Below are 70,274 nucleotides of genomic sequence, written 5' to 3'. Positions count from 1 at the left end.
TGGTGTGATGGTAAACATTATTTCTGCATAGCAATAGCATGTTAGCATTGTCCTAACCAAAGGTAGAAATCAGGTAAGAGTCACCTCATCACTGTCATGCTTGCTGTTGCACACTTGGCTCACTGGTTTGAATCTGTAGCCCTGATAAGGTCTCTTGGTATTTAATGTCTGCCAAAAAAAAGAAAAAAAAAGAAAAGAGGCTTCTGCCACAAGCAAACAAAGCAAACAAACACTCTTGATCTCTTTCTCTGCTCCATCTGTGCCTGTTTCTCCTCCCTCTCCCTCCTGACTGAAAGGAGACCACACGCTCTCTTTTCTTTTCCTCAAATATCTTTCTCATACACAAACAGCCACAGCGGTACATCATGACCAGTGATGGCATCTCAGTGATGTCATGAGTGGGCTGTGGCAAGCTGCTGTCTCAGACGTGTCGTGTTAGCGTGATGTTTGTTTCAGTTATTTCCATTTTGTGGGTCAAATGACCTCAGAATGAAAAAGATGAAAAATCTCCAAAGGGACATATTTCCACATCTCCACTAAATTAACACATCTTCTAAGAAGTTTTAATATAATGAGATTATACAAGTTTTACATCTGTAAGAGAACATTTCATCAAGTCATCCTTTCATCAAGAGGTTGAAAGTAACAATAATGAAAGTAACAATATATCCTACATTGTGTTCACAAGAACATGAGGTCACTGTGACCTTGACCTTTGACCTCTTACCACCAAAATCTAATTAGTTCATCTTTGAGACACTGAGAGAGAAGTGTTCCTTTATGTCGAATTTGAAGAAATTTCCTCGAGATGTTACTGAGTTATTGCGTTCATGAGAATGGGACTGACTTGCGGATGGGTGTACGATCCAAAAACATAATGTCTCCAGGCCAAGGCTGTCGGTGGTGCAGAGGCATAACAAATCCTCTACAGATTAAAACCAAGTAGAAAACTGCTTCTCAGCAAAACAAGAGGTACAAGAGCACTGCAGGTGTCCAGCCTGCAGGTTTTTAGAAAGGTGGTAATAAAAACAGATAATGATAAGGTATAAAACTTAAACAACAAATATTAGAAAGTAGAGTAGTGTGCAGCAAAATGACACTTTAACATTTTTCTGTTAGAATGTGTAAAGGACATAAGTTGGCTCCTTTCTCTTGGTCGCCTTTGGACCAGATGAGTGGAGGTGGGCTAAAGATGCAGAGGTATCAAGTGGAAGCAAAACAATTTACTGTCTTATTATCACATGAAAATATTAGGTTGCAAGTTACATAAAGTTGATGATTTATGAAATAAATGAAGAGGCTCTGGCATGTGTCACTGTCTGCACGGCTTAAAGCAAACTAAACTTTGTCACACAGTTTTCAGTTGAGTTTGTAACAGTGTTTAAGGCTGTAAGAGCTCTGTCAGTTAGTCTGGTAAAGCTGAATGGAAAAGGTTAGAGCTTTTGCCAGTGTCAGACTTGTAGTTGCAAGGCTGTGGATACTTCTCAGAGGCGGTATGTACCAACAGACCAGGTATGTATTTTTTTTTTTCATTATTTTCTGGCAGTACGTAAACGCCAACGTGCTCAGAAAACTCAACTAAGAAAACTTAACCAGGAGTCTGAACAAAGTCCAAGAAGCAGTTCTCAGGAGTGTGTCAGAGAACAGAGCTTAAAGAACTGCTGCTTATCTGTAAATCTCTCAGTGGTTTAGGACCAAAATACATCTCCGTCCATCTTTCACCATATGAACCCTCTTGGTCTCTCAGGTCATCAGGTAGAGGCGCCGCTAACTGCTCCCAGAGTGCAAACTAAACATGGGGAAGCAGCATTTAGTTAGTGTGCACCACAGAGCTGGAGCAAACTTGTAGAGAATATTAGACTTTCTCAAACTTTGACCGCCTTTAAATCCTGGTTAAAAAAACTTTTATGGTCTGCACTGCCTTTGACTGAACCTTAAATACTCATCTTCCCCTCCTATCCTGTATTTATGTCTCTGTTCTTCACTTTTTAATTTCCTTTCTTCATGCTGTTCCACCCTTTTTATGTTTTAATGCATTTTGCAGAGCACCTTGGATTACCTTTAGAGAATGAAATGTGGCAGACAAAGAAACTCATCTGGCCTTAAATGGTGTATTTGTGGTTCTGCTGTGGTGTGTACTGTGGTGTTTGTTATGTTGCATGAAGGACAAACATTATTTTATGTGGCCAACATGACCTTCACCATAGGCTCCTGTCTAACAAATCCAACACAGTACTTATGCTTCTCATGTTTGTGCATGTTAATCTGAAACTCAACACTGTGAAGATGTTACTAATAAAGTATTTTGTGCAGTCACTGCGCCATTGTGTTTGTGAGAGCATCAGTATGTATGAGTGTGTCTGTGTGGGAGCCCAGCTGAGCACCACCAGTGGCATGACTGGTAATGGCATTAGTCATTCACAGAGGGAACCAGCTGCTCTCTGCACATGTAGTTCTTTGACATTTTGTGAAAACAGACTCATACTCACTCAGGCATAGTGGTACAATATGTACCTGTAAAACATACATAGACGTACATACACAGACATTCAGCATGTCTGCACCCACCAACACAAACAAGTCTTTTCTACGCTGACTGGACATAATGCAACCTGCTCCTCATGTGCACACATTTGACTTCTTTTAACAAACCTATTTAACATTCATACACAGTTAGATAAGACTGAAAAGTGACACAGTGCAAGACCAGATGCACAGATAAGTAACTTTTAAAAATGAGATGATATCAACAATATACAACTGAAGCATAAAAAATGACATAAAAGGTACTAAATACTATCTACACAACATAAATAGTATAAAATATATGAGACAAAAATAGTCACAAATAAAATGAGGACACACACAAGTTGGTGTGTTAGCATCTTAAAAACCAGTTATTTAAATCTGATGAGACACTCTCATATAGAAAAACTCTTTTAAAAACATTTAAACCTTCTGCTCAGTGGATAAATCTTTCTGCCAAAATGTTATGAGCATTTTTGGACACTGAGGGCCAGCGTGGTGCAGCACACACTGTTTTCATTGAATTTGTAGCTGCAATCTGCACAATTTACTAAGACAGCAGCTCATTACACAGTCAGCTCCTGGGACTGACCTCCAGAGGCAGGAGAGAGAGAGAGCTCATAGATGTGGTGTGATTTCTATGAGATCAGCAGACTGAGAAAATATCGTCATGTGATGACACTGATGATAAAAACATTTTTCTCAGTAAACTTCACCTGAGACTGAGACTATTAGATTAGAGAGAGAGAGAGAGAGAGAGAGAGAGAGAGAGAGAGGATGAAGTATACAGCTGATGTGTCACTAAAACACTGAGGTAAGTGCAGCCAGATTCTCACTAAGAAAAGAAAGAGGGGTGACGTTATAGCCAAGAATCTGTTTGTATCTCTGTAGGACTGTCTTTATTTACTTTTAGATAACTGATACAATGCAGCTCTGTGGATATTTTGTGTATCTTTGTTTTCACAATTCAAAGCTTTAGCTAAAGTGACACCTAATATTTGTAGCATGTAGTTTATTGTCGTGATTTAAAAAGTTAACTCCTACCAAATCAGAGACTTCAAACTTTGAGCTAATCATTTTTTTCAAGCTGAATGATGTGTTGGTTAGTTTTGCTCATGTAAAATACTGCATTAATTAATTTCTGTAAAATCCTCAGCGCTCATCTACATCACCAGATTAATAAATTCAAATTGTAATATTAATATAGTGAGTCACCTGCCTTACGGCCTCACATATTCAGGTTGTAAACACAACAGGAGAGGTAGACAGATGGTCCAAGTCCTGGGCTGTGAATTTCCAACATGGAGCAGCATATTTTTCAGGAATGAAATATTCATCTCTTTATTTTCTTCACCAGCTGCCACTTTACCATTTAATAAGTTTTGCTCTCAAGTTTAGTCTTTCTGTTCAGTTCTGTTCAGCTGTTGTCTGTTTTTTTTCAGTCATTCTCCTCTTCCACTGTTTTCTCCCTCTTCTCTCCATCCCTCTCTTCCTCTCCTTTACTTGCCCCCTGAACACAACAGAGCAGAAAGAATTGATCCTGTGCTCTCACGGGACTTTCCCACCGTGTGATTGGGATTCATTCTGCAGCACAGAAAGACCCAGGCCCATTAGTTAACATGTTTGTGTGTGTGTGTGTGTGTGGTATGTGTAAAGGTGCAGGGAGGGAAGGGGGACAGATAAAGATATTACATAACCATGTCATGATGGATCACCAGGTAGCCCTGTACTGTGTGTGTGTGTGTGTGTGTGTACCTGTCATGGTAAGCTCAAATCTATCTACACAGACACACACACACATGCACACACACAAAGTTAAAGCACTAATCTCTCCTCCATTACATCAGTGCTCATTATTAAAAATCCCAGAATTCATTAGTATTGACTCTGGATATTTAAAAAGAAGAAAACAACTATTAGAAAATATTAGGAAATTAGGATTATAAAAATACCATCAGCAGAGCACAGGGATTCAGTACATCATCTGCTATGTAACAAGCCTCTTTTCCTCTTTTTTTCTTTTGGTGTTTTATTAGTGGAAGCAGATGCTACAACAAACGACTCTTTAAACAATTAAAAACAAAACGAACCTTTAGAAATAATATGTGCCGCAAGGATTCATGCACCACTCTATTAATACAATGCAAACATGGGAAGAACCACAGTTTGTAGTGTTTCCGTTAGGCGCTTCTGAGATATCACGTTCAGAAGGCCATAAACGTAATTTGTAAGGTCACAGTGACCTTGACCTTTGACCTTTGACCCTTGACTGAAATCAAATACATAAGCACATTACAGCACTCGAGAACACACACTTCTATGTACACGTATACACTGACGCACACAAAGCAGGAACATCTCCACATGTGCACTATTATACAATCATTATCACAATCAAGCACTACACGCGCACACACACACACACACACACACACATTCACACCTAAGTGAAAGCAAACAAACCAGAAAGAAAAGAGGAAATGTGCCTGAGCGTTTGAGAAAATTGTGTCATCTGTGTGTGTTGGGACCATGGGAGGTGAGCGGCTTTGCACCAGCACGTGATCCGAGCAGCTGTTTGTCAGTGAGTGCCTGTGTGTGTGTGTGTGTGTGTCCCGGAGGGCGTGCAAATATAGAGGTGACATTGATTTGTCTTTGAGGATGAAGCATCCCCTCCCATGTGTCTCTGTATCTTTATTTCTCACCTCTCTATCTCAAACCTCCTCTGATTTTCTCCTCTCCTCCTCGAGTATTGTCGATCTCTAACCAACTTGTCTTCTCTCCTTCCTCCGTCTTCCTCTTCCCCCTCTTCATTTTTCACCTCTCTCCTCCCCATCCCTCCCCTGTCGCTCTCTCCATCCTCATTTCTTCTCATCCCTCATCACAATGATAGGGATGTGTTTAATCTCACTAAAACATGAGATGAGTAATTTGCTTTAAGTCCTGATGAAACAGCTCCTCTCCAGCGTGATGCATCTCAGTTTGAGACGTGGGATTGAGGCAGGGCATTGCAGCGGCAGGAATGTGAATCAATTGTTTATCAGCCAGGAGGAGGGAGGCGGTTTTATTTAATGGGTGGGGAAACAGGCTGGGATTGTTCAGAAATGTGTGATGATCGTATTGATTTGGTTTCAGGGAGGGAAAAGAAATGGGAGTTTGTTATAGGTGGTGATGATGGAGATGATGTTGTTATTACTGCCATTAAAGTTGATACACACCTTCCTGTTCCCCTCAGGATTAATGACGTTAGTGATTTCACTTAACCTGTGAAATATATCAACATGGATGGATTCGGCACAAAACCTGGATCAGACATTTGTGGTTCCCATGGCAATGCATTTTAATGACTTCTGTGAACCCTTGACCTTTTCTCTAGCACCACCATAAAGCTGACAGTGACTTACCTCAACTAACAATTGGATGGATTGCCATGAAACTCACCAACCAGATTCATGCCCCCCTGAGGATTACAACAACTTTTGTTGATCCTTTGTTTTTTTTCAGGCAACGCAACCATTAGTCAAACTCGTTGGTCTGTTTAATACATTTGCCGCTGCAAAACTAAAGTCATTCCCATCAGCCTCGGAGAGAAAATGCTAACATTGGAAACTGTTAATATGCTAACACTCTAAACTATGATGGTAGGTGTTAGCTTTTAGCTCAAAGCTCCACAGTCTCATGCCCCTGAATGCCTCTTCAAGTCAGAACAACACACAAAGTCGCCGAAAATTTTGGTGCACAACCGGCTGAGGTCTTGATGTTATAAACATGGTGGAAAGTAAATGTTTGGTTGATGAGAAAAAAAAATCTAGATTAATGGCGCACATATACTTTTTTCTTGCTAACAGCTAATTTGTCATTAGGCTGTAATCATTTGTTGCTGACTGACCTATATTAGTAAGAAAAGTGATTTATTTGCAGTAATCTGATAAGAGGTTTCAGCATCAAACTGCTGTCAACGTGTTGTTCAAACTCTCTAAGCAATAAAATACAACACAGCGTCTTTGTAGCATCCATGTTGTTTCCTCGTTTCAACATAAAGGCACGTGAACACAGTGAAATCAGAGGAGTGAATTTCCCAACCTGGGAAACAGGACCATCCGAGGAGCATGTGAAAGTGATCATCATGTGTCTGGAGTCACTCTCATGGAGACTGACTTATTCAGAGACAACTTTGTGTTAGTTTCAGCTGTAATCAAACTTTGAATGTACATATTAAGGATGTATTTCTGTGTGTAATTGTCTTTGTTTTTATTCTGTGATATTCTCAGTGATACTTTCCCTGTTTGAAGTCTTTTGTTATGCGTGTACAGAAACTTGGTTATGCATCTCCATGACCAAGAAATCAACGTTGTCTGGAGAAATATGTGGAAATCAGGTTTCTCTAATCCCCTTCTTTGATTACAGAATTTACATGAGGCTGAAGAAATCAGCTTACTGGAGAAAGACTGTAACTCAATAAGGGCACTGACTGAAAGACTAAAGTCAGGTATAGAGGTTATTTAGACCAAGAATGTGGGCTATCACATTTGTTTGTTGTTATTTTAATGTTAATGTTTAACAGTTGAAGAATTCAGCTTTAAATATTGATGACTTCCTCTCTCTGTGTCTCTGACCCAGAAACTAAGGAAGTAGAAAATTTTAGCATCTCTAATGTGCTTTACAAACATTTTGTTCCAGCACACCCAACACTTTGTTCCTCTCTCTCTCTCTCTCTCTCTCTCTCTCACACACACACACACACAAATACACACATATGCATAAGTATGCACACGCACACACAGCTCAGTGGAGATCTTTACCTCTGGCTGCTCAGCCTTCTGTCTCTTCCTGGATGAACCCCAGAGACACAGCAAGACTGACAGACTGACGTCAGTGTGTGTGTGTGTGTGTGTTATATGTTTAGAGAGACAGCATAACTGAGAAGCACAAGATTCCTGGCTAATGTATGATCTGAGAAGTTCACCTCACCATCTGCTAGTCCCTTGAAAATAATCTGTTGTTAAAATGGCTACGATCAATATCTTTATAATATCAATGTATCAAATGATGATGAATGATGATTACCACCTGAATCTGCAGGATACAAATGCCATCAACACACCTGCTCCTGACCTGCTCTATTCACACATTTGTATTCTCACACACAGCTCCTGAAGGAAATGTCTAGAAAAGTTGAGGGTTGCGCTGTGTGTGTGTGAAAACAGCTAAAAGAGATGCAACAACAAAAAAAAAAAAAAAAAACAACAAAAGAAAATCTAAAAAAATGGTGTGTGTTAACTGTGTGTGTGTATGAGAGAAACAGAATGGGAAGGAATGACTGAGGAGATGAAACAAGAAAGAGAAACAGAGAACACTTTAGACCTGCTCTACTCTACTTATAAAAGTTTCAATGTTAATACCCAGTGAGGCAGGATTATGATGGAATAACACAAATTCAATTGCATAATCTCAGTGGACTACACGGCTGTGTGTGTGTGTGTGTGTGTGTGTGTGTGTGTGTGTGTGTGAGCTTAGAGTTGGAGTGATTTCAAAAATAACCGATTTGAATGATTTGACCCCCTCCATGTTATTTTTTATCTCTCCTCTCTGGTCTGATCTAACTCTGGTTCCATGTTATTCCATCAGTTTTTGTCTCATCTTTACATCGTGTCACTTTAAACATTCACCGTTGGGAGACGTCTTCGTGTCCTCTGTCTCTTCCTTAATAATTTCTTTCCCTCTCCCATTCACTCCCTCTTCCTCTCTGGGTGGTCTTGTCATCTCACATCAGTGTCAGCTGATCCTGACGTTGCTGCTGCAACTTGCAGTTGCCTTGGCAACGCCCCGGTTTGGTTGGGCAGGCAGCCAAGTAATAAGGCTAGATGTGACCTTCGTGCCCTATCCTGATCACACTGTCCGGGTCAGGGTTCGGTCCTGGAAGAATGTTGTCTCTTGATTTAAGTGGCCCGTGGTATCTCTGGTAATTTAACCTGTGCTCTCTTAATTAAAGCTCTCTGTAGGATCAGAAGAAATACGAAAAACGAAATCAGTGTTGTGGCAGACAGAAAGACAGGTAGCCAGACAGACAGGTGAGGAAACTACTTTTGAAAGTGTAATCAGGCAGGCTGAGGATGGTCTTTTAAAAGGGAATGCCACTGATTTTATACACCAGAGATGTTGGGGAGTGCAACTGCATGAGAAAAAAGTTATGCAAAGGCCTTTGTAGCTCCAGAGGGAGCTGGTTGAAGTCCGATGAATGTCCTCAAGTCAGTGTTGGTTGGGTCTGAAGACTACAAGCTTGAGCAAAATGTACCAGATGTAAAGAAATTTCCTCAAGGTGCGACCAAGCTATCATGCTCACAAGAATGGGACGTACAGACAGATAGTGGTATGGGGGTGAGGAAGGTGAGGAGAGACGTCAGCTCACCAGACCTTTGTAGCCTGCTCCTCATCTCTGCTTGAGGATAACACACCTGGAACTCTAAGTAAACTGTCAAGAGTTGAGTTGCATTGTGGCTGATGCTGGTGCCAGATTTGATAAGGAAGCGGAATGAAAACACCAATAATGTGCAGGACTTTAACACTGAGGATCACTATTTGACACAGAAACAAAATTCTTCCCTAAAACAAGTCACTGTTGTGCCTAAATCTAATGAAAGTCAACCACATTGTTGTCACATCATAAAATGTATTTTCAGCAGTGATTTGTTACAGTGTCAGCATCAGGTCAGATAATTCTTACCTGTGTCGTTGCAGAGGGCAGTTACAGATACCATATTGTCTTGTTTAATGTGGAGGACTTGTTGAATTTGGCTCAGCAGCTTCAGGCATGGCAGTCTGTTTACTGGATGGTGAAATCTGCCTTCATGATCTCTCAACTTACCTGAAGGAATACTGTGACATTTGCCATCAAAATAAATGTCAGTCTTGCTGCTCTCTGCCTCCTAGTTAATAAAAGAGAGCAGTGGTTTGACCTACTGTTCTTAGAACTTTGCCATCATGTGTTTCCTGATGTTGTACCGTAACGTATTAGTACAGCTCCAGGAAAAGTTGTGCTTTACATAACAGGGTGCAACGGGGATTTTGTAAGAGGAACAGAGGAATAACTGTTGAGCCATCATGGCTGAACATACGCCTACAATAACTCAAACTTCATCAACAGAGAACCACAGGACAAAGGTGTCACATCACATCATTAGATTGACAGGTGATGTCTGGGAACTGGAACTCAGAAACACAACAACAATTTGCTCTTAGACAGCGAGGATGGAAATAAAATCAGGAACCAAAAATTGCCAGCTAATTCAGGCAGTTTCTAATGATGTGTTTCAGAGTTTCATTTTGATGCTCGTGCCCTTTTCTGTTAGAAAAATAGATGTACAAAACTCCCGTTTATTTGTTTATTTAATTTTTCTTCATTTTAGTTACTGTAATTTATTTCCTCTTTAATATTGGTATATATGTATTGTCCAGTGTATGTTTAGTTTGTTGTATGAAATTATAGCTTAAATAAATAAAGTTTAAATAAAGTTTGGTTTAAAAAAAAGTTGCGACAGGCTCAACTTTATGAAAATATCTCCGCGTGCAGCGACAGCCGGGCGACAACCAATCACAATCATCATAACATCCGCGGGAAACGGAAGCACAAAGCATCCAGGTGAAGCAGAGAACGTCAATTAAGAGCTCAATGCTACTGACCGGCAGAACTACATCTTCTTTGACTACTACTACGGTCTAATAATGTCAGCTACTCTGTATCAGTGTGTGAACACACGGGAGCGCATTAGCATGGAAACAGAAAGTTACATTTGCGGTAAGTGTTTGTGTGTATGAGTATGTGTTTTTTAATGTGCTGCAGGTGAGCAGCTAATTAGCTAACTAGCCAGAAAGCTGCGCACTTTTCCGCGGTGAATGTTTGTTTGGTGACTTGTTCAACAAGCTTAAGTGCAGGACAAGATGTGTTCATGTTTTTAAGTTAGAAAAGAGACTTTAGCAAGAAAGCTAACGTGGGTTGTTGTTCAAAGACTGTGGCTCTTGTGCTAAATGTGATATATGATGTTCAAATATAATCTACATAGTTCAAAGAACTAAGAGGTTTCTGAGGCATCAATGCTGTGATATGGGATGCTATCAGAAAAAACAAAAAAATATAGTTAAATATATATTAAATAGTTTAATTTATTCATTTAAGAATGAAAATCTGACAAAGAAACAAAGAGACAAATAGAGAAATGGACCAGGATGATGGTCGACAGATACGTGGAAACAGTAAAATGACTGACAGACAAATAGACTGGTAAAGAGACACAAGCAGACAACTAAAGACAGCTGACGATAGCAGCAGAAAGACAAATGGTAACGCAGAGAGAGAGACAGAGGGTCTGACAGAAGAGCAGATGGAGGAAAAAAGGCAGGGACTGCAGAGAGACAGGCAGTGACATGAAAAAGGCGGAGACAGAGAGGCTGAGGCAGGTACTTGTAGTAAAAGGTCAATGCTCCTGTGATAAGGCGTGCTTGGACAGCATGCTCACAGCGAGCAGGCGAGCGCTTGTCAACACGATGGCGGTGCACTTCACTGGCCACGGTACACTCAGCAGAGTGCACAAGGACGGAAGCATCGTAGTGTAAAGAGCCTTTTATAAGACATCGGCAGGTTGCTGACTGAAAGTAACACAGACGTGAGCAGAGTCTTGAATTATGACATCCATGATGTAAGAGGGCCAGTCAGTAAAACTTCTTACTGTCCCAGAGCAACAAAAAAATTATGATGTATCTGCACAGGGTTGATAAGGTTGTTTATCATCAATTACAGGATTCATTTGCTGCTGAGTCTCTTGCAGAGTGTATGAAAAGTGAACACCAGCTGACGTTGAGAGTGCAGAGAGGACAGCTGTACATTAGTGAATGATGCAAGATACCTCAGTGGTGAAGTTTTGTTGTGCGTCAAAGTGAAAAGCAAAAGAAAACAGCAACAACAAAAAAGGAAAATCAGACAGACAAAGCTGGATTAATGTTGTAATATTTAGCAAGCAGAGGTAAGGAAGTATGATGAGACTCTTTTTACATAAAGTGGCCTCTCAGTAAGAACAAGTGAGTCACCAACGGAAACAGCCTCTGTGCTTCCATCTAAATTTAAAGTTTAAAGTTAAAAGAATTCATCAACAACAAGACTTTGACAGAGGAAGCAGACAAATGAATTATGATTCTGGGAGAACTAAACATAGTGAAATCAATAAAGTGGCGTCGGTGCAAAGTAAATCCTGATACACTTCCTGGACCAGTTTTAGGCTTTATGTATGGCAGTGTTTGTACATTGCTCAGTCCAATGTTCGCTCCAGACTGAAATATGTCAACAATTGCTCGATGAATGGCCATGAAACGTTTGTACAGACATTCAAGCTTCCCAGAGGTTGTAACCTTTTGAATTTGGCAAGTATCTCAATATTCAGTTAATGGATTGGCACACCGTTTTGTCCAGAGACATTCATGATTCCTAGATGACAAAACCTGTGATCCCCTGACTTTTCTCCACTACCAACACACAGATCCAAGATTGTAAACATGTAAGCAAGCTGGTGTTAGAGCTGGTGATTATTTGAAGAATTCACAGTAAGTAAGTGGGCCTGTTCCTGTTCTAGAGACTGGTTAGGGAGGATATATAATTCAGTTAATGGTATCAAATATTATCGGTCATTTACCGCTCATTTATTCCTTACACATTTACTGATTTTTATTTATAACTGGATTCACATACAGGGACTCCAACCAGTGTAACTGTTGCACATCTGGAAGTTTTAGGATCATACCTGTAGAAATAATCATTAGCACATAGTTAATAAAATTAGCTCTAACACTGCCAGCCATTGTTAAGAAGCATTTAATGTTGTGAGGCTGCAGATCAGAACAGAGGAAAACCTGCTAAGGACAAGGAGGGGACACTGTTCTTCCAGAGCAACTTACACTTTATTTCTGGTGGCAGATAGTGGAAGGACTGAAAGGCAGACAAAGACATTACTTCTAATATTAATAAATTATAGTAAAAGTAATGGCCAAAGGTAAAGAAGTAAAGAAGTGGTAAGGAAGAACTGTGGTTTTTAAGCATTTAGTTAGACAGGAGCCACAAAGTATCTCCACCATGCTGACGTTCCAAAATTAATTAACAACATAAAATTCACTTTCAGCAAAGAGCTTATTCTCCAAAAAGTTTGTATTCTTCTATACTCAGTGTGTTTACAGGAGCTGGTCATGAAGACGAAGATGAAAAGATTAGAGTTGCCAGTTCTGACATTTTCATAAATGTACTGTGATGTATTAGTGCCCTGCTGTTCTCTGACCAATCATTTGTCTGGCTGACATTGTGGAATGAACTCTGCTGTTGTATGCAAAAACAACTTGATCATTTCTGCCAACTGTTGCCTCTGTGTGTGTGTGTGTGTGTTTGTCTGTATGTCTGTGAGTGTGTGTGTCTGTATTTGTGCACATTTTGTTTGTGTATTGTTTCCATTTATATGTTGTGTGATTACATGTGCAAAAACATGATTCACCATGTGTTTGACTGCATGTGTGCACGTGTATTTCTTGAACTATGCGGTGTGTCTGTTTGTTTTGATTGTGTGTGTGTGTGTGTCCCCTATGGCTTCTATCTATGGAAGCAGAGAGATGAATGGAGCCCTGCGAAGCACCGTTGATTACACAGCCAATCTCCTCCCTGCTTCTTTTTCTCTGCTCCACAGAAAGCAGGAAATAGTGGAACAGAAGGAGAAGAGTACACAGTGCAAGGACGAAGACAGGCAGAGAATAAGGAAAGAAGAGGTGAGAAAGACAGAGGAATAAAAGGCTGTTAAGAATAAAATGAGGGTAAAAGAACACAGTCAGACAGAGACTCGTAAATACAAGCAGAGATGAAAGATAAAAGAGGAATGTATTCTACAGAAGAGCACTGATCAGCTGGTCAGTAACAATCAAGCTGCAGGATCTTTCCAAATCGAGTGCAAAGTTCATTTTCACCAGTCAGAATTGAGTGCTCTCTTATAGCCATTTGGGAGCTGTATTTACTGTCTTCACTTATTGCGAATTCAAAGTGATATCGCTTCCTGCAGCTCCTCTTTCACAATAAAAGCTTTGCTTTCTCATAGAAGCTTCTGTTGTGAAGCAACAATATGAAATGCAATGCATTTGTCCCTGCAGGTTAGCACCATTTGTTGCTCTCCACTATAATGTTGTGTACACAAAAGGAGGTGGACATTTTCAGTTTTTTTTTAGTAGATATGTTTAACATATCACACAGAGGGACAGGCCACAGTGACCCCATGCCCAGAGTATTTTTCTTCTACCCCACAAATGAAGCATATCCAAAGGCAACCAAATCACACAAATCTCCTGTTGTCTTTATGTTGTGAACTTTTAAATAATAGTCTTTGAAGTTTCAGTTGATCCTGTTACACCCTTGGTAACTGGGAATATTAGAATGTGCAATTTAATCCTACTGCAAACTCACAGCCAAACAAACCCTCATTGTTTTAATAAAGAAGTCGCTCATAAATAACCACAATCGGATTTCACACTGCGTATGGCATGAGTAGTTTTTCACACACCAGCAGGACGCAGTAAAAGCAGTTGGAACGTGTGCAGCCTATTGCCGGTAATTCTTTGTCTAACCATAACTCTGTGGCTCCTTCTTGTTTCATTACTCCTTGCAATATTTAAAACTGACCCACTGTCAAAAAATGACTGTGTTGTTTTGTAGACACATGTTTCATGAACAGTTGCTGTTGGTGCTAATCTCTGAGACAAATACACTGCGTTTCCTGTGAGTGCTTCACTGTAAAAGCAGCCTCTTGTTTTGCCAGTTGAATGCTTGAATGCTCATGGTTGCTCATGGCATGGTGTGAGCATACTAACTCCAAGAGAAATATTGTTGTTAAAGTATCCTTTTCTCTTGTATTGCAGTTGTTCACATTTGAAGTTGTGTCTTTAGGGCTGGTGTTAGGATGGAGTTTAGGATGTTTCATTTCATATTATGCCCTAGTTTCCTCTTGACAAAATACAACAATAATCATATTTGCTGTCAGATATTCTGCATCAAGAAAGATTTTGAGAGAGCCATTGTTCAGCATTGAACACATCTCTCTCTTTAGGTTATAATTCATGATCTTTGCTTGGAGAAGGTTGGTGGTCACTGATACCGAGAGACACAAGGAGGTGGAGAGAAAAAGAGAGAGAGAGAGAGACAGAGGGAGAGAGACATTGTAAACTTGTCCTGCTCTGCATCGTCTCCACTGCCCCTAAGCCACACCCATATTCCCTCATCCATGTTTTGATTGGTCGGGCTGCCAGCAACAGTCTGCTCTCCATCCCCTCTGTCCTCCCTCCTCCCTCTCTCTCTCTCTCCTTCCCCTCCCTTTCCCCCCCTCGCTCTCTCTCTCACTCTCCACGCAGCTCGCCAGTGAATGAGTCGAGTCAGACACAAGCTGTTAAACAGTACAGCCTCTCTCTCTCTCTCTTTCTCTCTCATCATCTCTTGCTCTCTCTCTGTCCTTTCCCGTCTCAGGAGCAGACAGTCAGTGGAGCATCGGCACGGCGGCAGAGGACAGAGGAGAGAGGAAGACAGCAAACCTCGCTGACAGCAACACAACATTAAGAACATTTACAGCGCCAACCAGCAGAGCATTATCTGAAATACAGTTCAAAGCAAAGAAGAAGCAACAGATTGCCCTCAGTTGCAATTGTTGCTGCAACTGATGCCCTCCTGGCCGATCTGGGCTTGGAAACGAAGCAGATTTTCAGCAGCTCCTGCAGCTGGCGTCTCCTGGGTTTTGTGAAAGTCAGTTTCTCTAAGTGGCAGAAATGCTCTTGCTGTGTCAAAGCACGAGGGAATGACAATGCTGTGTGACAGAGACGAAAGGCTTTGATTTAGACGGAAAGCAACACGTTTCATGCTGGGCGTCAACATCACCTTCACCACCACCACCAGCGTCTCCTCCCATCTTCCTTCCCTCACTAGGATCTGAAGAAGACCAGGCATCCGAGCTGTGAATGCACAAACAGGAGGAGGATGTCAGATTGACATGCAGAGTGCAGAGTTCAGGGAGTTTTGCCTCAAAAACAAGAAGAGCAAGATAAGGTTTTATCAGTGTGAAGACGCAGGTGAGATTCACCACTAGACATCAGCAAGTCCATCAGACAATCACCTGGACTTCTGAGGACAAGAAAGGGATGAAGAGGAGGATGTACACAAGCATCTGCCTGAGAGCCGGAACAAAACTAGAATCCAAAAACTAGAGGAGAGATGACTGGAAGAGAGAGAGATAACTCTGCTACACAAAGCCATAGATAGATATTCAGCTAAGAAACAGTGTCAACAATATAGATCAAAAGTGTGCAACCTACAGAGACATATCTTGCTTCACATTTTTTATTTCTAGGATGATTTTGCACCACCGGAGTTTGCATCTTATCTGACAAACAAAGAGCAACATCAGAATCTTTCTTGCCGCCACTTGCTGCGAGTAAGTTCATGCACCGATTTCAGTCGGTGTGAGCATCTTGGGGTTCTTGCTTGACTCTTCTTTTCGGGGTGAGGTGGATCTGCCGTGGGGGGCAGCTGACAGCTATCCAAGACGCCGCGAGCCGTACTCCGCGTGAAGAATGCCCAGCCGCGCTTGGCCAAGCCGGCCGACCCGGGCCCGACGGCGGGCCTCTACATGGAGAGATCGCAGAGCCGCATCAGCCTGTCGGCGTCCTTTGAGGCCCTCGCCATCTACTTCCCCTGCATGAACTCCTTCGATGAGGATGATGGGGGTGAGTGGAAATGACACACACACACACACACACAACCACAACAAGATTGGGGAGCCATACATAAAACATGGGACCCAAGACACATGTTATTTGTCACCTCTCTGATGTTTCCATCTACATGTCAGGCAGCGTATGATGTAAATCTATTGTGACTCAGAGGACACTCATTAGGTAAATTGCTTTACAACACACATATGTCCTCAAAAACGTGTATGTGGTTTATCATGGCTGATTTTTCCAATATCCAATATTTACATTTTTATTTGATAATATGATGTTTGATCCACTATAACTATAAGCTGATTAACAGATGAATCAACCTGCAGAAAATTAATTGTCAGTGGTTTTGATAGTGGCTGGAAGATTCTCTGGCTCCAGCCTCTGAAATGCAGTGATTTGCTTCTTTTCTCTATTTTATATTTTTTTATTTTATTCAGTAAAATGAATATCTATGGATATTTTGACTGTTGGCTGGACAGAACAAGACAGCTGAAGATATCATCTTGGAGTTTGGAAATCTGTGATCATTTCTCAGTTCTGAGATTTATGAAGTAAATGATTCATCTGTTGACAATGGAAAGATGAAACTGAAAATATATGTTAGTCGCTAACACTGACGATACAGATATGACCGATAAACTGTGGCAAAAAAAAAAAGCCAAAGTCGCATGGCACATGTCCGCTGAGCTGATAATGTTTGCATGTAATTAAATGCACCAATGTATGTGAGTGTGTGTGTGTGTGTGTGTATGAGTGTATCCAATATCTAATCTACGTGGTTGCATGCCATTGTACATGTGTTCATGCAAATGTGTGGTCATATAGATCTATCGAGCTATCAATCTATCGATCAGTAAAACAATGGTAAAATTAGACCAAGATTAGTCTGCATCTTGTGTGTGAGACCGAGCCTTGCACACCTGTGCAGTTATGTCAGCTTATCTATGATGAGATTGTCAGTAGGATGAACTATTTCCACAAATCAAATACATCAGATGATGTAATGTATTTTGCTCTGAAGTGGTATTATTGCTACATTACTTCTGATCTCCTTTTGCTGTAGTCCAGTTTTGTCTGCTCGAATTGTAGTGGGCTGGATTGCCTTTCTCATGCAAACAGGAAGTAAATGATAAATGTATTCTGTATACACAGAAAAGTACCTCTGGAAAAATAACAAATTTTGATAAGAATGCGTTTTAACATAAGTTAGTGCTAAATAGGTCACAGATGTCCTGTTTAAAACTCTCCAAAATGCAGTTAGCACAGTGTATAGACAACTTGGGGGCTGGTACTGCTAATAACGCTAACCTGGACTCACAGCGAGGCAAGAGGTGAAGAATTAGCTGATTTTTTAAACCTCTCATCTTGTTGCAGTGATGTAGAAGTGTACTGCAGGGTGAGTCAGTACACTGTGACATCACTGATGGGTGTGGTTACAGGCACATGTGTGACCACATGGTGCAGTAGAGTTGAAACTTTCAGCCAGAGACCACAACATAACAGACTGTGCACACGAAACAAAGCAGCAAATAAATTCTGAAATAAACTGCCTCAGTTACAGAAGCTAGTAGAACAAACGGTTTGCTTATAGGCTTGGCACAAGAGAGCATCCAAAATGGCCACCAGGGCTGGACTACAAACTGGGGCAAAGTGGGCAACTATATTATTTGTGGGCATGTCGTATAGATGGTCCCTTATTCAACTTCTAGTTTTAAATGGTAATCTGTGAAGCTTTGGACCCTTGGTAGCACCATGGAGCATTTTTTCTGTGACTGAGGCACAATGTTCCACTGATCTACATGTGGTGGTAATGTGCCAAGATATACAGCAGTGCACTGGCAGACAGGAAAGAAGACGGCTGTAAACAATGCAGGTTTCAGTTTTAGTGAATGGTTTATGAGGGAAGAAATGCATTCATCTTGTTTTTTGGACAGATTACACACAATTTGTTCTGGATGTAAACATACTGAATGTAAACACACTGAATGTAAACATAACTTTTGTTGTTTATGACAAAACTCAGCAGAGTAGCTTTAGCAGCTTTGAGAGCAGTATTTCATCTTATATGATGCATATAACATTATGGTGATATTCCACCATATGAGTACTGTTATAGTGGACATTTACGGGAATTCAGAGGCAACACATTGCACAGGGGTCAGTAGAGGTCAAATAACCATTTTTGTCCAGGGTCATCTCATATGTAAAATCAAGCATGGCCACCAGAGTTGTATAGACTATCTTCATCTTTGAGAATATTCTTTACTGGGATTCTAAAAATGTACATGCTTCTGTTGTATCACCAACATGTTCATAATAAAGTAAAAAAAAAAAAAAAAAAAAAAACCAGGACAGACAATGGCTGCAGTGTGTTCTGCAGTTTCTAATACACTTCTTTTTCACACAGTTAGAACTTGTCAGAACAGTTTGTGCATGACCAAATAGTCTGCTTGGTTGAAACCACCTGTTGTAATTATTTACATAGTAAATCACAGTAATTTTCAATTTAAGAGTCGCAGTGGCTCAGTCTAACTAAACCATTTGGCCAAACCTCTAAGAAGGCAGCTCATTTTTAGCAATATCTTGTACCCCTCTTACACCTGCTGCTTCTCAGCAACGCTCATGATTGTGGGCATCTAATTGCTTTTGTGCAATCTCATTCTCAGTGAGACACAAAGCTGAAAAAGAGAAGAATCTGAGTGAAAACAGTGAAGATGATTGTGATTGTCATCTGTTTTTCAGACAGAAGAATTGACCAATTGACCAAATGTGTTAGCAGATCATGTGTCCTGCACTCTCATGTGTGGCCCTGTAACGATCACAGATAACACTGCTGCACACAGGAATACAATCAGTTTTAATTGTGCTGATGAAAGTCAGTATCTTGCCTGTGCCATTAAAGCTAATCCCCCTCAGACATTGTGGACTTAGTGTCCTCAGGGTTAGGGTGCTCCTAAACCCCAGGTCAGCAGCTCCACAATCTTTAAGTTTCACTCAGTTTTATATAAGTTGAGAGAGAGTGTTATAGCACCAACCACAAATGAACTGCACCCTGCCCTGTTTGCGTCCAGCTGGGGACCTCTGTTGCATATCCAGTGGCCACATTTGCTAATATAGTTCTAGGTTGATTTCCTGACATTTTTCATGTTTTACAAGAAGCTCATTTCAATGCTTTATAGTTGCACTTCAGACAATTTAATTACTGTACAACCCCACATCATCCTGTATTTTATTGCCTCAGTCGTGAATATTAACAGCAGTAGGCCCATCTCTATTTCTCTCTCTTATTTAATTACAAACAATGTGTTTAAGATAAAGTCAGTGATGGAGATAAGATAACTTTGGTGATCATTTAGCTTAACTCCACCAGAGCTACTAGCATGGCTGTAGACTCTTGTTAAATGGGACATCATATATACTTAACTTCATTTTGATATTACTTCACTTGATTTTGTTTTTACTATTTTCCTTGTAAGATTCATGACATCTTAAAGAGCCAGTAATTTGAGTTTATCTGTGTTTGTGCTTCTCTAAGCAAATAATTACAAAGTGTCAGTGTTCATAAAGCAACAAAATGCATTTTAGAACTTAACAAATCCTAGAAAATTGGATCCCAGTGATGTTAAGGCATTTTAGGGTAAACCACACAAGATGGACTCTCATGCACATAACAATCCTTGCCAAAGCTAATTCACACTGTCACTGGCTTCCAGTGTGTGTGTTTACTGATGCCAACCAAAAAACAAAAACAGTCTGATAGAGGGCGACATGCTGAGTACATCACCTGCATGAAAGTGTGAATAATCTTTTTATACACTTGGGATTTCAACCTGTCGATGCCATTTTGTTCTTCTGGGCGTGTCCACAGAAAGTGGGAATCAGTATCAGAACTGAAACACACAGTTCACACACTCATGTGCTGGTGTGAGCACTGTTCAGGCTTTCACTAACAAAAACCACACCTGTAGGTATTCCCATGTCTGTACACACACATTTATACAACCCATTTGTGATTGTAAGTGCACATGTACCCACACAAATTCAAACGTATGTCTCCAGACACACACACACACACACACACAGATATGAAAGCAGTGTGTGAGGTAATCAGAGCGGAGCGGTAGGCCGTGGTTTGTGGCTCTCAGTCTAATTAAATGCTAATATGGCTGCTGATTGTGGCTGACTGCAGCTAAATAGAGGCCTGATTGCAGGTTAATTCTCTCTCTCTCTCCCTTTTTGTCTCATTGTCTCTCTGTCGGGCTTTTAACTCTCTCGGTCCACTTCTCACTCTGTGGTTTAACAATCCTGTTTGCAGGCTAACTCTGTCTTCCCACCTTAAATTGCCAATTAATCGCTTTTCCTGTTCATGTCTGTCTCTTTCTTTCCTCTCTTCTTGCTCCCTGTGTTTCATTTTTCTTCTCTCTTCCTGCACTTTTACTGGCAGGACAGGAAGGAAGGTCTGTTCCCTCAGTAGTAAAACATCAAGACAAGTAATAAAAATAGAAAGTAGAACCTGTCTGGACAGCAACAGCCCCTCACTGTTGTTTATATATGTTTAGCACATATACTTTGGATTTGAATAGGTTTTGAAGACCTGGACATTACACATTCCCACTATGTGGTTATGAATCGAAAAAGGACTGCAATGGTGGGGACCTGTTGCTACAGGGGCAGGTGAGATGATGAAATATGAATATGGCCTGATCTAGATCCTGTAAATCTGCAAAAGCATGGTAGGCATTGGGGTAAATTTTTTTTTGATGAATTGTACCCTCAGAACTAGTCTGTGGCTGCTGCCAAGAAAGAAAAATGAATCATATGAACAACTTATAAAATATTTTCAGTAGATCAGTAAATAAACTGCCAAGTAGCTCACGCTCAGTAATCTTTTTCGTTGCGTTTGCTGAGATAATAGCAATGAATTTAAACTGTAAAAGTGTATAGCCTTTTTAAAATACAAGTACCCACTAAACTAAGTTAGGAGAGGTGAGTTTAGCTATTTTTTCCTGCCACTGTCTCTCTGGTAGAATGAAATTAATCCCAACTTCTCCTCACATCCTTCTCTCCCTGACCTGAATTTCAGTTGGCTGTTTTTTCATTCATCTCACAGATGATCAGCAGACAGAACAGACACACACACAAACACACACATAAACACACACTCCTATGTATGTGTTATGTAGCAGCTCAGGTGTCAGATTTCACTGCTCTTGGTGACAGACTGACAGCTGAGGTGATCCTCCTGAATTACAGAGTAAATGTAAGACATGAATATTAAATGTACACTCGGCCGCTCATCGATCTGTCTGTCTCCATCATCTGTCTGACTCAATACAACATCAACAGTTCTCACTCTTCATAAAGGAGAAATCCCCTTAAAGTCAAAGTGTTTACAGTAATGTAGTGTATACTGTCCTTCAAATCTTATCATCTTCCACCTCTGGGGATGTTTTCCCAGAAGGGTTCTTGACAACTCCCAGACAACAAGTGTCCACTTGTTGCAGGCAACTGCGGTATTTTACATGAAAAGGGATGAGGGTGATAGTTATAACGAGAGGTCTTCCAGTTTCAGAAGTGTGTCTGATATTCAACCAGCTGCTGCATTTTATTCTGACTTGTTTCCTCCCTCAGCTCTATGCATTTCACCGCTAAGTGTCCCATTCACCAAAGCTTGTGATTCACAGAACTGCTGCCATAAGCAGTATGACCAAACTGTAGGGTTGTAGTAGTACTGTGGGACTGTATGTACAGTGGTGGGGAGAGAGAATTGCATGTAGTGTGTGCAAGTTGCTGAAGAAAAGCTAGCCAGTGGGAGTGCTGACTAATTCAAACTGACTGCAGATGCAATAATCTATACTTTATCTGTATAAGTAATTTAAGTACTTGTTGAAGAGTTGTTCACAATGATTTATGTGGTTTAGTGACTCCTGGCTTGCTCAGACTTAATGTACAATGATGTAATATACTTACTGTAGTAACTATACTTTACACTTCTGCACGCTACTGATATTTTCTATAATCTAATTCTAGATGTGTCTTTGTCATTGATGATATTGATGATAACAAATACATCATGATGATGGTAACTACTGTGTACTGAACAAACTGTCTCAGCAAAGCAAAGGTACACTGGTAAAAGCTGTTTTTTAAAAAATGATAAGTGTTTTAGGGAGGATTTTTTTCCTTCTCAGCCTTCTTGTTCTTGTTCATTCTGCTCTTTCCATTAATCAGATGGAGAAAAAAATGTCTAATACAGATACAGAACAGGCGCTGCTTCTGCTGCTGCTCAGAGAGACTAATTGAGCCTATATTTCTTTGTGTGCTGCTGTAATTCTCTGCTTGTAGGGACCAAATGTTCTCACAAGAAGAGAAAATATTCCAAAGTGAGGATTTTTCTTCAGTCCCTCACTTCCTTAAGCAGCTAATTTAGGATAAAATTTCCAGTTTATGGTGAAGATTAGATGTAGGATTTTGTGATTTCATTCAGGTTAAAGGTAGAATTACACATTATAGGTTTCCATTTACATTATATTTGTTTCTGACTGTACTGTCTACTGTAATGAGACTCCTGCAGAATCCATTTTTCTCTTCAAAGCCTCAGAAACTCTTTACTTTTTAGTTGAGGAAGATATGAATGAGAGTCTCAGCTAAATATGTGTGTGAAGTATGATCATGCATCAGCTAGTATGACATCGAAGTAGCTGCTAATGTAATGAGATTCACTTATTGTGGGAGGAACTGGAACATTAGTCTTCAGTGAATCCAAGAGTAGAAAGAGAGCGAAGGGAAGCAAGGATGGGAGGATGGAGGGACAAATGTAAGCAGAGTAGGGACTGATGGATGGTGGAGCAGATGTGGAGGGAGTAGAGAAAGAAAGGAAGATGAAGAAAAAGACAGGAGGGAATGGAAAGAAGCAGAATTGGAATAGATATGGAAAGAAGCAAGAGGCATCAATCATACATCAGCCAGGGGTTGCGTGCATGGAGGATATGGAGATGGAGGGATAGGAAGGAAGAGTGATAGAGGTGAAAGAACAGGGGGAGGGAGGGAGAAAGTGAGAATTGAAAAATTAAAATGGTTCAGTAGATCTCTTTTTCCATCCCTGCTCATTATCCATTATATTCTTGTGTCTCTCCTCTTTTTCCTTCCTTCAGTCCTTTCCTCCCTCCTTTTATTCTCATCTTTCTGTCATCACTTTACCTCTCTGTCTTCCTGCTGTGAAATCACATGGAGGTCGAGCACAGGAAGGTGAGGAGAGACAAGGCGAAGACACAAAAAACAGGTTTCCAAGTCAAAGTTAATCTTATAACGCTGGCAGGTTTTTAATGAAAAAAATGTAGTGAAACAATTTCTATCCACATGAATGCTGTGAATATGGCTATAATAATATAAAGTGTGAAAAATGAGGCAGAGAGAGGCACGGAGCTGATGTCAAATACATTAGTTATAGAGAAGAAAGAATGGAGGAGAAAGAGGGGAGAAGGAGAGGAGGAGAGAGGTCTCTGGTGAGCTTCTGAGCTGGAGAGACGACCCAGAAAAGTCAGGAGTAAAAAATGGACTGCCAGGAAAGGAGGTCTATTCTATAGGGAGGAGGAAGAGGAGGAGGGTGCAGAGGGGGTGTGGAGGAGGTGAAGGCTGTAGGTGTTCATTTGTTATACTGAGCAGCTTGTTGTAGTCTGAAGCAGGAACAGTGACTGTGGTTGTTGCTTTAACACAGCGTTTCTCACTGTGAGGTATGAAAGCTGCACCAGCCAGCAGTGCACATCAGCAGCACCACATGGCAGGGAGAGGTTTGAGAAATTAGAATTTCATTACCAAGAGATTATAATGTAATATGACGTCAAGCAGGTCTGGGAGTCTTCACAGTAATAACAACTTAAGAGCCATGAGTGGACAGTTTGAATTACACTCTTACCCCTGATGTCCACAGGATGCCTTCAGCAGCCACATTTCTAACAGAATTCAGCCTTGTTTTGCTGACGTTTTTCATGTTTTACAGTATATTTACCACACATTTGCAGCACTGTGTAAATGCTTTATGGGTGTATTTAATTTCAACAACCTTTTGTGCCTCTAACTTTCTCTGTTATCAGCCATTTTAAATGTCAATATGACCGATCTCACTGCACAGCTGCTGTCATTAACCTGGTTCCTTTTGTCAGATGGTGTAGTGATGTAAAATAACGATTTTATCTGCAGCACACCACCTTGGTAACGAGAGCTGGTTTGCACAGGAGCCTGTTTATGAGCTGCGGTCATATTTCACACTATTTCCAATATCTAACATGAGAAACCGTATAATAAAATAATTTCAGTTTCAAATTAAATGGAGCATTAGAATTACTTTTAAATCAATTGTTACTAAATACAAGCATAATGTAATGTCTATGTCCTCCTGGCTCCACCCCTTAACTGAATTATTCTAAATTCTTATTATTCTCTTTGGCATGTAGCATAAAAAGGATAAAAGTTGCCTTCTCCTCCCTTGTCCAACGTGATGCTCAGTGCTTCCCCCTTGAATGCAACTGGGCTTTAAACCAGACAGCAATTCAGTGAGGTTTCACTTGGTAGAGTCTGAGCTGATACTGAAATAACATTTTCTCTGTGTTGCATAGTGCTAGCAAATGGATGAGCAGCTTGTTGAAAGCCAGCTAGCTATTACCATCTTGCACTCTGAAGCTTCCCTACCTACTTTCCTATTTTTCGATAAAAAGCTAATAGATTTTGTATTCAGATTCAGTAAGCACATTCAGCACTTGCTATTCAACCCCCAGTCATGACTGTGGTGATTTTCTGCAGTGGAGCAGCAAAACTGCTATTCTCAAGTTGCCATTTACACTAGCTATTAACTCACTTATTGCTGTTAAGACAACTAATGTCCTTTTAAATACCCATTCAGATTTGAAACTGTTGCATTAATGTGACAAAACTTCATGAGCCACTGAGAACACAAGGAGATGGAAGTACAGAGAAGACACTGAAGAGATGGAGGCATAAGGGATGAAGACAGGATTTCAGGAAAGAAAGAAGACATTAAAAAGGAGAATGTGAGAGGGTAATGGAGGAAAGTGAAGAATGGTCAGAAGAGAGAAAAGAAATGGCGGTCTGAATGATGCACCGACTGCCCTGACAGGCTGCATTGTGACAGACTGAGAGCAGGAAGTCAAGTTGTCATGTGGGCTTCAAGTGGAGACAAAGCCAGACGAGACGAGCGCCTGCGAGCTCTGCGATGCCTCTTCAAACATACCGTTACATAATGAATGAGAGTGTGATTTCATTCTTAATGCCGCAGCCGGTTAACAGCCGTGCTTTGTGTCATAATGATAGGAAATCACGGAGAGGCAATTTGAATGTGTTGATCTGACGAGCTTTGACAGCCACCTCCCATTGTCTCTGATGACAGGTTAAATCCTCCTTTTCTGCTCAGAAAGCTTGTACATCATTCTGATACGAGCGTCTGTTAGGAGTGAAGTAGAAATATTACTCAAGGGGAGAAAAAAAAGACCCATTGTAGCCTTTTTTCTCATATCTTTCTTTCGCTTTGACCTGATACTTCCCTCTTCACCTACTGATTCTTCTCCTATCTCTCTCTAATTTTCATCTCCTCACACCTCTCTTTATTTTCCTCTGTTTCCATATTCCATTTTCCCTCTCTCACTTTTTTATTCCTTTTCCTCTCCGCTCCTCTTCTACATCTTCTCTTGCCTTTGCCATTTTTCTTTTCTTCTCTCCTCTTCAGTCTTAACCCCATCACCTCTAATTCTCTGCCTTCTCCTTCACCTCCTGCTCTCTGTCTACTTCATCTCTCTTGCTTATCACTCCTCATACTCTTTTCTCACTCCTCTTTCCTTCTCTTATGACCTGCCTCTTCATCTCTCTCAGCAGGTGCTCTGGGTTACACTTCCCTTTATTCCTGTGCTGTCAAAATTTTCAAAACTTACAGTTTATAACAGCTTGGCTTTGGCTTTGTTGTTCTAAAAGTCAATACATGCTGTCTCAATGAAAAGTTTTCATTGTTTCTTCAGCTCATTCACAGTCATAGGAAATACATTCCTCCAGTGTATTTAAATCCAATAAAACTGTGAGCAAAAGTTTCACATGTAAGTCTAATGTATGTTTTTTCTGTTGCTACGTAGCCAACATTAACGGCTCTTTACTTCAGTCATCGTTGCCTTTAATGTTGGCTAATAAGTGATAGCAAAAACTTACATATAGCACCTTTAAGGTTTAAGGCAGATCTTGTTACCTTCAGACAGAGCCAGGTTAGCTGTTTCCCCATTTCCAGTCTTTATTGCAAAGTTAAGCTAACTAGTTGCAGGTTGTGGCTGTCTATGTGACGAACAGACATGAGAGTGGTATCAACCTTATCGTTAACATTCTGAAAGAAAATATATTTTACTTAATGGTGAACCCTTTAACCATTTTTAGTATTGCAAACCTAACAACATGTGTGACACAGGATGTGAATTCCACTCTCTAGTGTCACAGTCTTGTCCTCTATACACCCAATTATCCACTTCAGGCTCCTCCCTATACTGTATTTATGCAATATAAGAATGTCGGACACTTCCCTCCAGTATGTAAACATATTTTGTAGGAGATGGGGCTGAATTCCAGACACTGTGAAGACACTAATCGGTAAGAAATTTGCGCTTCTGACAGCATCAAAGATACTGCATACTGCCTCACAACCACACCTTTCCTCCACCTCGTTTCATGCTTTAAAAAAAATCAAAGACAGTGAATACAAGTCTCTCCTGATTACATGTCTGTGTGTAGGATCCTATTTCATTACAGAGCAGTAAAAATAGATTAACTTTATCATACGTGAACTTATTTTTCCTCACTTGCAATTTAGCAGTAATTCTACTCATGTTCCTCTCTTCGGTGTCATGTTGCTAATTAAATTAAGCGGGAAAAACAGTCAGAAAATCTTAAATAGATTACCTCCATGTAATTCTCTGATGTAACCAGGTCTCACTAATGAACCTAACCGAGTGTAATACTGTTTTAATTTGCTTACATCACACTTTTGACACCTTTCGACAAACCTCAAGTTACCAGATGTTTCGTCTCTCTTTAATGCAGTGTTGCTAAATAAATGAATGTAAAGCAGCACATTAGATCTAATTGAATTCTGTTGATTATCATGTAAAAAAAAGTGCATTAACATGTATGATAGAGTTAAAGCATCTCTAATAACACCTGCACGCTGCAATTAACATTCCCCTTACCTTCAGTGTGTGTGTGTGTGTAATGAAATGCCTGTGAGGACATACAGAATGGCTGTAAAGATGTCTTTATGATGAGGCATAAAGCTGTAGCCCACTGAGGTGCAAGCAGTAAAAAAAAAAATCACTTTTCTCCACATACTACACTTTATAGCTGTCTGCTGCCTTGTCCAGTCAGTATCGAGGAAGAAGCTGTTTGTTGCACCCCATGCTTATCAATGGGGAGTGTATGCTCTTTGCATTTATCACTGAAGAGATATATTGCAAAATTACATTTTCATATATTCTCATGAATTTTATAAAAAAATGATATTTTAATATGATATGGTATTTGATGATATTGTATGCTGAATAATAATTTGCCCATATCTCTTCCTCTCCTTTTTGGATGCTACAAACTTTATATCAATACATTTTACAAATAAATATTATCTAATGGGATGTAAACTAATATGAATACATTATTTAATTATGGACATGTATTGTGCTTTGAATTTTTGCAGATTAGGCGTCATTTTTCAATGTCCATCAAAGATAAATGTACAGATATTTTTGTGACATAATCAGATACAGATAAAGAAAGTCCCTTTGTGTTAGAATTCCATATGCAAACTCTAATTTTAACACCAGCCATCTTCAGTGTGTGTGTCCAGTTTTTCAGATCTCCTCTAGCCTAGCCCAAAGTGACTTATCAAGAATACCAAGAAAAGCAATGCGACGTGTTGTCATCTGGTACAATGAAACTTTTAAACTAACAGCTGTTATGCTGTCAGAGTGTGTACAGTGCTCAGAGGGAGGCTAGACAAGGTGGCTCAACTAAATAAACTTTGAACAGAACTTCAGTGATGGGTGTTGCTTGTAAAAAGAAAGTAAAAGTGCTTTGTAAGGTCAAGTCTAAGTATGAGTAACATTCTGGATGAGGTGTCCTTAGAAATGGCCTTTGGTGTCAAAATGAAACAATTTCATTACAGGCTCTTATTTGGCTTCAGGAGTTCTTTTGGAGGCCTTTTCTAATTCTAAATCGAGTCTTTGTTATAGTTGTGTCTTTAGAGTAGCCTTTTCATTTCCAAAAGTCCTTGCTCAGGCATTTTCCTAATTTTAAAAAGTCCTTGTTGGAGTGTCTTCTTCCATTCTGGACCAGTTATTCCTCTCTGCTGCCCTGCAGTCTCAATACAGACCTTGGCGGGAACAAATCACAGCAGTGCCAGCTATAATAGAGGATAGAGGACTTCTTGTGTGTGTGTGTGTGTGTGTGTGTGTGTGTGTGTGTGTGTATGTGAGTGAGTAAGTGCTAACACGAGTGCTCTTTTTGTGTGTGTAGGTGCGTGAATATGTGTGTTCTTGGTCAAAGATCTAGCCAAAATCATGTTAAATTTATTTCATTGCCCCCCTCCCCTATTTTAAGTGATTTATTCTCCCTGCAGTAAGCTGTTAAAATTGTCCAGTCATCTGTCAGTAGGAGACAAACAAAGAGGACACAAAAGCACAGAAAAATGTATTTTATCAAGATCTCTGTAGCAGTAATGTATGTCACTTTGGGTCAGTCTCTGAACTTAAGCTAACGTAAAATATATCTGTTGAGTTGCTTAAAGAATGCATCATTATTCTTAAGCAGTTTTCATATATCTGGACTTTTATATGCTTTCACTACAGTTGAAAGTAGAAAGAAACTGTTGCATCCAACATCAAGCTGCATGTTTTTGACAGCTTTTGTGCTCACATCACACAAAACAAAAACGACATACACAATGAAAAGCAGATTGATTGCTGAAAAAAATATCATAGGACGGAGGCATAAGCTCTGCCAATCATATCCCACTGTTCCAGTCTTTGTGCTAAGAGAGGCAAATATGGCCTAGACCTACAAAATTTTTTACCTGGATGAGGATGATGGGAGAACGTATAAACACAGAACCCATGTCGTAAAAAAAAAAAAATTATGACCAGATGAAAAAATTTATATATAAATACCAGTTCTTCATTAAATGAGGAATTGCATTTGTATTCTCTTAAACTTTGCCTTCATAAAATATTTTAACATAATGAATGCTTCAAACATAGTTTGTGTTGCTTAACGCCCATTTTATCATAGAATTCAACATGTGCATCTCTGGTTGAGAATTTAGCTAAGTGCCAAGTGTGAGTTAACTTGTGCCGCTTTACTTAATTATAAACTACTGTAAGTATAACTATAAACTACTAACTATTTCAAGTAGCAGAGGAACACATTTTATTTTATAGGGTCTCATCTATCTGTGAATGTGTGTGAATTTCCTGTGTGGATTAATAAAGTATCTATCTATCTATCTATCTATCTATCTATCTATCTATCTATCTATCTATCTATCTATCTATCTATCTATCTATCTCAATGAAGTATCTGTGTTGTAATTCTCTGGCAGACAGTTTATCAGTTTGTTTTATTGCTTCAGCGAGACAGTACTTAATGTTTGGAGGAGCAGAAATATTTCATCTTTCTCTTTTCCTCCCTTTTATTAACATACTTCAATGATGCTGTCAGCCCCTCATTTTATTTCTTTCTATCTTTATCTCTTCTTTCTTTTGTTCCTGTCACTCACATTCGCTTTTAATTCTGTCTTTTCTTTTGTGTCTTGACATCTTTTTCTTTCTCTCTGTCTGTCTCTCTTTGTCTCTCTATCAGTGTATAACCAATCCTTTTGTCAAATGTAACGAAGTTGGTTCCAGAAACACAGATAAACTGTGTTTCATATCAAACCACATTCTCCTTGTGTATTTAAATCAGAGCAATAAGAAGCATCGGTTTCAAAGGAAATGACATGCACCCAAGATATTAGAGCCCGTGCAAGTAAATAATGTATAAATATCCCGACGTCAGCGTCCTCAGATCCTCCCTGCTGCCACCACTCTGAACACATCCCCAAAGAGGGGATGGAAAGAGATGGCTGACTGAGGCTCAGCTGATGTTCTCACAGTGTTACAAATTAATGGCTGCCTCCCAACCTGTGGTGACATTTAGATTTTTACCCCTTGAGTGTTCAGCTGCTTAGTGTTTTGCCTGATGCAGAGTGACTTAAAGTAGGTTAAAAGTATAGTAAAATTAGTAATTGATTACCTTGACATGACATTCATTCATACATTCATTTCCTACTGAGTAGACTGAAATATAACTTCAGTATTCTCTTATCCATATAATCAATCAATTTCAATTTGTCCAATACTAGATTTATAACTATGACACTCCTGTGAGCATCATTTGTACTTGGTGTAGTATACTAACATGAAGATGGTGAACATAAGAAACATTTTACCTGTGAAATATCAGCATGTTAACATTACTATAAGGCATGACAGGAGGAAATACATGGAAAAACAAACCTAAATCTGAAATCTAAGCTAATCTAATCTTAGCTGCGAGTAGTTGTAGCCCCTTTGTCATGTTCCTACACAGCTGCCAAAAGGCACTCAATGAGTGCATAATCTTTCCACTGATTAAAGATTTAAATTCCTAATTTTCTAATGAGATTAGTCTGATTAACTCCTGTTACATTAAATCCAGACTTCAGGCTCTACTTTTATATTTCTCTGCATTGATCTCATGGTTTTTCAGAGAAAACGTGTCCTCTATGTAATATAAGAGCCATGACCTTTACTCAACATATTAAAATACATGCCTTGTGTCCATAGAATGATTAAGTATGTTAAGTGCAGTCTGTGTGTGTGTGTGTGTGTGTGTGTGTGTTTAAACTACAGCAGGTCAGACAGAGTGCAGCAGGTTCAAAAGTCCTTAATGAACCAGTGACGAATGAAGATTTTTATGACAGAAATGTCTAATCAATACAAAGGTTTAACCAGAGTATTGGCAGGCCCGATCAATAACTCTCCCACAGGTCACAGGGACACTCCATTTACCCTGAGTGGAGACGATGGAAAACATCCACTCCAATTTGCCTGAGAAATTTTTCCTCAGCAGGCAGGAGGAAAATCATGTGAAAGCCATCCATAAATGCACAGAATCTCTCATGTATTCAGCTCTGAATCAATTCCCTTTAACCAGATGAACCTAGATTTCTTTTTATTTAATGAACATTCATTAAACAAATGTACTGTGAGAGTTTGTAACATGTTTTTCTGCTGTTATTCAAGATTTCATTTTCCTTTTATCCTGCGAAATTAACATTATAATGGCATTTGAGTTTCCATTGGTGGCTGTTCGACATCTAACAGAGGAAATAGTAAAATGCGACTGAGTCAGAAAGCTTGGTTCATGCTCTCTACGTAGCTCAGCAGAGCTTTGTCCATTGCAGTGTCAAACATAAACCAGCTTGTGTCCATAAATCTCGACGTGTCCTTGAGCAAGGCATTTAAACCCTGGCTTCTCTCTGCCGGCTGTAGAGTCTATGACTCGGACTGTACAGTAGCTCCCAGGTGAAAATAGCACAGTCTACTCAGCAGAACACTTAATTTGGAGAAAGGTTAAAAAATGCTTATCTACCAATAAAGTAATTAGCTCCGACTCTGTCTTCCGGCCCCGCAACGTTCTGCTTCGCCCGTCGTTTGCGATGCCAAAAGGTTTCAAAAAGCAGCTTCTTATTCATCTCCAGCCTTAGCCATCACTCGTCATCGGCTGTAGCACCTCCACGGGAAAGTCATTTTTCAAATAAATGCAACTCTTTCAGTGTCTCCCAGGATACTCTTTCTCCTCTATCTCACTCTGACAAGCACCTTATGCCAGATTTTCTCTCTTCTTTGTAATGAATGGGCTGATGGTGACAGAGCAGTTTCACTCACTGGATATTGCAGTGCATCTGTTTTATTTTATTTAACCACTTATTCATCTATGTGCAGCATTGCTTGGCCTTTTCCCAGCACTGTGTTGCTTTGTTTTCACTCAGGAATAGGATGGAGAAAAGGTTATAGCCGGTGGTCATGTGGTGTGTTGGGTGAGTGATGGGTTGCTGCTTGGATAAATTACAGATGACTAATGTTCAAAACTTATCTGTAGAATTAATAGATAGAAGCAGGGGGAATCTTTCAGATCTTTCACAGCAGCTATAATGTGGGTAGTATCATTTAGGAAGCTGAACTTCTACAGAGTGTTCTGTATCTCAGCTGCAGGAACATTTTTAGATGTCTACGCCCTCTACCAAAGACTGGGTGTGTGAAATTAGGCCAAGCTATAAATGTATCATGATGTTTTATCTTCTTTTTTCTTTCCAATGTCACCCAGAGGAGGAGATGTACCCCGACTGTCTTCATTAGGTTTTGTGACAAACTCTTTGCAGGGTTATGGGAGGGAGGGAGGGGATACGTCACAAACTCTCAGCATGACATGAGAGGCAAACAGAGCCTCAGATGTGTGTGAAGATAAGAGTTTTGAAACTTTCTAAAGGGTTTCAAAAGAAAGGGTGTCGTGAGGAGAGAGTAAGGAGCCTGTGTGATGCTACAGTTCACCGTATAGAGAGTGGAACTAACACAACAACACTATAAATGTTGACTAGTGTATGGTATTGCTGTTAAAATGTATAGAAATGTGTAATAAATAGAGAAATAACAAAGCTTCAACTCTCCACATCCTCAGAAAAAATAAACTCGATACAGAGCATAGCTGACATGTTGCTACCCAACGCTTCAATTTGCACATCTCTCTGAAATCACGAGATTCCACTTCATACTGTCATACTGTCCTTTCTCTAAGCCAGTTTGTCTCAGGGAGGATGCTTTATGACGTGTGCACAAGGTAATGTGACTAAGGTGTGAGTCATGATTGATATAAATGTTGTGTGCTTATTGTCCAGTCATCATCTTTTTTGATAAGCTCTCTTCTTTAAACCATACAGGTAACATAAAAATGTTGTGAAAAGTATTTCACTTCTGACCAATGGTGAAGTGATCACTGGACTGACATCCCCATCCCTACAGCCTACACCGCTAACATGGCTTAAAACGACTAACAAAAATTTAAGACGTCAGAAACTGTAGTAATATCAGATATATGTGACTTATTTGCAGACAGAGATTCCCCCTAAACAATCTACCAAAAGTCCACTGGGCAAAATTTGTATAGTTAAAATCTTTCAAAGACAAAAGCCTTACTATATCATATTTGCACATTGGCCAGCATTAACATGTAAAAAACATGTCAACATTAGCATGTTATTTGATGATATGATTTTGCTAAACGATTCCCGTTGGCTAATCAGCATAGGTATAAGATAACTGCTTGAACTGACATTTGTTGAAGTGCGGCTCTGAGTGTTTTGGTGTATAGACTAGAGCTACAAACAAACTGTGTCAACTTGTATCTTAGAGTTCTGCACAATATAAACTTTAACAACTGCTTATTTAGTCTAGTGTTTATGTGATGTTTAGCTTGTTTGAATATGGCCAATTCTCTGGCAGAGGTAGCTGCTAGAAAGTATCTCCATGGTATGATCCTTCAGTGGTTTTTGAGTCATTTACTAGGCCACAAGGTATGACCTACCTTGTCATGCAGTCTCCCTGTCAGTCAGTGTGTTGGCCAGATAAAGTTGGCTGAATGGGGAGCAGCTATTTTTGTATCTGTTCTGCTTTCATTAATGGTTCTCTGCTGGGAGACAAACTAATGAGTCCTGGCTCTCTGATTGCTACATCACAACTTTTGTGCGTCACATCAGGCACTTTTTGTGCTACATCACAGTGGGTGTTCTACATCACACGCTGTGAACCACATTCACCAAGCTATTTTAGAGAGGAGTGGGATTTTACTTTTTTCTTTTCTAGAGGTACCTGTAAAGTCCACAGAGGAAAGCAGATCAGGAGAGATGCACTCGCTCATATTTACACATATATGAGGTTTAAAATCAGTGATAATTAAATTATTCCTTGCAGATGTTTGATCACATTTTGGCTTTTTTTAGGACACTAACTAATGTGGGTGGGGTGAAAGAAAGAGAGGAAATTAGGTCATCTGAGTCAACAAAAACATACTTTCCAATTCATGTGATTGCAGACACAGTGAGCTACCAGATTTCATGTGATGCGACCAGACTTAAGACCCGAAGCATCTGGAAACAAATAAACAACAACAGCTGGGCACAGAGGGAGAAAGTGGCCCGGCTTGGCTTTCCAAGCAGATGCTGGCTGGCCAACATCTGTCTCCTTACATCCATAAATGTTTTTGTTTCAGGGTCATTACCTGTAGGTGGTCTGGATTACTCACTATGAAAACTACACAGTGATTGCACCAGTTTCCAGAGGGACTGTCTCATTTTTCTTCAAACAAAACTCATGTTATCAGGATAATTTTAAAGATGCTATGATTACAAAGAAATGTAAAGATCTCAGTAGTATTTTTTCCTTCTACTACATATATTTTTATCATATGTTTGCATACATAACTGAAGTTCTTGAGTTTTAAATCAGATATCTACATTTTATTCACTTCCCTCATCTGATCATAATTCACAGCATATTTTATTCCTATTTCAGGGTTTTCAAATTTTACAACTTGAGACAAGTTGCGAGCGCTGCAGTAACTGAGTGGGTACAAAAGGCTTCTCTGTGCACAACCACCTAGCTAGTGTCTATTGATAGTCTGCATGTGAGGCATTTAGGGGCCATCTGTAAATTGTAGCTACAGAAAATAACCTGGGTTACAGTCTCCCCCTCTTAACTGCATACACATCTCACCACCCACCATCACAAGTACATTCTCAACCTCTGGGAAACACTGAAACCATTCCATTAATTCACACCTTTGTTTGCATGAACTGTGAGTGCAGTATAACATCTGTATTACCTGTAAACCAAACATAAACTGCTGCACCAGTTAGGCTTAGTCTTCTCAGCTGTGTCCCAAAATGGCACATGTGCAATTACATTTTCTGACATTTTTTTGGGACTTACCAGAGCGACTAATACTAGATACTGACTACTGAAGGAGCTGCAGACAGACAGAGGAAAAGAAAAAGCATCGCAGGCCTGATGTTATGTGGAAGGACGAAGAGAATCAGTGTAGAAATGTCGTAAATAAGAAAAACTGCCAGTCTTCTAAATTTTAATCTTTTATCTTGATTGCCTGGCAAGATTGCCTTTCACTCTGCTACAGATAAAGCATGTTGAATTGGATTGAACTGAACTGAGATAATATCCCATCAGTGCCATGAAAGGGTCGCCGCGAAGCAGAGTGGTTGATGTGTCTCCAGCCATTATCACCTGCTGTATTAGTTATGTAACTCTACTCTGCCTCAACACACCACCAGTGACGAGAGGTGACAGGAGGTTACACACACACACACACACACACGCACACACACACGGTAATGTAGAAAATAACATGGCTCTGTGTTAAAAGGCTCAGAGCATCCTTGCTGCAGGCTCGGGTTCCACCACAGTCTCCGTAGTAACTGCATCAATGCCCATGGCAACCGTTTCTGTGTCACTGCTGATGACACAAGCTGTGTCCAAAATCACTCCCTCATTCACTCATTCACTAGGCCTTGTAGTCACGCAGTAGTTTACTCTACAGTGAACAATACATTTTCACATTGTGGTGCTGTTTTTAGAAAGTTGCATACGTGTCACTGTTGGAATTTTTAAAAGTACTATATGTCTGAACTAACCACGGCCTCGACTTGCCTCCTCTGTGGAGTCACGATGTTTAGCCTGTGAAGGTCTTAAATTCACTCTCAACTAAGAGTCAGACATGAGAGGTCTGTGACTTCATGAATGTATTTTAATATTTTGATTAGACGACAAATATGACTTGTGACTGTCCTTACAACAATAGTGCACATTCGGCTGCAGGACAGAGAGTAAAGCAGATTTGGCTGCTTGTAAATCCAGATGCAGGGCAAGATTAGGATTAGGAAAATTATTTTACAACTCCAAAGGTTTTTATGTGGCTGTTCAGGTTCCTCACCAGGTCACACAAACATTAAAAGTGCATTCTGACCGTATTATTGTTGCTTGTAATCCTGGAGTTTTAAGATTATGCTATTAGGACTCATTGTGAATCACTGAATGACAGTGTCATTCAATGTCAGGTAAAATGTTTGAAATGAAAAATGTTAGCAGAGACCTGAGTAGCAACACTGCTATTATTCATTCATCCTGCTGCAGGAGTTCTCTCCGCTGGTTGGATCATTGGTTCCTGGTCTCATCCAACCAATCAGATAAAAAATGCCTGGAGCAAACATTAATCTGAGCTGTCTGCCTCTGTGTGTCTCTTATGTTAACTTGCTTGCTGTACAGTTGACGCAGCTGTTAACTTAGATTTATGAAATACTGTGAACTGTTAACTGGTGAGACACTTGTTAGCGGCTTGAGGACTGGTTAGTTTAACTCTGCAACGACTGTGTGGTGCAGTAGGTATATGGATGGTTGCCTCCTTTGTGTTCAGGTTTTAAGTAAGTATAGACATCACAGCAGGTTTTGTTTCATTTAAGTTTTGCCAAAAGGCAGATGTGTTCTGGAGAGGTTTAGAAGTAATCTTTTGTTATATTTGTTTCACTAATTTGGCTGCACCTGCACCCTCTTCCCCCTGGGTTGACTAAATGACTGCTCGGACAGGGGACCTCTTGCACCCCAAGCACTCCTACTTTTCACATATATATGTGCATGACATTGGAGTTACTGGTTGCAACTGAGTCATGATATTTGCCACTGAATGTTGGTGCACTCAGACTACAGGACTGTATGTGACCAGGCTCTGTCCCATATTTGTCTGCGTAATTTGTTGGTTTTGGGGATGCAAACATGGATCAGGGATTTGAGCTGACAGTTACTTGAGCTAGCTTTGAATCAGTGTTGGCTCCTGGAAATATGATGCATCAGTTAGATGTCTAGCCTGAGTCAGTTTCTGCTGGACCAAGTCATTTGGGCTGCCTGAGTCACTGAAATAAAATATGAATGTTTCTCCTTGTTACAAACTGAGTTTATTGAACAAAATGTTTCAGAGACAGACCCACAGTGACGAAAAAAGGAGACTGCAATGCTGCAAGACACGTTGCAAATTAAGGTCAAAAAGTGGGTTCACCATGGCCTAATGTTTTTAGGTTTGTAGCATATAATAAAGACCTTTGATTCATGCCCTTCCCCCTCACTGTAATTTCTGTCTGCTACTTTTACATACCTGGATTTCCACTTTTGATGGAAAGCAACAAATCCACTACTGTTCTCTAGAGCCAAGGAAATGACAACCACTAACAGAGGAAGAGACAGGCTGAGGGAAATGTGGCTCACAAGAAAAAGACAGCACATGAAACACATCACTAACTCCTGGAAAGCACTGAGCATCAGACTGAAGAGCACTTTTTCTGCAACTGCCATGTATGTGTGATTCTAAAATAAGCAGAGAATAATGTCCTCTACTGACTAAATTATGGTCACCTTGACCTTAATTCTGAGTTGTACTGACAGCAGTGTAAATTAATGACAGTGTTGCTCTAGACACATAGTAAGTAAGTAAAATTTATTTATAGCACCTTTCCAAACCGAACACAGGAGGTAACTGTTCATATGAAACCAGTCAGGGAACAGAAGCAGTAACCTAGATCTGCCAACGTCCCGTCCCACATGAACACGATAGAAATAGCACCGTTCTAGGTCGCTCCTTAATAACCGCAGAACCGACTTCATGGCACGGTGCTCGTGTGTGTCTGTGTGCATGCATGCATGTGTATGTGTGTGTTCCAGGCTTTCTAAAGTATTTTTTCTTTCCATTAAGGTGATTGAAACAGTCTGTGGAGATAGAGACAGTGTGACACAGTCTGGATTTGATCAGTGGTTATAACACAGGAACACAAATACTGCTGAACGCTGAGGAGGGACAAAAAATATGTATTTTTATTTGATTGATTTTATCTTTAATCCACTCACTTGATGGATTTTGACATTTATTTAGTCAGAAAACCCTCAGTAAAACACACTAAGCTCCCTTATGAAAATGACCAGCAGTGCCATTTTCCAAAAAATAGTGTCACATGGTCTCAAATTCTGTTTCAGATGTGTGTGTGTGTCTTTGTGTGTGTCCTCACTATTAAAAGGAAAACAACTTTCCTGTCCTGTCCTTTAAACAAGGTCAAAGACCTCCTGTTAGAGCACTTCATTATAAACTCAACCTCCATCAACACACACACGCACACACACAGGACACCTTGCAGCCAGGGATAGGTCCCATAAAGTGCGCCATGCATCGATCTTGTGGTCTATTTTGCAACAAGATGTATGTCTCTGCTCTGAGTAGGAATCGAGTGCTTTTGTCCTTGGCCTTGTTAAAGCGATTTCTCATCACTGTGGTCGTCCTTCTTGTGGCGCTGATGAGGTCACAGCAGGAAAAACACAAATAAATGTCTACAACCAAACTCTTTAGACACAGAAATGTGGAGGTGAAATTTTATTTAAGATTTTTATTAGATGCTCTGTTGAATTTTCATATTGAAATTGAAATCTGATGAAAAAATAAATAGTGCACAAAACTGGATGAAACTGGATCTGATTTTTTTTAAAAAAGTGCCAAACAAACACACGCAGTTGGGTTCATAGAAACAAATGTTTCACAGACATGGAGCATTGTAATGTTTTCACTTTTGTATAGCAGCTGAATTTAGGATGTATTTGTGTTTGTTTCTCTACAGTGGATACAGAGGGCAGGAAGTTGAAGGGAGGCATCCAGAGGAGCACAGAGACGGGTCTGGCTGTAGAGATGCCCAGTCGGACCGTCCGCCAGGCCAGCCACGAGTCCATAGAGGACAGCATGAACAGCTACGGCTCCGAGGGAAAGTGAGTGACAAATCCTGCTCCGGTTCATCAACACAACAACAACTTTGATTCCAGCTAAATCTGGTTACGACATATTCTGCCATAATTAAATCACCTCAAAATCCCAAACACTAGGTTTGGGCAGACACATGGACAAATATCTCTGTTTGTTTTTGAACCTGAACACACAATATATAGAACATATTTAGGTGTCATTCTGAAACCAGGAACTTTTAAACGTTTTCTTAAAGTAACACTATGTAACTTTTGCTGAGAAACAGCGGTCTATGCAGCCACAAGTGGTAATTAGGTACAGATGCTGGCACATTAAATTCTTTTTGGGGCCAAGCAGTTGAGGGTACTCGATGCAGTGTACCCCAGAAGCTGACAGCTCATGTACAGAAAACAAAGTCTATTAAATGCTTGACTGGAGCTCTGACTGCATAGCCCTGAAACACAGCCTAACGGTGTATATTACCCATGATCCCCGTCTTCTGGAGCAGGAAGTGCTGTCACCGTAACAAATTTACCAAATTCTGTTTATAATTCTTGGTGTTTTAAAAGTTTCCTCGCTGAACACTGAGATCATACCTGATCAACTCAACTTAAATACTGCAAGAGCATGCGTTGTATCAGTCATTGTACTATCCCAATTATTCTTAAGCTGTTAAATTAAAAATGTTTGCACAGTGTTACTATAACATTGTGATATTGCACATTTTAGAGCAGTTATACAGTTTTCTCATGAACTTGAATGAAAAAGACTCAAAGAGTCATTTGTATGATGAAGATGTTTCATCTCTCATTGGAAAGACTCTGAGGAAGCCTTTCGGATGAGAGGTGAAACATCTTCAAGAAAACTAAAAGAAGTCCAGTCTACCACTTAAGACATGAAACTGAAATTGGCCTCTGTGGAAGTATCATTATTGCTCTATTGTTGCATTTTTCTTTTCAGCATAACTCAATGATTTAAAATCAGATTCCCATGAAATCTGGGGGAGATCAACCTTTGCAACACATCTAGAGTATTTGACATTTGACTGTCTGTGTTTTCAGCCATAACAATGAAATTACCACAGGTAGTGAGTAATACTCAAGGGCGTGTTTGCAGGGACACAAAATCTGTTTATTGCAGGATTAAGGTGAATTTTCATAGTAGGAGACACAGCTGCCTCCTGCTTGTGTGTTTCTATCGTCCATCTACCAGGAACAGTCAGCAGGAGTTTAGATGATGGTACACAGAGAGAGGGTATACAGTAAAGCCCAGTGGAAAAGCGCCTATGACATCAGCAATTCTAGTGTAGTAGTACTACACACACACACACACACACCACACACACACACACACACACATATACACACACAAACAAACACATACACACACACGGGGCCACATGCAGATCAGTGCCAACCTGGCTACCAGCTTGAATTCCTGCAGTTACATAAGAAGACAAGGCAGACAGACAGACGGACGGACTGATGGGGGCTGGGAGGGTTTAAAGACAAACAGAGAAGGGAGGAAAACAAGAAGAGGTAGAAGCTGAGAGAGGATGATTGCATCATTCAATGTGTTTGCATGAATATTAATATTCCATTTATTTCTGGAATATGCAGATATTCTGTTTATCTGCTGCGTGGAAATATGATTTAGTTTGTATCCCAGAAAAGAAAAACGACGGTGCTAACTGGTGTATTCTGAAGTGGAAACACTGCAGTATATCCTGTATAATGGTGGGTTAGTTAAGCAACACAGGTGTCAGTCCAGCTCTATGAGTAAAGAAGAAAGTTATGGTTGTTTCATGTAAAATGCCAGATCCAAATGGAGGCCTATCATGAGGATAATTTTCAGAATATTATAAACTCAGAGAAATAATGAGGAGGCATCAAAGAGAGCGATACAAAGAGATTGAGAGAGGAAGAGAAGAGCACCAGGACCTGTGTTTTCACACTGAGCCTGTTGGTTCAGCTTATTCAAACGCTGCACTATTTACTCATCTTCTTCTTTATCCAAGTGGGCCAAGATAAAAACACAACACAGACCAATCACATCATACTTTCTTTACTCATAGTCTCAACTGCAACCCTGTCTCCTAAAAAATATGTTTATATATTACTAATTTGCAACTGTAAATATGCCTCGAAAGAAACGTAATGCCATCTGGATTACAGATTAAAGACATGTTGTTAATTACGTTTTTGCCAAGTGCCAAAATGTTGATACTGAATGTGTCAGCAAAATGTTTGCTGAAGATGTATTCACTTGTTTTTCTACAATTTTTAACAGCAACTAAAGCACGAGCTGTAGTTATGTTCAGATAATTACAGATCTTGGTTAAATGGTACCACACACAGGAGTTAGGATGCAAATCCACCCTCACCACCTCCCTTCAACCTGTATGCAGTACATAAATATGCTTCGGACCCCAGACACATGTCAATTATCATCATAATTTGGGAAAACAATGTAGAAGTTTATAAAAGGAATTTCCAGGGAACAGGGTTTCCACACTGATGCAAATATTAATATAATATTTCTTTTCCAAATCTGTGCTGGTCAGACAATAAATTTAACTAAATAGGTCAGTTTTAAGTAACAGAAAAAGAAAGAGTGAGAAGTAGAATTGTAACAACAAAAACAAAACCAAATTGAACACAATTTTCTGTTGTTACTCTGCTCAAATGTTTAAGAAGTACAAAAATTTAATAATTTAATGGAGGAGGCTCAAGGCCAGAAAATAAACTATAATTAAAAAAACATAACCTTCCACATTAACCATATAACAATGGTTGCATTATTTCTCTGCAAGCGTAACTTTTAATTAATTCCCTGTGATCTTCCACCAGATAAGCAGTTCCAGATATTGTTTTTCTGTATTTCTTAAGCTGTTTTATTTATCTGGGGGGCACCCTGACCATAGCTTTAATCAAAGTAGTTTGTCCTACCTTCATTTTAAAGAAGTAAAATATCAAATATTGTCCCATTATTGTTACATAATCTTTCTGAGTAGGATCTATTTTGTAATCTGTTTTTATGACTCTGTCAGAAAGAGGAGCTACATGGTTAAAATGTAAATCTGTGCTCCAAGCTCCAAGCATCACTACATGGAGGGAAACTAGGCTGCTCCACAGCATCATTGGAATCAGCAGCAGCAGACCACCGCTGGTCTTCCTGTCCGTCTGTGTTTCTGTGTTTCCGTCAGCTGTTTGGCTCAGTGTGCCGATTGAAAAGCTCTGTGCCTGCATATACACAGTCATGAATAAGCACTTTGTTAGCTAACACCATCCAATCACACTTATGAGCTTATTGATTTATGGCAGGGGCAATTCAGGACCCAGCCAGTGTGTGTGTGTGTGTGTGCTGATGGTGGTGATGGGGCAAAATGGGGATGGTTTGCTGATGTTGTTTTCCTCTGTGTTTTAAAGGAGGCTTCTTATTTTAGACTAACTCAGTTAAACAGTGAAGACACTCAACATTTTATTGGGTTTGAGTTGTAAAGTTTGAATTCACTCCCTTTTCTCCTGGAAACTAACCCTTTGCTAAGGCCCTGAGGTTACTGCTTCATCAGCAGTTTGAAACTTTTTTAGTGCAGCATGTGTGGAGTTTACAATTATGATGGTGGCAGCCTCCTAAACATTTAAGTGGGACAGACTTTTCACAAAGTGATCATCATGACCTGAACGTTCACTGAGAAGCAATTTTGTTTTGGTTTAAGTATGAATAACTTTTTTTATGAATTTGTATTTGGGCAATTGAAATCACTTTAGGTTAGAAAAACCCCTCACCATCATTCCCTTGAACTCATTAGACAGTTTAACTCATTCATGTGCAAAGCAGCATAAATGACAATGAACAGTTTTACATTTCTGAGCTGCACTGCATCAAGAAATAATCAGAAATAGTGAGTAATATAGGACCTTGAATATTTACAACCTATCCAGTGTGTCATCTGCCTACAGCATGGTTTACATCAAGCATCATATTTCTGTGAAACTGCAGCGTAATCCCCAGATGTGCTTCACACACCAACATTATAATCTAAAGCTCAGGATTTTATCACCCAGTAATACCCACTCGGCTAATGTTGCTTGACTTATTGCATCTCAACACTATTTGCGCACACACACACACACACACACACACACACACAATCATTCACACATAATCATACACAAAAGTTTTTACGTCATTAGAATTTCTCTGAATCTAATATGTTGATGTATTAATTGGATGCATTTTAATTTACTTATCACAGCGCATATTGTATACGCATTAAGTGCACACATGCATAGGAATGCAAATGTACAACACACAGAAATGGAAATATGTAATCTGTCAAAAACACATGAACAGATTCAAATGCAAAACAGCACAAATAAAAACATGTAAAAGAGACATCAGCAGCATATTAAAAATGACCTGTGATAATTTAATGTTTGCCTATGTCTGCATAAATGACTAATCAGTGCTAAGTGATTTTTTGTGTTAATCATAGTGGGAGAAACTGCCTCGTGAATTATTTTGTAATGACTGCTGAGCTGCTCATTCTGAGGTTAATATTAAATGTCATCCTGTGTGCCTTTGTGTGACTTTGCTGGAACAATCCAGTAAATATTTTAATGTTTTTTTTTTCTTCATTTAATATTGAAGACAAAGCTGTTGGGTACTTTAGGTTGTAGTCCTTGTGGAAGAACTGTTTGGTTTAAAAAATAACACACCAGTTTCCTTAAATGTCCTGCTAAAGTACTCTAACGAGAGCAGTGATGAATAAAGATCGAGCAACCGAATGTAATATGAAAGTAGAGACAAGGGAAAGAAAGATGAAGGTTAAAGAGGAAGATATGTAGAGGAAGAAAAGGGAAGAAAGAAGAGAAGAGAACAGAAAAGACAGGGAGAGAATTTTATCACATGGGGACCGAAGCAGCTGCAAACTGCAAAAACACACCAGAGAGAGGAAAATGAGAGATTGATGACAACACTGGAGAGAAGTGGGAGAGAAGAGGAAGTGAGAGGAGGACATGTTTAGCTAATCTGTCCTGTCTTCATCTGCTCACCCTCTGGTTGGGAACACAGCTAATGACTTCAGAACAACAGCCACATGAAGCATCTTTGCTGCTGTAAGAACAAATTCACCAGAATAGAATCTGCATTTCAGTATAGTTCTGGTCCCATGATGCCAGCATGGCCATAAAGGTGCCTGGAAGGACTCATTGGTGAGCTCTTCAGCTGGTAAATTACCTAACTCTAGCCAGATGCGAACATGCTAGTGCTAGCCGGTGCCACCAGCATTCAAAGCTTGATCTCCAACTTTACAACACAGTTTATTCAAGAGCTGTATTTGCTCATTTTAAGAGCTCCTGTCTCACGTCAGATTGTAAACCATACAGCCTTTGTAGAGCAGTTTTTATGAAAGGAGAGCAAGTTTACAACTTCAGGGCATCCCAAGCAATACGCAGTATTTAAGTTGATTAGCTGAGTGGACTCCAGAGCCTGCCAGCCGTTAAGTTTTGGCATTGATTGTTGATTGGTCGTCAGAAACAGCTTACCTCCGGTCCAACTCCACATAAACCCGTCTCTCTGTTTCCTCCCTCCTGTGGCAGTTACCCAGCCCAGTTTCACATATCAGACACATTTTTTTAGAAGAAGAAGACAAAAGAAAATTTTGTATTGATAGGGAAGGTTGGCAGCTTCAGTAGCACCCATTCCACAGCTTTTATACACCCGAGGCAGCACAAACCAAGTCCAAGAGGCAGTAGCTTCAGTCGTAAACTAATAGGGCATTGAGACACTGGATCATATAAAATAGTGCAGGATAGCTAATTTGATAGCTTATTCAATTTTTGATTGTCTTGCTGGTTTACGATACACATCTTTCATGGAAGACATTTAAATCACAACCATAACTAATAGCGTTAATGATGCCTCCAATCCATACAAGCTGCATAAGAAAGCATTAATCACTGCAGGAAACACCTGAATATAATGAAGTCATCATTAATTACACCTGTGTTTTCCCTCCATGATAAATCAAACTGACTCCTGTGCAAAAGCTCTATTAATCAATGGTACAAATTGATGTTGCAAAGTTCAGCAAAGTTGATCTCTACTTGAAAATACCATGTTCACTAGCGAACCTATGGATTGTGGAAATCCCATTGCAATAAATAGATTTAAATCTGAAATAAAGCTCTGTCCAATAGGACACAGAATGTGTAGACCACACTTAAAGTTTTGCATCTTGCAGTTGCCAGCAGCTCTAGTTCTCAGTACATGCTGTGTGCAAAGCTTTTTTCCTCCATTATTACCAATAAAAATACTTTTATACTTTTACATAATTAAAAGTTCCCGTGCAGGACTTAACATTGAGATATTTTAAATTGCAGTATTGCTATTTTTACTTAGAGGCCCTGCATACCTACACAGGTGCTTCAGTCATTCTGGCTGAATAGACCTCTGCTCATTTTAAAGATGGGTAGAGTTATGAGGGGACTGTACACGTCCTGAGAAGAGGTTTAATTAGCCAAAGTACATAGAGACACCTGTGTGGGCGGACCATGGCTGCAGGAGATTAAAGCAGGAAACTGGTCACACATGATGACATATGCTATAGTTGGTTAACACTGAAGCTGGCCTTAGTGCTTAAACAGCAATCTACCAATAGTGGGGTTCGAACCCACAGGTGCATGGACTGCATCACAGATTGAAGCTAGGGTGGATTTGTCCTTTAACTGCTGTCCATGGGACACACACACACACACAATAGTAGTAGTATACCTGGCAATCTGCCACCAAAGCACTCTGAGCTGATTCCTTTGCATACACACACAAACACACACATAATAAGGACACAGGGGGTCAAACTCTAAAGCCAACAGTCTGAGTTTAGTTTCAGGGAGCCACTTTGAATTGTGGGAGCTCAGCTAAGTTGAAACAGGAGTGATAAATGGCTTCCAGTTATCAGTTCTTTACCTTATTCTAATACTGTGTCTCTTCCTATCTCCTTTTTCCTCCAGACTGTTTTTGTCTTGACTCTTTCTCTCCTCCCCTGCATCCTGTCATCATCTCCCAGTCTCTGACTCACTTTCTCTGTCTAATTGAAGTACAATGAGATCTGCCTGGTCATGTTTAACCACCCGTCTCTTTGTCTGTCTCTTTCACTCTCTCTGCAGTTTGAACTATAGTGGCATGTGTCTGGCATCTGATGCCCAGTTCAGCGACTTCCTGGATGGGATGGGACCGGCCCAGTTTGTCGGGCGACAGACTTTGGCAACGACGTCCATGGGTGAGGGAGGACATACATTTCTCTTTTTATCTTAAACTATTTCAACTACAGTCAGTCACTAAAGAAGATGTGTAGAAGTTCCTCTACAGTCACTCCCTCGTCCAATTCTTTATATCTATATCTGTAAAATTTTAAATTATTTCATCCTTTCTTACTTATCTCTAAGTTGGGATGGAAATTATTAAGATCTGAGGGTCAAAACTAGCAGCTATACTCTGTAAAATGTCCCTGAAACAGGCAACAAGGTAATTTCCCCCATGAAAAATGGGTCTGAAAATTGAAGCGAAAAAACAGCTCATTTCCTCATAAAACTGAACCAAATGACTGCTGAAATCATTTCAGACTGGCAAAAAAAGTGCCTCATAAATCAGAGCAGTGTCCTACTGCAGAGTTTTCCTCATCGTCTCCTGCATTTATTCATTCCCAGGCTATATATATTGGATATATTGTATGCAGCCTGTCCTCCTCGGCAGTGATCTACTGTAAGTGGGTCAGTTTTCTCGCTGGCAGCCAGACGGTGTCCTTGGCCCGACAACAGTGACACTGACTGGACCAACTCCACTCCAAACCTGCTGTCCAGTCCAACATTATATAATGTCAGAGAACCCAGAATAACTTGGCTGTCATCTGCGCTCTGTCACTTTCAAAGGAATGCATTTGTCATTTTGGGGACATTTAGTTGAAACTGTTACCCAGAAGTGACTTTCAGGGAGTGGAATGAGAAGAAGTTTCATTTCTCAGATCACAAAAGGTTAAGTGTTAAACCAATAAGATACAGATTTTTTCTGAAAATGCAGAATTACAGGAGAGATACAGAGTTTATCAGAAAATGGCTGCCTGCTGCTGCAAACAGGGATGATGTGAGTTCTGAGACTGAATCATACAGTGATGGGGCAGTCACACGAAGTCACATGAGAACAATGAGCTAAAAAAGGCAAAAAAGTTAAGTATTATGTATTGCTCAATGTAGCTCAGGGAGGTTTAAGTCCAGAAATTCACCTGTGTTTAATGCACTGATGAGCCAAAGCAGTAGTACACATTCAAAGGAATGGCCAACTGATTGAAGTCACTCATCCATCCGCATCCGTCCATTAGCTATAACACTTATCCTTTGAGGCTTGCAAAGGGTTTGAGACAATCTGACACTGAGCGACAGTTGGGATACATCCTAGACAAGTCTAGACAGACCAGTCTAACATAAGGCTGACACAGAGAGAAAAACAACCATTCACGCTCACATTCACACCTACGGGCAGTTTAGAGTCACAAATTCACTTGCCTGTCTTCGGACTGTGGAAGGAAGCTTGAGTACCACAAAAGGCCCTGGCTTCCTAAAAATGTAATAACATATCTGTTGCTCCCTACAAACTGACATCTAGCCCTTGTTCCTAAGGACTTTGGATGCACTTATTGTAAACTTCTTCGGTCAAAAGCCTCTTCCAGATGAACATAATGCAATGTTTTGGTATTGAATTGACCTCATTTGGCCTTGGCCCTGTGTAGGAATTGACTTGGAGTTAAATGGGCTGATCTTAAACTACATCAAATCCATGTGTTCACATTTAATCAATTACAATATAATATAATATAAAATGTGCTTTTGCTTTGTGTGTTTATATTGACACCTAATGTGATATCCAGGTAGAGGGAAATATATCTTGTCTCATATTTTTCATCACCATCACGCAAAGCACATAGTAATAAATAGTCATTTAAAAGCTAGAAATCTGGGGAAACTTGGTAATGGTACACACATTTACCTCCTCCATCCTCTTTGTTTAAGTGCCCCTGTGTTCTCACCTGTCCAGGTGATGTAGAGATCGGTCTGATGGAGAGGAACGGAGGTCTGGAGGTGGAGGTCGTCCAGGCCAGAGGACTCACCATGAAACCAGGCTCCAAGGGACCTCCAGGTCAGTCTGTACCCCTCTACAGGGTGTCACTTTACCTCACAAACATCAGATACTCCTGCCATGTCTTAGGACAGCACACGAATGCATCGCAAGACATCAAATAACACCAGCTACAAATACACGACAGCCTACTGCAGACATTTTAAACCTGGGATATATTTTCCAAAAAACACATATACGGTACTTGAAGATATGAAAGATGCATAAGTAAAGAATGGGAAGTGGTGTTTTTACTGTTCAGGGAGTTAACATGCAGAGCAGAAGGAGGTAATCTGCTAAATAAGTAAGAGCTACACTTGCTGCTGCTAATGCTGTAGTGAAATGCGCTGCATGTTGCTCTGACTTCAAATGTTGCTCCTTAGTATCTGCATACTAAACCTAAAGTATTTGGTCTGAATGGTCAGATTTTCTGACTGCTGACTTTTCTAAAAGTAGAAAAAACTTCTGATTATTTATTTCTCCATCAGCCAAACTGTCATCTGGTAGAGAAATAAATGGTCAAAATTATATTTGGAGGCAAACAAAGGGAGGAAGGAGCAGGAGAGATGCTTTGTTACAGGTGCGATAGTAGGTCGACCGAGTGTCACGGCAGTTTGAGAAATAGTCACAAAATTTAAAGCACTGATTCATGTACATGGTCACGAATTTTCCATTTCTTCAGTGATGGTAAAATATCAATATGGTGACTGAAGCTTTATTGCACTTATGGCTATGTTTAGACTCTCACAGCACTTGGTTAAGATTAGTGAAAGACTGTGGTCTGGTTTAATACCAGAAAAGGTTCTTCAGACACAACATGCTGATCTAAATTTAACCAAAATCACAATCTTTCACTGACCTTAACCAACATGTTTTGTTGCTTAAACCACAGGTGGGACTCTGGATGTGAGCTTCCGTTCCAACACATTAGTTTGAAAGTTTGAAACTATATAGCAAGGATCTAAAGCCATCTTTGTGACCAGTTATTCTGTTGCAAGGAATCAAAGACACAGAGACACAAATATTTTACAAAACGAAAACAAAAAGCCAAAATAAGCTGTCATATTTACATACTTCAATACTTATACAATTCCTTCATAACCAATAACAATGAATAATGGAAAGAGAGAAATAAAAAAGAAGACACAAAGAAGAAGAAAGCAGTAGCTGATATTCAATGATAAAATATGGAAAAAATGATCAATAGATTAGACAACAACAGCAACAATGTGCTTGCCGAGATGTGTTTAGACCACTAAACTGGTGTTATGTGTATATCAAACACAGCAAAGTAATCAACCAGAACTGTACAAACACAATGCAATATAAGTAAAGCCATCAAGCAAACAATCAGCAAGTGAATTAATAAGATGAGTCAATGTGTGTTAATCTTACTAGTGATAACCACGAGCCATAGGAAATAGAAACAGGACTGACATGATGTCAACATGACTGTGCTGCTTTCTTCTATTTTACAGCAGGTTGGATTGTGTAACAACAAACTATTAACTCTGATTGTAGTTCCCCTCTGCGGTTGCATAATATTAAACCAGCCATTGATCCTAATTGCATAAAAACAACACAGCGTCAGCACAAAAAGGAAAAACAAAAAGCTATATCAGGGGATAAAAAACTATGAGGGAGAGATGAAAGAGGAGAAGATAATAAAGAGGGCAAAGCACAAACAAGAGACAAAGAGGAGAGAAATGAGTGGAGAGCAATTTAATGTGAATAAAAGAAAGAACATGATAGAGAGAAGAGAGAGAGAGAGTGTGAAGACAAAGGAGAACCTTGCTCCAGATTTTAGTGTGCCAAGGTCTAATCTTTAATCTTCTCATCAACATACAGGACAAAAAGCTTCAGTGTGTGTGTGTGCGTGTCAGTCAGTCGAAGTCAGAAGCTCTAGTCTGTAATATTGTTTTGGTTTTGGTCTAAGTTGATTCAGATGAAATCAAACTAGAATTTCAGTATATTATAATTACTAAGCTGTGTTTTGTCTTTACAGCTGTGTAATGGGAGTGTGGTGCAGAGCTGCACTGTAAAAAATAAAATTAAACAAAAACAAAACAAAACAAAAATACTTTGTAGAGATAGCTGCAACCTCTGTCAAGGTGCTGAATCTGCTGCCAACAACAATTGTTTGCATGTCAGTGTCTGTCAGTGAAGATCAGCTGGAACCATCATTTTCTCTGGATTTCAGAGAAAATGATGGTTCCAGCTGATCTTTGTCCGCCACCACAGATTCCCTCTATTTTGTTTTTGTCTACTTTAATTCTGGGGTACCATCACAACTTGCAAGACAAGAGTCACTTGTGACCATAAGGCGCTACTGTTAGCAACTAATCTGCCAACATACTAGTAAAATGCTGACTGACTATTTTGGGTCTATTTTGGGCTGTTGGCCATGTGAGCTGTTAGCACAGTGTAAAACTTAAAAACTGCACTGCAAGGTTTTAGGAAACCAAGGTTTCAGCAGAAACTGAGTATTGAGAATGAAAATGAATGGAAATATAATGTCTTTCTGGAGGGAGTCCGGTTTGCTAAAAGTCCTCATTTGGTTTGTTTGTCATATAATAATACACGTAGCTTTTATCTTTTCATTTTTGCATTGTTTAACTAACTATTAAAGGTAAGTGTAAGTCTGTACTTCACTTATTTCTGCATTAGCTTCCACAAACTGGTCATTAGTTTCCCTTGTTTCCACACACAAACAAACAGCAACAAATGAAACAAACAATAATTCAGATCACACTGTACCAATAAAACAGAAAAGACAAAGTGAACCAAACTTTGAGTCAATGACTAAAATTAACTTTACATATGACAGAATAAACAATATTAATCTTCAATAAAAGCCAAAATGAAATAAATAGCAAGAAGAAAATAAAAACAATCAAAAGTTCAGAAACAGCAACAGCCACAGAAACATCTATATGGGATCATCAAATTTTGTTTTAGTGTGTTGCAATTGCTTTTTCTACAAAAAATATGTGCTGTTACACTTAAGTTGTATATAAACAGAATTTCTAGGAAACAGGCTTGATCCTTTAAAACTCCAGTGTACAGCCAGTTTGAAAGCAAGAGCTACAGAGTACTTTGAAGGAGTCAGCACTGAGTTCAGGTTTAACTTTTCTGTATGCTGTCGTTCCAGCGGCCTACATCAAAGTTTACCTCCTGGAGAACGGTATCTGTGTGGCCAAGAAGAAGACCAAGTCAGTGAGGAAGAGTCTGGATCCTCTCTACAACCAGGTCCTGGTCTTCTCTGAAAGTCCACAGGGGAAAGTGGTGCAGGTGAGATATATCACAATAGCCCACTGATTCACAACCCAGAAAATGGACTGTTATAAAATATAACAGACATTAAACTTGTTTTCAGCTTTCAATCGTAAATACTGTGGGGAGAAAAAAAACAGTTTCACAGTCAGGGGATCACTAAAGTCATTGCTTCAGTGTTCTGGGAACAATGAATGCACTCTCACGGCAGTTCGTGTCCATATACACGAAATGTAATCTATTGATTTTGTATACATGGCCAGGCGTACAAAGCCACAGCCGTCATATGAGAGACTGGACAGAGGTTCACATCCACAGTCCTGCCTTTGGCTGGGTTTAGGCAATGGAGGCACTCTGGTTAAAGTATGTAAAAGCTAGCGGTTTTTGTTGAATTCAAATCACCATGTTGTGGTTGGTTTGGTTAGGTTGTTGAGATATTCCAGTCTGGACCAACTGACAAATCGTGGAGCTATGATGCTAGCATGAATAAAAGTAAAGTTAATAACTCCAATCACATAGCAGCGCTGCTAAATAATCACCGTAAAAAAAAAAACGAAACAGCTCCACCATGGATCCTGTGGATTAATGAATGTCATTCACTCAGAGATTTCTCTGGCTCTGGCTGTGTTTTCCTGACTTTGTGGGAAAAGTTCAGGTGGTGCAGAGGAAGCTGGAAAGCAGAGCTTGACATTTACAGTGAGAGTCTGACCTGAGGGACCAGCAGAACGTTTGAGGTGATTTTGTACTTTCATTTGTTTGAGCTTCAGCTGCTTTCAGGATCAAAAATGTCACAAAAGACAAACTAAGAGAGACTTATTATTACAGCAGATTCTCTCACCTCTTTCCTTCCTTCCTTTGTCTGTTTTCTTCACCTGTCATACTTACTTTCATTCTTCATCCATTCTCCTCTCTGTTCATTCAGCTATATTTTTCTAGTATTTCATTCTTTCTTTATCTCTTATTTCCCCTAGTATTTGAAGATTTCATTAATTTAATCATATGTTCTTATGTGTTGTTCTTCCTTTATTTCTTTCTTTCTATTTGTATTTTATATGTCACAATTCACTTCATCTGTGGTTGTATTTTTCCAGTAATTCTGTTAAAAAAGGGGAAAAACACCACTCACTCAGTATCAGACCTAGCTGAATTACTGATTGACACAACTGTTCTGCATTAAGGCTAATCAAGTGATGTTCTCTCACTCTCTCAGACTGCTGCTTCACTTGTTACCTGTTCATGCTTTGAGAAGTCTCTGACTAAAAGCTTTCACATTAAAGCATTTTTTTGTCAGTTTCGAGTGTGCAGACACTCCTTTCATTGCCTTCTGTAATTCTGTTACAGCAATGCTTGATTTTGCCTCTGTAATGTGTAAAATAAGGAATCCCATTAACATGCACACATGCGTTTTAACCTGATATGTGCCAGGTTTCCTCAGTAATCAGCAGGTGGAGACTGGTGTGTGTTCGGTGGAGAGGCCTGTAGCTCTGCCTCAGGCTGCTCTGCTGATCCTGTCGCTGTGTAATTAGCCACTAAACGCCTCCCTCTTAATTATCCGCTGTCTGTGTCGCTGTCCTCTGAGTTTCATCAAACTCATTCACACTGGATAATGAAAATCGCTGAAATCAGCAGCACTTTTCAATTTGTCACTTCCTGATTTAGCAAGGCAGAGAACTGCTAAAGTCTATACTGAAAATTCATTCAAAATCCCTCCTTAACTACTGACTCAGGGGCTGTCTCTGTTTTTTCAACTTTTCCAAAACACGTTTCGTGAGGAAATTCACTCAAAGCACATGATTTTAGGCACATATTAATTTAAATGTTGACCATGTATTCTGAGTATTTACTTTAAATGTGAAATGTGAACAGCTCTCCAAGCATTAAATGCAGTAAATGGTAGAAAATATCAGTTAATTCAGATGCAGTTTTTACGTGACTTCAGTGTTTTGTGTGTCACTAACAACCTCAGAAACTACACAGAAGTGACCTGCACTTTGATCTGCATAAACATGTCAGTCGGTGAAATTATATTCACATAGCTATGGTTGTTAGTTTTGCTATTTACTCAGCATCTCTGTATAATCTCAATTAATAGTCATCCCAAGTAAAACTTTATATAGTCCAAAATAATGAAAACACTTAATCACACTTACTCGTGCTCTGGAAGATCAGATATTATGCCAGTTACACTAGTAAGTTATTTAATATGTGAAGTTGTGAAGTCACAAACTGAAGAACAAATTCATTTTGATACTTTGATCATTTGCATTTAAGTCAGTGTAACTTTTGTATCAGTGTTTGAAATTTGAATTTACATATGTTGAAGTTTTAGTCCTGTCTCCTGTTATTTTGTCCGTAATGAGCATCTCACACATGCTGTTGAGACGGCTACATATGTGGTTAAACAGAGGTCAGGTCAGTTTGAAGGTTTACAGGTCTGAGCTGCTGTGTGTTCAGTGAAAAGGCCTGAAGAACGGCCTGTCAATGCTCTGCTGCTGCTGTCACTGCGTAATTAGGCGCTAAACGCCTCCTTTCTAATTATCGGCCGTCCATCTTTCTCCTCTCCTCTGCTCTGCACTCTCTGCTCCTGTCTTCTGATCATCTAATTTCCTCTGTTAATCTCCAGCTCTCTGACTCCATGTAATCTTTTATATTGTTTGTTTAGCTATTATGTGTTTTCTGGAGTACTTATGCTGACTTTGTGCTGGTCTCTGAGTGTATATAGATGCTAAAGATCTCTATCAGGTTGTTTTTCTATTCAAAAATTAACTGTTATCTTTCTGTAAAACTTTACAGACATTATCCCTGAAGACTTTTTAATACTTTTAAACAATAAATATCAACCAACAGTAGAAAAAATAAAAATGACATTGACATGACATTTTTCTTTTTTCCATTTCCCTTAATGTGTGATAACAGTTGATACATTTTTCAGCTGATGCTGCATTTTTATCTCTGTCCACATAGATATTTTTTTCAGCACTTTTCCATCATTTTTTATTATTCGGTCTCTTCTAACCCGTGACATGTTGGAAGGCCAATATTATCTAATATGTCACTGTATACTGTGGCATTAAGATTTCCCTTCATTAGAACTAAGTGACCTTGAAAACCTTGAAAAACAGCCCCAGATCAAATGTGCACTAAAATACTGTTGACCATATTGTTTATTTTGTAAGAATGTCCAAATGAATTCACTGTCCCACTTTCTGGCATCTCTGTGCTATAACTCTTTCCTTGAATTCAAAATCATCCATCCGTTGTCTGTTCCCACTTAGCCTCACTTCAGTCCAACATGCTGTGTCTTTTTAAATTAAATCCCCTTTTGTCTTTCCATCAGCATCTGCAGTGAGTGTTTTTGTTTGTTCCTCTTCCCAGAGAGTGGAACAGTGGAGGATCTGGGGCACTGTATTTTTCATCTTCCATACTAAACACTCCACCAGTTTCTTGTTCTGTCATCCATCTCTGCTTCTCCACATGTCTCTCTCACTCCTAAGTTGTAGTGGTTGAGGTCAGGACCTTGTTTGGAGAAGTAATCGCAGGCAGACAGAAAGAGAGATAGATTCTCCTTTAAACATGGAGGGAATAGATTGAAGCAGATTTGGTCTCTGAGTCTCTGTGGAAATCACTTGCAGACACACAGACGCAGACACACTCACACATACCATACAAATTGGCATGCTGGCATGCACGGACACACAAGACCACCACGCGAGAGGACACACACGCAGACGGATATTGATTATTTTGTCCGGCGCTTGACAAGATGTGGGGCCGTCTGAGATGAGCCCCGATGTTATCAGGATGTCAGGAGACAGAGGACACCTAACGTACAAACACACACAGGTTTCTAAGCACATACCACCAACATCTCTCTCACCCCATCTCCCTTCTCCTCACACACAATCCCTCTTCATTGACTCTAATTGACATCTCAGCCTGGCCTGTGCTGCTGTGACACAGAGAAACTATCAGGATCAGTATTGCCTCAGAACAGATTTCTAAACCATCTGGATTAATGCTAATTAACCCCACCCTCTTAACCTTATCACTTTGTCAGTTAATCTGTTTTGCCCTCCTTTACCCCCAGAATGTTTTATGTGCAGGATTCATGGGCCTTTGAAGTCATGTTTAGGAATTAAATATTGCATGATCTGGAAACAGTGAATATTAAGTACACCTACCTGCAGATGGAACTTTGCTAATTGGAACAGATATTTATTAAAATATAATATAAATATTAGCATAGATTGAGAATGCACTGTAAAGTACAACTGTGCTTAAAGTTCACATCTTTCCCCTCTAAGTTAACCCTATTGGTTTCCTAGAAGATACCAGTGTGTTTCTAATGTTTGGCAAATAAATTGAGTTAAAAAGAGAAATTACAGTCACTGATATAGTTATTGCAGTCTCATCAGGCAGCTCATTATGGGAGTTTTTAATTAATAGTGGTGGCAATAAAGTACAGAGGAAAAACAAGTTTAAGACAGAGTGAAATATAAATGCAAAGTTTTTGTTTTTGTTTGTTCATCTCTATTCAGTTTATGGGCAGCACTCTCAAACTGCTATCATGGCTTTAGGGAAGGCAGCGTTGGTCGGTCAGTCTTTTGTTTGGTCGGTCCACCTTTTTGTTCTAGACTGAAATATCTCAATGAAGGTTGGATGAACTTTTGTACAAACAGTCATGGTCCCCAGAGGATGAATCCTACAGACTTAAGTTTATGAACAAATACCTGCAAAACAAATGACTTTCTGATCAGCCTCAGTTATACTTCATGTCTACATGAATAAATAATTATCTGTCTTGCTTCTCTGGTCCATAGGTGATTGTTTGGGGCAACTATGGACGGATGGACCGCAAATGCTTCATGGGTGTAGCACGAATCCTGTTGGAGGAGCTGGACCTCAGCACGATGGTGATTGGCTGGTACAAGCTCTTCCCTACCTCCTCCATGGTGGATCCAACAATGGCACCACTCATCCGCCACTCCTCCCAGATGTCCCTGGAGAGCACCATTGGGCCCTGTTGTGAGCGATCCTAAGACTCACGCAAAATACAGATTTTTGTTGTCGCGACTAAGATTCCATTTACTGTCTCAACTATGTCCTAAGACATGTTTTTATACACCCTGTAGCCCTGTGCCCGGGTCAGCCAGGTGGCGCTGCCCCTGGAGCAGGTAATTCAACAGGTCCAACCACATTGGGGAATGAATCACTCCCCTGATTGGGAAATTATTTTACAAATCAGTAAATAATTCTGGCACTCATTGGAAATGTACTGTAATTCTTTTGATATTCTATCAGACTGTTTCCCGAGACTCATGGGAAGCACATTTCTTTTGTTGTTGCAACCGACTGCCCCTCAGACTCGCAAGAAAATTTTGCTCTCTTCAGATCTCTTTGATGAAAAAACAAAAACCTACTTAATGAGGATACTTCAAAGGAGGGCTCGGTTGCTGACATTGATCACATCCTATTGGGACCACAATGCACTGCGGGCTCAGCTTTGCTTCAGCTACGCGCCTTCTTCACAGCCTACATTCGATTCTCATTCCCAGGACTGCTTGTTGTCTTTCTGTGTACTCATTAAGGGGCTGGACAGCTCTGAGTGTTATCTGTCTATCCACAAGTCCGGAGAGAGTGTGAGACTGCCCTCAGATTGTTTGAGACACCAGCCTCCCAGTTTTGCAGGAGCATGGGGACAGCAGGTTGTAGGTGAATGGATCTGTGCGCAGCAGGACTGAAGAGGACTTTCAGAGAAAGAATTAAACTTATTTGTTGTAACCAACCAAGATATCTTGGTTTCGAACACTCTGACTTAAGCTGTTTTTGTTTTTGTTGTCACACATTTGGCCCTTTAGTGTTCAGTGTCCCCTTTCGTCTTCTGGAAGGATCTAGATTGTTACCTGATCTTGGGGATCCAGAGTACTGCTGGTTTCTGTCCTCTTAGTTTGTTATCTCTGTAGTTAATTGTATTCACCTGCAGTGTCAGGTGTAAGTTGGTTCCTGGGTGAGTGTATGTGGCATAAAAGCAGGTTCTGAGTTCCCAAAGACCACGTGCCATTATGCTCGAAGGGTCTGAACATTTTCATTGCACTCAATCAAGACATGAGCTGATTTTACAGATTGTTCTGTCATCTGTTGTGGACGGTGTTTATTAGTAAAATCAGCTAGTGTCATGTTTGGTGGGAATGAAAACACGTAGACCCCATTTTACCTGGTTGTTTCTTGATTCTGTAACAGATTGAGATTTCCAGCTTATGTGGGTATAACACATCAAGAACATTTTTGAAATCTGATCACCTGAACCACATCAGGAGGTGATTCTGTTCAAGCCAGAGCATTTGTCTTTACAAATTGTATGTGTCACCCAGAACTCTTCTTGAAATTGTGCTATCAGTGTATCCACTGAAGCCCAACATGGAAACATGGTAAATTCAGATATCTGGTGTTGCAGTCAAACTAAATTGGATTTTATGCATATAGAATTCAAAAGTGTTAACCACAGATGCATATGACTAGCACGTCCAAATGCGGTTAGTTAAACCATATCAGGCTATGATGAACCTGCTACAACTAGGTCTAAATGGGGTCTGAATTTTTGAGGATGTTGTTTTCATTTGGTCTAGTTCTGTTCTGTGTTCTAAATTTTCATAATCCACCTGGTTGTGCAGGTTACAACACGTGAAGGGGGCTGATATTTTACCTGTGCTGTAGCACGGACACATGACATTAATTCAGATGTTTCCAAAAGCATTGAGGACAGTAGCCTGGCTGACAGAGTAGGGCTGAGAACTTGCTGTATATCCTCCAGTTGAATTGTAGTTCAGAATACTCTTTAGCTAATACTCTAGAAGTAGATTTTTAAGATTTCTTCTTCTCTCTCTTTTTTTTTAAAGCTTTGGCTAACAGTTATCTAATAACAGTTTCTACTGTGCCAATTTCTACCAGCAAGTGTCTTCTCCTTCCTCTTCTTCAATTACCTTATGGCATGTGCCATCGTGAGGGAGGAACAGAAACAACCACTCGCAACATCTGACAGCAGTATTCAGGCTGTGCAGAGAAGCGTCCCTTTTATTCTAAATTACAGCCCTAATCCACCGACCGCGAAGGCACCTGGTGATTAGCCATGCTACAACTCAGTGTTGGAGGGAGAAGGGAAGAGAGGGAGGAAAAGGAAAGAGAGAGAAAGGAAGCATGAAATGTACTTTGCATCATCCAAACAAAGGATCTGTCTGGACTGACGTCAGGTTTCAGAGATTTCAAAAAAAAAGGACACAAAATAGGATGAATCTAAAGGGAACACAATGTGCACACTGTAGAGAAATTTATAGTTTATTAAAGAAAAGACGTATATGTATTTCATTTGGGCACTTTATGATTCTTAATGTCTTTTTTATGTGTAAATATTATGGTTGTTAGTGTCTTTTGGAGTGAGCCAAAGTTAATCTATAATGACTTAGTTGATTTATGTTAAAACTCTGAGGGAGGGAAGGGATATCCTTGCTAGTTACCGTAAGATTGTAGCTTTAGCTGGTAGCATCTGCATGACTGATTAAAACGTCTAATTAATTAGCAGACAACTTGATAAGATTAAGCATGAGCTATATGCTACACAGAAGGAAAAGAAATACTGAATGTTGGGTTGAGACCCAACATCAATGAAGGAAAAAAAAACAACAACATATGTAGCAGTTTAATTCAGATTTTTACAAGAATGACTTAATTTCATTTTTGGGCTTTTTGTCTTTCACAGACAATAACTGAAATCTGCAACAAGACATTAAGAAAAACAAGAAAAAAATTAAAATACCACATTGTTTTGCAATGAAGTTTTGTTTTTAACTTCAAGGCAAGATTTCAGAACAAAATTGAATTTCTCATACACAAATCAACTAATATTTTAATTAAACCATACAATTTGGAGTAATTTTACTCTAAAAACAACTTTGCAAAAGTGGCCTCTGTTTTGCCAGTAGCAGTGTTGCAGGGATATTAATACTATAACTATTTCCAAACAAATTAGCTACATTCTGTAAAGCAATAATCAAAAAAACATCCAGTCATTGCAGGTTTTTTTTTAGTTGCTCATTTCAAACTGTGGAAAATGATGAACTTAGCCAGTGATTTTCACTACAGTCACATTCAACAAGAAACAATAAGAATGAAAAAATAATGATTATCTTGTGGAATATATTTCATATATGTGTCAGGACTCACATAATGTGCTGTTGTCCATAGAAAAATGTAAGGAATGACATGAACTGAAAATCACTTGTTAAGTTCTGTCATTTTAATACAGTGCATTCATGTGTTTTTCCATAACTTATTCCAGGGAGAGTGTCATTTAGTCTCTGAGGATCTCTGTAAAATTCAGAGGCAGCTGAAATGTAATACCCCGTTTTAACACAAGAAATTCTGATTTGAAAAATGCAGGATCATTTTTCACAAACTAAATCTTTGAGTTGCATGGATTTTGATCTAATGACTGCCTGGTAGTTAGAACAAAAGGGTTTTTTAAATAAATGGAATGGATAAAAGAGGTGATATTAGATCAGTTGTATAAATCAAATATATACATATATAAATATATATATAAAATCAATTAACTCCTTTTACTGTGACCCAAGGAATGTGTTTTTGTCCGTGTTCTTTTGTGCCAAAATTTGAACATATTTTGAGGGCTGATTTCCCAATTGTGGACCAATGAAAGAGAAACGTTTACACACTTAAGACACACAGCATTTAAATTTTCTTTCAGTAACCCATACAGCAGAGTTCATTCTGGTTAAAAGAAATGGCTTTACGTCCAATAACATGGACTGTGTGGCTAAAACAAAAGTAATAGTGCATGATAATGACAGATTTAATGCAGAAAGATTAGAATGAGAGTTATAAACATAAAGTTGCAGTGGTAACCATCATAGAAGTTTCCCATCTATGTACATCCAACCTGCAGCAGCTGCCTGTACAACACAAATAAACAGACATTTTAAAAAAGCATTAATCAGTGTTAACAAAGAGCTGATTGTTCACTGCACCATTTAACCCAACAGTTCCTCTCGGGGGTGGAGCAGCATGGCAGCAGTAGTATGGCATGCATGCAGTGAATGATGGGTTGTCTATGATGGCTACAAGTGCAGTTTCTGGCATTAGTGTGAATTTGGTGTAAACATGTATACTGCTGACCCATGCAGCAACATTTTCTTCTCTACTTGTTTGAGAGACAGACAAAATATATGCCAACATTGCTAGCAGGAATAAGAGTAATTAATGTTTGTTTATTAAAATTGTGTATTTTTGTTCATCTGAAGCTTCTTGTTCACCAGTCTGAGTTTGTTTGTGACATTTTATAACTTTGAAGGGAAACGGATGAATTATGTACGTAGACGTTATAGATCAGCACCAAACTGTACGTTTTTGCATTCCCCCATATTTTGATTGTGTCTGCCACATGGATGTTAATTATGTATCCACTACTATCAATTGTAATGTAAGTAGAGGCCTTAAACACACCGATATACATTTTGTCAGGGCTAAGGACTAAGAATTGTCACATAAAGTAGTCAAAATAACGCAAAAAAAGTTTTACAGTGTCACCATTTCAACCCATTACTTAAAGTAATTTAAGTGTCATCTATGGAAATGATTCTTTGCGTATGTTCTTAATGAATTTCTGATATACTGATATTTCAACTGACTATTTGTGTATTCTCCCCACTCCTTGGTGTGGGCTTAATTGAACAAACTGAGCAAAAAGAAAAAAAAAAAGAACAAAAAAAAACATTTTTGCAGCGTAGATATTCAAAGATTCTGACCTGTTTCTTAACAAGACTTATTTTCTAAAGTTAGAAATATAACGCTATTGTTTCTTTATCAATGTTTAAATGCACATAATGGTACTTTGTGGTTTCAATCAAGTAGAGTAAAATGGGAAAAAAAAGGACATTCACAATCTAACCATCTCTAAGAATTGTAATGAAGATCTGTTGGGATCTGTAGGTTGTCATTCTGCAAAACCAGACATTTCCCCTTAACTGTTTAATGGCACCATAAGCGGCAAATGCCCAAGATACAGAGAGAAAACTTGAAGGACAGTTGTGTCACCTATATTAAGCAGCTTACTGTATGTGTTTAGCTCATAACATTTAGCTGTGAAACAAAGGTAACATGACTGTCCCTAAGATTTTCCCATGACAATCCTCTCAGTGGACATTGACTATATTTACATACACACAACAATTCAGCTATTGGAATTTCCCTGATGAAAACAGTAGCATTTCCATGATTTGACTCAGCGGGTAGAAGCATGGGTTCCTGAAGCTGTAAACTGTACTTCAAAGGTGAACTGTATATTCACCAGTGAACATATATGTTCAGGAAATCAAAACCTCAGCAGTAACTAGGAAGTAACCTACTAATAATAACTAATTTCCTTTAAAGCTACAGCAGCTGGTAGGCTCTGTGGATGTTCCGGACAATTGGATGGTCCAAGATGGTGTCCAGTTATACCAATGGGTACTGCTTGTTCACTGAAAAAGTCTCTCAAGCTGCGTCCTCCTCCAACCGAGCGGGCTGACTAGCTCTTTTTTAATTCAAGGAGCTGAGAGGGCTCCTCCAAATTGGCATGCATAAATAGCTCGCAAAACACGTCAAACCCACGAAAAACGTTTGAAAAAGAATGGTGTTCTCCACTGCAAAAAAAAGAGCGTAAACATGGTATAAAAACTTTACATGCCTCCTATATTACTCACATTATGGCAAGATAGTGCGTATGTATATGTGGTCACTGGCACCCTCAGAGCTAACCTTGATGTAAAGTATAAGAAAATTTACCTTTTTGATTTTGTTGAGTTTAAAGATGGTATATTTGGTAACCCCTTTTTTCACACATAGACTGCACGGGCGAAGCCGTCAAGTTTCTGTCTGTTTTTGCAGGAGATCAATCTAAAAGTGAACCCAGGTAGAATTCCCTTTGAAGTTCTTTAAAAGAAAAACACCCCTCCGTTACCTGAGCTTAAATTGTCCATATCTTTTTCCTCTTAAGTACATGGGTTTCACTTATTAGAAAGAAAGAGAGCACTGTTTGTGTCCTTTTCTTTTAGAGTGACAGTGTGTACGTTTCTAGACACATATCATGTTCTCTCTGGGGAAGGAGGTGGAGGAGTGGGAGGATGAAAGGGTAGCTGCAGCTCCTCTGTGGCTGTTATGAAACGGTGGCGCTGGTGGATCCCAAAAGCAACACATCTCCTCCAGTCTGCTGTGCTGCAGAGGCAGCGGTTCCCAAACTTTTTTTGTTTTTTTTCCTCAGAGGCCCTCCTCAACCCAGCCCTCATAAAAGTTTCCCCCACATGCCATCTGGTAGATCCTCTCATCCAAAGCGCTCCACATTACCATGAGTGAATACATTTTTAGGTTGGGTGACCCCAGTGAGAATCTAAGTGCCATGGAGTTTTGTAACATGTGTTTCTCAACACTGTTCCTGATGAATTTACCCCTCACCTTTCTCTGTTCATATTTCAGTCTCACATTGTTGTTCATACACTGGTGTCAACACACTTTTTGCACCAACCACAAAACTTCCAAACAGAGCCTCCTCTTTACTCATCCAGTGATATAAAGCCATTTTATCTGCAGCATTCACAGCCTTAAATTCTCATCACTAAACCACAATTTGAGGCCTTTTGAGGACATCTGACACATTTCCAAACATGTCATGTCAATATGAAGGTGATGTTTTGGTTTTGGGATATGAGATCAAACAGTTTCACAGGCCTCATGCCAGGAACATGTGATATGGGCAACTTTTGGGAGCAATGCCGATGGAAAGTCAAATTTTCTCACTGATAAGAGTTTATAAAAACATATACTCAGCTACAACTTCATTGGCCAGTGTCAACTGCTCCATCCTTCAGTGCTGCCAGCCACTGAGGGGCTTCAGCATTTATTGCTCAATGGCACCTCAGCAGCAGCATCACTATTTCAACTCAACATGTAAAGAAGTAGCCTACATTGTTAATTTAAGGATTTCAAACTTCCATTTACAAATATGTCGTAATTTTTTAAACACTTGTCATTCCCATCTGTAGGTTAGAGTCAGTAAATGTTAACATAAACCAATGTTAGCAAAGCATTAAGCAGCAAATTCCCATCTGCATTGCTTTCCATTTGTTGTTCATGTATTACTGCCTTGAGGACCTGAATGTTATCAGAAGAGTAACAAAATGGTGTAACTTTAGTTTTATTCACTGTACTGTCATTTAAAACACAAGTATATTTGCAGATTCTTTGGAAAACTGTTATATTGTTGAGTAAATGCACAATTTGGTGTATTGTTATTCTATTCCAGCCGTCAATAAAATAGTTTAACTCCATCGTTAGATGCTTTAATGTCTGTTTCTCTTTGTTTATTTTGTACTTATTTGTGGTTTTAATATCAACATTAGGGACTACAGCTTATTTTACAGTTTACAATTTAAATGTTTTAGCTATAGTTATTATCAGTTTATCAGTTAGTTTTATCAGTTCAGAGTGTGACGTTACTTTACATCCTGAAACACTGCCCCCACTGTTCATGTGATAAACTGCATCTTTGAAAGCACAGCATTAATTTACGAGGACGTACACATGTAGTTAAAGGCAAACAACTAAAAGCTGATGAACAAAAAACTTTCCTGAAACTCAATAATCTATAAAACCCTTATGGGAACAGATGAGAAGGGAAGGAAGAAGAGAAAAAAAGACATGGGGAGGAGGAGAGAAAAACACAATAATAAGAAAGACAGAGAAAAATAATGCATGGGGATCTGGAGAGGCGGGGTTCATTTTGTTTGACGGATCAGAAGCTAAGGACGACCAAGTATGAAGCTTTAGCCTGTCTGTTTAGATGGGATATTCTCTCTTCTCTTCTCTCTTCTTTCTCCACATTACTTTCTGTCCTTCTATCTCCCTGTTTTCTCTTATAGTATCTCTTGTTCTCTTCCTATCTTTCTCCCCACATCACTCACTATTTCTCCCTCCCTCCGTCTCTCTCTGGCAGACATCCAGACTCCCTGGCGACCAAACTGATCAGCTTGTATTAATATCTCTCTCTCTCTCTCTCTCTCTCTCTCACACACACACAGACACGCACAAACACACACAAACATTCCTATCTTACCAACAGTGGACTTCCAGTCTACACTAACCAAGAGTGGACCACTGTTTCTGTAACTTTCTTTTACAAACCATCGAGACGAGTGGGGCAGCATGCCACAGCACGATTGATTCTGGTGCTTCTGTTACGAAAAACAGGCAGGAATTGAAGTAGATGTTGCACCACTGGTGCCTTACATCTGCAAACAAACATACCACGCTACTGATTGCACTAGGAGCTTCTCTCTGTGTGCTTTTCAGTGTTCACTTCAGTTGTTGGATGTCAAAATTCACGGAGCCTCATTCCTCTAACACACCTCTTGGGTGTGAGTTCGTCAGGACCATTTAAGCGGTGTTTCTTCATCCTTTAGTGGCAAGGATATCAAGTCAAAATATAGGAAATCAACTGATTATGATGGGAAATATCAATATAAGTTACACAAGGACTGAAATTTTCAGTCCTTGAGCTATCTAGTCTGATGAAAACCATGAGTGACTGCCATCTTTGCTGCAACATGAAAAAGTGTTTTGAGGGAAGAGTATGTATATACAAAGTATAATTTTACCTGTACAGGCATGGGCCTGCATCGGCCCTGCACTGCGTCTCCGCAACCCTTTGTCATGAGAACTAGTTTGTTAAATAGCTGCCCTGTAGTCTGAAAGCCTGCCTGGGGCTGCAAGCCATTCACATTGTCTGTGAAAAAATGATCCATGTGAATGAGTCCTTAAAATCACTGCTCCTACCTGCAAAGGCAAAGCTGAGAATGACCTTTCAAACTCAAATACCTGCAGGTCCCCTCTTGGGTATAATGAAAATAAATTCAGTATAGAGTTTAAGACATAATTACAGCATGAGTTATAGCATGACCATCAGCGGTCGTCCAAAATGTCCCCTGTTGGCTCACACGTCCAGGGAGTGTGTAACAAAGGGGAGGTCCACTGTTGGATAGATACGAAAGCACACGCATACACACACACACACACACACACACACACAAAGCAATTGCGTGACAGGAAGCCAGGTCACACTAGGCACACACACACACACATACACACAGGCAAAGGCATGACTTGCATGCACATGCGCAGACTGACAGACGGAGAAGACACCACATCACACACACACTCACACACATACAAGTGCTAGCGTGACTTGCATACACAAAGACAGAAAGACAAATTCACACACTAAAATTGGATGAAGCAGCAGGAGGCCCTCAGATGGTGCAAATGCAAATTGAGACATAAATCATCTTCTCCACGGGGGAAATTACAATTTCAAACAACAGCATGTTTCACCTCAGTAAAACACTGACACCATATAGGAAGGAGCTGCGCTGTGATACAGACGGTCCTCCACCACACTGTGCTGTCCCCTACTGCGTTACTGTAATGTAACATTTTCAGGTGCTTTAATTCAGGGGAGGGCTGGACTTTGACTGTATTAATCCAAGAGTGAATTTTAAAACTCCAGATATGTCTTTACTATCATACCTCCCTATCCTCCTCTCCGTGACTCCATCCTCTTTTCTCCTTTATAGTACCTCCTCTTTTTTATTTGCCATCTACTCTCCATTTCTTCTTTCTGCTTTCCTTCTGTGATTTTCTCTTCTACTACATCTTTCTCTCCCGGATCTTTCAATAAAATTGGATTAACATCCAAACCATAACATGCTATAAGTGCAAAGTCTACAGTCATTCAGATACAGCTCAGGAGCTGCAGTTAATGTTCACATCAAACATCTGAATGGGGTAAGATGTGATCTCAGTGACAGGTTGGCCTGAGTATTTCTGAAACTGTTGATCTCCTGGGATTTTCATGCACGATAGTCTAACGTTTACTCAGAATGGTGCCAAAAACAAAAATCCAGTGAGCAGTGGCTCTGCATCACGAAAGACTTAATGAAAGAGACTGGAGGAGAATGGCCTGACTGGTTGGAGCTGACAGACAGGCACAGTAACTCAGATAACCACTCTTTACAACTGTGGCGACATAAAGAATGAACACCAGAATGAACAACACGTCCAGCCTTGAGGTGGGCGGGCTACAAGAAGACACATCAGGTTGGTCTCCTTTCAACCAAGAACAGGAGAACCAACTTGCCTTGTGTCAACAGTCCAGGCTGGTGATGGCACACTTTGGTCCCTTAATAAAAGCTGATCATTGTCTGAATGCCACTGCCTATCTCAGTGTTGCTGGTCATGTGCATCCCTTTATGGCCACAATTTACCATCTTCTAATGGCTACATTCAAAATTCCTGACAATGGAGTGTGGTAGAACAGGAGATTCCCAGCATGAATGTGCAGCTGACAAATATGCATCAAATGATGTGATGCAGTCATGTCAACATGGAGCAGAATCCAAATTAATTTATCAAAAACATGGTGTGTAATACATGCCATGAAACACTGAGGCTGTGCACCTTTCCTTCCCCTGTCCCCTCCAGGAAACACCCTAGTAGCAGAGAAAGGGGGGGGGTGAAATGTGACAAAAGCTCAGTGAACTACCAACAGTGTCTGGACTGAGCCACAGAGTCCACAAGGGCTTAAGACTGTCTCACTGCAGCATCAGCAGGCGCTTAAGGGCTCTGGCAAGCTTCTGGAGACTTTCCCAAGGATTTTTAGCAAGTGTGCAACCCTGTAGACTTTTCAGAGTGACTAGGCCATAATTCATTGCAGCAGTAATAATAAATGAGAGACACTGGGGATGCATCCAAGAAACTACAGCATTAATGGGTGGAATACAAAGCTAAACCTACAACTATAAATAAGCTGTACATAATTGTACATCTTCAGACAACTGTTATTAGCATAGGATTTTTTATTTCTGTTCTTATGTAAGAATAGATGGTTGTATGTGTGGACTTTTGGCAGCAAACAGTGTCACTGTATCCAGCATAAAACTTGATGTCATAAAGCACTGACATTGGTTTGTTTCAACGTGAACACAAGACAGACCAGAAAAAACAAAGAATGTTTTCATATCGTTCCTACGATTGATCTGGACAAGATGAACCAAACTACAGCTGTGAAAGAGACAGTTTGCTCAGAAGTTCAAAATCCGACAACTTAAATAAAGAAAAACTGAATATCAGTATTTAAAGTCTTTATTGACGTCCCATGTTAACACTCTGAGCACAGCAAAAATGCCAAAACACTAATTTCACAGTCTCAGTACTAAATGGATTTTCCAATGACAAAATACTTTACTTTATAACCTGTGCATGGTACACCACCCTGCACAGTTCTTATGACACATTTTGTAATAAAATTGTGCTTCTGTAAGAAGTCTCATATGCTTTCACTTTGAAAGAAAAAAAATACTCAAAATTAACTTATTAAGCACCTCTAAGTTTCATTCACACAGCTCAAGTTTCTCCTAAATATTCAAATGAGGTAAATGACATTTCACAATACAGTTGAACGTTTCACATCGGTGAACAAGAGTTTTTCACTGTGCTCAAGCTTCTTGCTACTGCTGGTTTCCTTTACTGATAAAATGTTATATGTGAGTAACTCTACAAAGCTTTTCTACTTTTACAATCAAGGGCAAATCAACCAGTTAGTTGGCTAGAAAACTGAAAACAGATAATTATTGTGGTCCAAAGACAATGGCTCCAACTTTGGTTTGAAATACTGACGACAGGCAGCCCATATATTAGTCTATAGAGAGCTGCCTAAACTGGCTCAATCTGCTTTGAAGTATCCATCCATACTGTACATCCACAAAGTTTAACAAAGCTGACTTGTTAAACATTCTAAATTTATATCCCATAAAAAGTGCACATACAAAACTATAAAACTATCCAATGGTAACTGAGCTCTTGTTTAGTATACCAATCTATTTTTCATCTGTTCCTGCCTTAATGTAAATATTAGCTTAAACCACTGCCAAATATTCACTCACATACTTTAACGCTAAAGTCAGTCCAAAGGGGACAAAAACCCCCTTTGGTCACATTGCTGTGTAATTCTCATTTTGAATGCACAATATTCTGTGACAAGGCTACATCCGTGCTAGCTTGTTTGTTTTTAAAATGATCTTAAGAGTTAAAAGTTAAGTCTGCCAGTGAATTAGGAGATGAAACCTCCTGTAAGTTTGTTCAGCTGCAGTCTGAGTGAAGGTTTCTAACATGGCTGACATTGTGTTGGATTCTCGAGGCCTCGAGCATACAGCATAGTTAGCAAGGCGAGCATGGTTAGCATGCAAAAGATAGCTTCCCTTCACCGGATGACCTGTCAGGTATATGAGAAGAACTAATGAGTCTGGTGTGTGTGTGTGTGTGTGTGTGTCCACTCACAGCCTGTTAATAATTTAAGTGTATTAAAGATCTGATGTGAATAGTTTTAGAGATGTTGTCTGTCTATTGTTTTATGTTTTACTGATTTTTACCTTTCAGTGTGTTCATCGTTGAAGCTGTGAGCTGTGTGAGAATTATTATTATTGTTTAACATTATAATCACATTGCACTATTCTCTCTTTCACACGACTACATTTTTCTTGCATACAAGATGTAGCATTGTGATTAGCATTGTTTCTCTGGCTGGGCTGATGTGTGGGATTAGTGGGTGTGTTTGTATGTGTGGATGTTTTTAAGACATCATGTCTGTCCTCAGTCCCTCAGTGTAATGATAACATCATCATCCTGTCCTTTCCACAGCATCTCCCCCTCAAAGTCCAACATCTTGTGTTTGCGGCAGCGCAGCAGGATGCCCACCACCTTATCTGAGATCTTCACGTAGCGGTCGAAGAGCCTGCCAAAGGAGATGATGGTCCTCCCCTCTTTGTCCTTGAAGCCCATATCCCTGATAATCCACACCATCTCTTCCATCTCCCTGTGGATGTGTTTCTGGGCCCGGTCGCCCCTCTCTGCCGTCTTGGAGCCGTCTTTGGGTCGACCGTAACCGGCATCACCCTTGCGGAGGCGCTGAGCCATGGCGTACTTGTAGTCAAACTCCTCGCTGAAGGGGTTGAGCTTCTGGCCCTCGATGTGCAGGTTGGACCACTGCTGCCAGCGGCTTTTGATGTCACCCATAGTGGCAATCTTAATCTGGAGATAAATGATGGTAAAACAGGTTAACATCTGGTTCCTCTGACTTTACACATCAGAATCTGTTGACTGATCAGGGTGACCACACTCTGTCTCTATGTTAATGTTGATTAATGACCCTCCTCCTTGTAATAAACTTGCATGGCCTTTTCTTTGCTCTCAGACATATATATTAATCAAAATATTTACTCATATAAGCCAGCATGTTCAAACATTATATTTTACAATCTTAAGAATCCATGAATGCTCTGGCTGCTCTTCAGAAAACATCTTACAGTCTGACTTTTTTGTTGTGTCTTTCAGCAGTGCCACTACCAACCAATTTAACCTTTAAAGTAATTAAAAAAAACTCTTGTGCATCTTCTCATCTCTCCTTCCTCTCTGCTTTTGTT

General features: G+C 39.7%; 2 protein-coding genes across 3 annotated transcripts in view; one reads left to right on the top strand and one right to left on the bottom strand.

The window, feature by feature from the left end:
• Nucleotides 1–10,177: 10,177 nt before the first annotated feature.
• On the top strand, nt 10,178–61,455 carry rims4 (regulating synaptic membrane exocytosis 4). Of its 2 annotated transcripts, XM_018678232.2 has the most exons (8): nt 10,178–10,318; nt 13,239–13,317; nt 15,056–16,305; nt 39,134–39,278; nt 46,425–46,537; nt 48,346–48,447; nt 51,578–51,717; nt 56,520–61,455. In XM_018678232.2, the coding sequence occupies exons 3-8, from the start codon at nt 16,209–16,211 to the stop codon at nt 56,736–56,738; spliced, it is 816 nt and encodes a 271-aa protein (XP_018533748.1). In that variant the 5' UTR covers nt 10,178–10,318; nt 13,239–13,317; nt 15,056–16,208; the 3' UTR covers nt 56,739–61,455. The 2 variants fall into 2 exon arrangements, with proteins under 2 accessions (XP_018533748.1, XP_018533747.1); XM_018678231.2 differs by lacking the exons at nt 10,178–10,318; nt 13,239–13,317 and having other exon boundaries at nt 14,920–16,305.
• A 6,465-nt stretch (nt 61,456–67,920) lies between these two features.
• abraa (actin binding Rho activating protein a) overlaps nt 67,921–70,274 on the bottom strand; it is a 5,077-nt gene continuing 2,723 nt past the window's right edge. The window contains exon 2 of the mRNA XM_018678229.2: nt 67,921–69,882. Within this exon, the coding sequence (XP_018533745.1) occupies nt 69,445–69,882 (438 nt within the window). The 3' untranslated portion in view covers nt 67,921–69,444. The remainder of the gene's footprint in view (nt 69,883–70,274) is intronic.

Source organism: Lates calcarifer, linkage group LG12 (genome assembly GCF_001640805.2).
Source record: "Lates calcarifer isolate ASB-BC8 linkage group LG12, TLL_Latcal_v3, whole genome shotgun sequence".
Classification (NCBI taxonomy): domain Eukaryota; kingdom Metazoa; phylum Chordata; class Actinopteri; family Centropomidae; genus Lates; species Lates calcarifer.
Note: the sequence above shows the minus strand (reverse complement) of the source record. Positions and strands in the feature narration are given on the sequence as shown.

Bases quoted from the DNA above. Each gene is read 5' to 3' on its own strand.
- rims4 (XM_018678232.2), top strand. From the start codon at position 16,209: ATGGAGAGATCGCAGAGCCGCATCAGCCTGTCGGCGTCCTTTGAGGCC. The intron at 46,538-48,345 runs GTGAGGGAGGAC...TCACCTGTCCAG, and splicing joins TTTGGCAACGACGTCCATGG to GTGATGTAGAGATCGGTCTG. The intron at 48,448-51,577 runs GTCAGTCTGTAC...CTGTCGTTCCAG, and splicing joins AGGCTCCAAGGGACCTCCAG to CGGCCTACATCAAAGTTTAC.